Here is a 70250-nt window from a genome sequence, read left to right on the forward strand (position 1 = left end):
GGACTTTCAAATTCCATCTCAACATGTGCTTCCATTAATGTGAGAAACTTAGGAGTCCCTTCAAGTTCTTCATAGCACTTGTCAAAAGCGAGGTCATGGAGCTCTTGTGTGACTTGTTCTTGAATGTACAAGGACATAGTTGCTCCATATTTCTTTGCACGGCTCCTTGTAATTGGTCCACCAGGAAGTACTAATGGATTGCCATTGTTGTGGTCCTTGTTCTCTTGAGCTCCATAGGTGCTTGGTGATAGTGGATTCGTATCACAAGTTGTCATTTCTGAATAGGCTCTAGGTTTCTGATTTGATTGGCGTGCTTTTAGGAATTCCAGGGAGTTGAAGAGAGGTACAATTGAGTCTGTCTAATCTTAGGATGGGCTTGCATGCAAATGCCTATTTTTTGGATTTTGGGTGTAAAGTCTGGCTTTGCTTTAGGTCCGGTTGGACATGAAGGTGAGTATAGATGAGTCTGTCTGATCTACGAATTGTTTGCATGTGGATGCTTGCTGTTAGATGCAAGGTCTAGTTTTGATTCAAGTAGCCGTTTCTAAATTGGCTCTAGGTTTCCGGTTGGATTAGCGTGCTTTCAAGAATTCCATGGAGTTTCAGATAGGTAAAACTGAGTGTGTCTGATCTTAGGATGGGTTTGCATATGAATTCCTGTTTTCTATATTAAAGTGGAAAGTCTAGTTTTGCATGCTTTTTGGAGAAGGCTGGATTTCAGAGTAAAGACACTATGAGAGAACCATAAAGCAAGGCTGACTCGAGGGATTGAGGGTAGATATAGGCGACATCAGAGACAGTTCTCGACCCTATCGTTTTTGAGAACTCAGATGACTTAGAAGACTACAGAGACATGTATCCAAGGTGATGCAGACAGGTTTCCTAAACCTACAATGCATTTTGACTCATCGGGTTATATTTTGACTTTTGTCTTTTAACCCATATACAATTTTGGATCTTGATTACGAGTGAATGGTTCCACCTATTTTTGTAGGGTTTTCAATATATTTTGTCCAATATTATATAGGAATGAACACTTGACACTAAGTAATGACGGGAGGTAGATGGCAAATGCCTAGATGACAGGGCTTCCGCGACTTTCTTTTTCATGCCCATACTGCTTTAGAGACATGTAAGAGAGGAATCATCTTGACACATATTATTAAAAGGACACTTGGCTTAGCCTTTATGAGATTGTTGCTTTATGCCTTATTTTTTGACTGAATTACCCTCGCGGGTTTTTGATTTAGCAAATGCCCTAACTTTTGCCTAAACTGCCCTTCGGGTTTTCAACTTAGCGAGCTTTTCTGATTTTTCCTAAGCCACTTGCCCTTGCAAGTTTTCAACTTAGATATTTCTGTTTTTACCTGAACCACCCTCTGCAGGTTTCCGATTCAGCTTTTGATTGATTTTGATTTTTTTTTCTTTTACTCTTTTTTAAGTTGGCACAGTGAAAATCTGGAATTTTCATGAAAAGGAAAAAATATATTTTTATTATTATTGTGACTGCACCCACAAGTTGGGGTACCTACGTATCCCGTACTTTTGGAACGTATTTCTGGGAGTTAAGTCACCATAGTTTGGCCTAATAATGATATAAGGGGAGCAAGATTTCTAGTGATAATGCCTGGATGCATTCACACAAAGTACCTTTTTGGCTGACCTAAATTGCAAGGGTTTGTAAATTTGTTACCATAAGTGTCTGATGAGATGACACTACCTTCAAAGAGAATCTTCTTCAGGATATGGAGGGCTACTCGGTTTGGCCTAATTTTGCCCCAAGGGTCTTGCATATAAGCTTTGATTTTCTTTGAGTACAAGATACCCTTCTCTCAGTCTTGGTCCCTCTTGTTGAAATGCTAAGCTATTTGTTTGTTAATAACCCTGATTCTGATTGAGGGCTTCAAGTCTTCTTTTAACTGATCATGGTGGCCTTGAACCCATTTTGCTTCGAGGAGTTGGCTTTCCCTTATGATTCAGGTTGAATGATTTTAAATGTCAACATGGAGGACTATTTTTGTCCATCACCTGGTGAATAATGCGTTACCTTGGTTGGCATTCTGATGGAGGTCCTTCGTCCTTAATTCTTAAAGAGTTATCCGACTTATGGTTTTAGAGTTTTCTTCTCGATTGGCTTGATTTGTCCATAGGTGGGAGCAATTTTTGGATTTCCCACTATGGAGCAGTCTGGATACTATCTAATGAGCTCTGTTAGCCCCATGATGTATGCTGGATTCAGATTCAGTGCCAACATTTATTTGTTTTTGTGTTTTTTGTGTTTGTTTTTGTTCATTTTTATTTTTGCCAGCAATCTCACTCAGGCTAGAGATAGTGGTAATAAGAAAATTAGAACTTTTCATTATGAATAGAAGAGCCCTGATTGGCATCTACATTAGTTTTGATAAAAAGACTGCTATGTTCTGACAAAGAAGACAGAAAAGAAGACACAAACTCTAAGGGACTGGATTTTTAGATTTTGACTTAGACTCACTGGACACTAGGGACTGCTTCATGGCCTCTTCCAAGGACCAATTCTAAAGAGGTGCTTAGATAGACTTGATTAGGCTGATGGGGTCTACCTCCATCTAGATTAAAAAGGGAGACAAAAGAAGGTTAGAGTTTGCTTTGGTCAGGTTTAAAGCATGTAATTTGGGTGAAGCCATTTTATGGTGCTAAGATCATATTTAAGGCTTTGGTTTGAGGAAAGTACTTGGTTATACTAGACTTTAGAGAAACATGGTCAGTTTCTATCTCTTGGGTTGATGTTGGGGAATGAGATTTATATTAATGTTCGGTCTGGTTCGAACAGGAAAGATTTTGCCATTCTTGGGTAGGCTAGATAAAGGTGATGGGGTCTGCTTCCATCCCCAATCACAGAACAAATAAAAGAAGGTCGATGTTTGCTTTGGTCAGAGTAAAAGCATGCACTTTGGTTAAGCAATTGGATGCTTCTCACGTCAGTGTTTGAGGGGCATTTTATGGTACTCAGGTCAAGCTTGAGGTTTTGGGTGTATTCAGGTTAGACTTGAGGTTTTTGGTAATTGACATGCTTGGGTCAGGTTCGAGGCTTGGGTTCAGGGTGAATGCCCCCAATTGAGGTGTTTCCGTTAGCTTCAAGCTTTTGAAGGTTTTTGGAAGTGCTTAGGTCAAGTCTAAGGCTTTTGAGGTGCTTAAGTCAGGATTAAGGCTTTAGGGAGCTTAGGTCGGCGTTTAAGGCTTTAGGTATGGTGATGTTTATTCAGGTCAGTGTTTAAGGCTATAATATGTGAGCAATGCTCAGATTGGTATCTGAGGCTTAAATTAGGGCATTGCCCCCTGTTTAGATGTTTAAGGTATTTAGGTCAAGTTTAAGGCTATTAGTAATCTAGAGGTCCTTAGGTCGGTGTTTAAGGAATGTGGAAGGTAATGCTCAGATTAGTATTTGAGGCTTTGATCAGGGCACTGCCCCTAGTTTGGATGCTTAGGTCTGGTTTAAGGCTTTTTAGTAGCTTAGGTCCTGGTTTGAGGCTTGGAAAGTTGGACAGTAATGCTTATATTAGTACTTGAGGCTTTGATCAGGGCATTGCCCGCAGTTTAGGTGCTTATGTCGGATTTAAGGCTTTTGGTAGCTTAGGTCGATTGTGAGGCTTTTGGGAATTTTGAGGTGCTCGAGTGAGGCTTTTTGTTAACTAGAGGGTGCTTGGTTGAGGCTTCTAGGCAATTGGTAGCTCAGGTCAGGGTTTGAGGCTTTTAGGTATTTGATAGCTTATATCAAGGTTTGAGGCTTGGATCGAGACTTTGGCCCCAATTAGATGCTTAGGTCAGATTTAAGGCTTTTTGATAGCTCAGGTCAATTTTGATGCTTTTTAGTATCTCAGGTCGGTTTTGATGCTTTTGGGAATTTTAAGGTGCTCGGGTGAGGCTTTTTAGTAATTGCAATGTGCTCGGTTGAGGCTTTTTGATAATTGGAGGCTGCTCAGTTGAGGCTTTAGGTTTGGTAGCTCAGATTAGGGTTTGAGACTTGGATCAAGGTTTTGCCCCCAGTTTAGGTGCTTAGGTTGGGTTTAAGGCTTTTGGTAATAGAAGGGTGCTCAAGTCAGTGTTTTAGGTTTGGGTCGGGGCTTTGCCCCTAATTTAGGTGCTTAGGTTGGGTTTAACGCTTAGGAGACTGGAGAGCAATGCTCGAGTCAAGATTTGAGGGCTTGATCGAGGATTGCCCCCATTTTGGGATTTTGGGGTGGGTGTTTAAATATGCTTTAAGGCTTTTGGTAATTTTGAAGTTGCTCAGGTCAGTATTTAAGGCTTAGGGAGAAACAAAGAGCAATGCACGAGTCAAGATTTGAAGGCTTGATCAGGTATTGCCCTTAGTTTAGGGATTATAGGCGCTTACGTTTGATTTAAGGCTTTTCGGTAAATAAGGGTGCTCAGGTCCATGTTTGAGGCTTTTTGTAATTTGAGTAGTGCTTAAGTTGGTGTTTGAGCCTTTTGGATAGGAAGAAGCAATGCACAAGCAAAGATTTATAGGCATGACTCAGGCATTGCCCCTAGTTTAGGGACTATGAGTGCTTAAGTCTAATTTAAGGCTCTTTAGTAAATATGGGTGCTCAGGTCAGTGTTTGAGCTTTTGGTAATTTGAGTAGTACTCAAGTCGATGTTTTAGGCTTTTGGATAGGAAAGAGCAATGCACGAGCCAAGATTTGAGGTCATGATGAGGGCATTGCCTCTAATTTAGGGATTGTGAGTGCTTAGGTCTAATTTAAGGCTTTTGGGACAATGAGGAAGGTTTGAGTCTGGTACATCTCCTCGAATAAGGGTTGGTGTTTAGGTTTGACTACTGTATTGGTGTTTAGGTTGACCACTGGTTAGTGTTTAGGTTGACCATTAGATGGTGTTTAGGTTGACCACTGGTTTGTGCTTAGGTTGACTAGTGGTTGGTGTTTGGTTGACCACTGGATGGTGCTTAGGTTGACCACTGGTTGGTGCTTAGGTTGACCACTGATTGGTGTTTAGGTTGACCACTGGTTGGTGCTTCAATCGACTACTGGATTGGTGTTTAGGTTGCCACTGGATTGGTGTTTAGGTTGAGCACTGGATGGTATTTAGGTTGACCACTGGTTGGTGTTTGTGTTGACCACTGGTTGGTGCTTAGGTTGACCACTGGTTGGTGCTTAGGTTGATCAGTGGTTGGTGTTTGGGTTGACCACTAGTTGGTGTTTGGGTTGAAAGATTACTCTTGGTGCATAAAATGTTTGAATGCATGGATGTTATGCCAAAAAGGATTCATGATGTGTATGTGTATATAATCCTAGGGATCGGTTCTAGGGTCTTTACATGCTTTTGGTGGATTATTTTAAAGGTCTAATCCGCTAGAGTTGGAATATACCTCATCATTTGACCATGTCATATCAAATGGAACAATTGGTACGCCAAACCCTTTACCCTACCATAAGGAACAGAGGTACGCAAGATTGGGTGAGCAGCTTTCTCGACTCGGGGCAGCTTTAAGCAAGATTGCCCCGAAGTGATAATAGCAGCTTGGTTTGTGTAATTCTAATGACGGGAAAGGATCCCAAATGATGCATCTGAATGTATGCAAAGGCGATTTTTCAATTAAACCCAAACCAGAGATTTGAAGCCTACTTGGTAGTCCTCTTACAATGTTTTTTAGTTAAACAAAATGTTTAAGTCCCCAGTGGAGTCGCCAGCTTTGAGCCCCTTCCGAGAGCCATAGGAAATATTCGAAGGAAGGAGTCGATCCAGACGGGCCCATTGGTCGGTTCATCACGGAAACTGGGAGGAACTCTTTATGATTCCTTTTTTGTTTGATTAGATTGATTATGGCTCGATTTAGTGCTTATATGATGTCGAGTTGGCTCTTTGGAGCGCTTTGACGGGTGTGTGATGTGATAGAGTCGCCACCTTAATTTGTTTTTATTTTTGGGGAAAAGATTAAGGAAAAAACCCGTGTTAGACTCCATTTTTAAGTTGCCTTTTAGGATAAAAGCACTAGCCTCAAATCATTGGGTTCAGGGACTAGGTTTTTAGCTTCTTTCGAATGAATCAACTGCTTGGGTACTTAATTGAGAAATCAAAATCAGTATTTTGCATGAATGTCAGTTTATCGATGACGTACTAATAATGGATGGCAATATCAGAAATATAGTGCATTAAAAGCAAATAAAGGTGTGTGATTCGAAGGGGAGCCCGACTCTAGCCTCATTTATCGAGGAATCTAGATCGTGCGACACATTCACCTAAATCCCAACCGGTCAGTTTGGTCGGGGGCCTGCTACCTAGGCTAAAATCCGTAGCTATGCCTTCGTACCTCATTTGTATGAGGATTAGGGCATATGAAGTTCTACCATCGATTATGATGACAGGTTTCAAAGGTGCCACTTGGGGAGTGGGCTTACGAGGTACCGGATGGATCGGGCTTGGTTGAAAACTGGTTTTGTGGTTTTGCCAGATGGACTGGGCTTCAAAGCATATTGTGTGCCGGAAGAATCGAGCTTAACAGATATTGAAATGTCAGATGGACCGGGCTTGAATTCGCAAAGATCTAAATTTTAGTGATTATATCCTACGTCTTGTGTGCGTGTGCGGCTTTGGAGTTCCATGTTGCTTAAACGACCAAAGAGGTCGAGTGATGGGCACGAGGACTCTAATGTAGTCTTTATAATATTATTAATTAACGAATTATTAATTAATCCTTAGATTAATTAATAATGAATTAATTAACTAGTAGCTTTGGTCTAAGGAAGACAAAAGTGTTAGTGAAAGTCGAAAGGATCGACTTTTGAGAACCAAGTCGAGCCTTAACTCAAATAAGGAAGAAGAGTAAGGTCGAACTATATTGCCTTAGAATCACACTTGAGAGAGAGAGAGAGAGAGAGAGTCGTTGAGGCTTGAGAAACATTCAATCAAGCCACAAGAGGTGTGGAAATGAGAGGGGGAGTGCCATATTTATAGGCAAGAGAGTGCTTAGCAAGCGCAAAAATTTATGCTGAGGTCTCTAAACCAGCGCCGCCAATGCTCATATTCAGTGCCAAAAAGGGGCCTCTGTGCATCCAAAATCGGTACTAATATAAGGGTAATCGATGCCGATGTTAGGCTTTTCGACACCGATCGTGGCATTTTACCATTCTGCCTCTGCCCTTTGGTTTCAAGGTTTTCAGGCTTTCGGAGGTACGTTCGAGGCCCAAATGACGCCTGATTGAGCTGATTCCCATGTCGTTGGAACCATGGCAAAATTTTCTAGAGCTTGGTGCTGAAATCATGGTCAACGTGAGTTGATTCCAATCTCCCCTTACCCTCTTCTCGAGATTGTAATACCAAGTTTGGGCAAAACTAGTTAAGGACATCGGAAACATTTTCGAAATTTCCCTTGATGGCAAACCCGCCAACTCCATAATAGACTCGTATTGCATGAGGTGTACCTTAGGGTCACCATTTCCATCATACTTTATCACTTTTCGTATTTTGCATGTAACGCCCTATTTTTCTGTGTCTGAAATAGTAGTTTTACTGGTCTGTGAATAATACTACCGGTCCGAGAATCGGTATCATTTCGGTCTGAAAAAATTACTATTTATATTTTATATTTTATTTAATATTTTTGGAGCATGCATATATGATTTTTATCGGTAGAAAATAAATAATGAATTTGTTTGGAGAATTTAGATAATTAGTTAATAGTGAATTATGGTGTTTTATTAACTAAGAAAAATTGAGAAATTATTTTTATGGAGTAAATTTAAGAATTTTCTAGAGATAAAAAATATTTTGAAGGAATTTAATTGGAGAATATTTTTAGCCATTAAATTAGAGTACCATTGACTTAATCTTAGTCATTCATCTACAACTTCTTAAGGAAGTAGTTATAAAAGACTAAAATGCCCTTATTGACTTATAAAAGTCAAATTTTATTATTGAACAACCACTTTTCTTTCTTCTTCTTCTTCTTCTCTCAGGCGTCATCTTCTTTGTAATATCCTCAACTTTGTAGTTCTTGTTATTCTAGCTTTTTCGATGAATTCGGTTAGCCGAATGAAAGGAAAACCTAGAATTATGGAAAACACTATATATTGAGGATGTGAATATTAATTAAATGGTAATTAATGTGATTACAAATCAATTTGAAAGATTAAAGGAAATAAAAAAATGAGGTAAAGAGGAATGACTTCTTGGTAAAGCACGATTTTACCCGGAAAGCCCGAAAAACGGTAATTTGAGTATGACTTTTCTTAAGTGGGGTTTAGAATCAATAGTATTAAGTCCCTTGTAGTATACTTAGTAAGCATTTATAAGACTTAAGTGCTTATTAAGTATATTACGAGCGACATGCCATGTCTTACAATAAGGTAAGGTGTGACATTCTTCCTCTCCTTCTCTTTGTTTTTCTTCAATTCCTACTTACTAAACACATCATTTTCACTCCATTAAACCTTAGATAAGTAATTAATCTTGGAGGTAGTGATTTTTGGTGATTATTTTCAAAAAATTTGGAGATTTTCTACTTAAGCCAAGTAAGTGTTTCGATGATTTTATTCTTATTTTTGGGTTTTGATTTCTCTTTTAGCATTTCCATGTCCATTCATGCTCCAATTCTTCTTTTATTTATTTTCTTGATTTTGATTTTTGATTTTCATTTGTGTAGAGGTTGGGGAACCCTCTACCAAGGAGAAAGGCAAAGCTAAAGCTTAAAGAGCTTTAATCTAAACTTGCCAAAGCTTGTTTTAAGGTTAATGTTCATAGATACACTTCCTTTCTTCTAATTTTTGATTTTTAAGATTTATGCTATTATGTGGAAATTGGGGATTTTGTATGAATTGTTTGAATTGTTGAACCTTGATTGAATAATTATGCTCTTGGGTGTATTTGAACATTGTTAGTATGATTAGTTGGTTGAGAGAAACTGCTCCCCTTGTTCTCCCATTTTGGCCGAACCATGTATTAAGTAGGAGTTTCAGTTTTCTCTTTAATTAATGCATTGATTAGCCTCTAAATGTGTTGTTATGGACATACCTAAAGGTTAGTAAAGTTAAATTGTACATACGTTATGTTTTAATAATTTTTCCTATGAGTGAAAATTGTTAGAAATTGGGGAAAAATGTGAAATTCCTTTAATTGATGCATGCTAATGATTTAAATGGTTAATTGAGTGCATAAGTATAATGTTAGCATGCTTGATTGAAGGAGAAACCTCCTCCCCTTGACCACCATAAAGAGGCCGAACCACCCTAGGGTGGTAAGGCCTACTTTATCTTTTTATTTGATGCTTGAACCTTCTAAGTTATACTAAATATATGTTTTGAGTAATGGTAACTTGATTTACATAGGTATGATAAATTTGATAATCTTTTTTTTTTATCTTTAAAGTTTATGAGAATTTGGTGTTTAAAATATGTGTGCCTTGTATTGCATAAGGAAAGTATAACTTATATGATAAGATTTTATTTATGATAAATCTTATTATGACTTTAAGAAAGTTTTTTTTTTAAAAAAAAAAAAAAGGAGTTAATGAGAAATTTCTTATGTTACGGAATTGTGCCTAAGTATGAAATTTTCATGAAATACTTAATCTTAAATTAGGTTTCAATTATAAATTTAAGAAGACTAAAGAAAAATAAGTTTTATGAGAAGTGTTATGAATTAAGAAATCAAGTTATGTTTTTGGGCTCTAATATATTTGGTATGAATTTGATGTGTGATTTGATTTATTATGTAAGACGAGCATGCTCGGCATTTGATGCCATTATGATATGAAGCTATATGCTAGGCACGTGGGTGCCTTAGGTTAGACCGAACGCGCTCCATATGTTATGATAGGCTCTTGAAGCCCTATGATTATGTTGGCATATAAGGCCATTATGAATAAGTTTATCAAATTTTATCTGCTTCATTTTCTCCTAAGTGTATGCGAACCCCTTTAGAAAATATTTTTAAGGAAATTAAATTAATGAGATTATATTATTTTAGTAAATCTCAGTTTAAGAATAAACGATTATGTTATCAAATGAATTTTCAAAGATGATAATTTGGTACATAGTTTTAAAATAAATAGCATGCTTATTGATAAAATAAATGTCTAAAGTAATGAACTTATGATATGAAAAGATTAAGTTATTTATGTTATCAAATTGTAAGTTTACTTTGATTTTTCTTTTACTATAAATGTATATGCATGTTGAATGTTCAAATGATTTTATGATTGTGAACTTTTTTATTAAATTTATGTTCTAAGTACGTTGTCATCGCAATGTTGGTAAGTATGTAATTTATGAACACCACTGAGTTTTATACTCAGCGCGTTGATTTTTATCACACACAGGTTGAAGACCGTGGTTGTTGCTTGAAGACCAGAAGAGTAGTATCAAAGCAGAAGAGACCATTTTGGCAGGAGTAGTATTAGTTTTATGTAATTAAGAATTATGGCATGTAAAATTATTATCTATTTGGAGATTATGTTATTCGAGTTATATAACTTAAGCATGTTATTATAAATAATTTTGGTGTATATATTTGGAGATAAGTATGGAACTTATTTAATGATTGGATATAAAATATTTTTAAGTTAATTGTCATCATTAGATTATTAGGACTTGATTTATGAATGAATGCTTTTAGTTTGATGATTATCGTGATGCTAATGAGAGATTTCATAGTTACGAAGTTATAGGAGTGTTGTTGTATTGTGTTGATGATTTGCAGTTGTTGGGGTTTAGAGTTTGAATTTGGGAGTGTTTTTTATTCACATGTTTGACGAGTTCAATTTTAAGGGGAAACTCTTGCAGCTTTTTTATAGGATTCTCCCAAATCATTTTCAAAAAAAAATTATTACTTGCTAAACTTGTGAATACTAAATCACTTCTAATTCACAACCTAATTATATGATTTATATGTTATGTTAGAACAGTGCCTCCAGCACCAAATGTGGCGTCCGCCGTCGGGTCTCTCGAGACTGGGCGGTGGGTGTTGCATTGTAAGTCACAAGGGTAGCTTCCTTCAATTCGAGCTCCTCATCGTCATCATCGTCGATATCAACATATTGGTCCATTCCCTTAGACTTCATGAACACATGCATCTTCTCAAGCTTCTTGTTTAATTTCTCAATTTTTTTTGAGACGACGATTTCTTAGTAGACATCTTCTTAAGAAACTCGTCGTCTTGCCAAGTGTCGTCAATGTGCTCCTTTCTTTCTCACTCTCCTTTGGCTTCATCATCTTCAATCACCACTTGCTCTTTATCCTTATCAGTTCATCGGAGCTTTTCAAGGCTAGCTGCCAATATCTTCTCAATCATCTTCTCAATTTCAAAAACCGGAATGTTGGGTTCACCCATTCTGTCAAATGAAGTAGAAGTAGAAGTTGAAAATCTATTTGAACCAGAGGGTATCCAATCTCAACGCGGGAGCCTGGCAAATTAGAAGAATCCAAACTAGGTAAATTAGAGGGGGTTGAAGGTTCTTCAACTCTAATCAACTGGTTGTTTACTCTTAACCAACTGACTGCTTACGGTGCTTTTTCTCTATGTGGTGCTATCTTGACTGCACAAAATGAACGTTAGAAAACACAACATGATGTATGGATGCATGAATATCTCATGTCATACAAAAATGCAATCATACAATCATACAATCATAACATCATGAAATGCAACTAATGCTATATTTCATTATGGCTTTATCACGACTGTTCAAAACCAAAATCAGAGAAGGGCACTTGAGAACTCTTAAAGGCAAATCGTGCCCTATCTTATAGCCAAATATTTATAATGCCTCTTTTCTTATTATTATATATTTTTGTATCCCTTACTTTTGCCTCAAGCATAATAGTACTTGAGCAGGGTTCTTTATCTATATACATTTGAGTTTTTTCTTTTCACTCATTTTTTCTTTATTTTTTTCTCGGCATTAACAATATTTGGCTCAAAATAGACTCATTTCATTACTTTCCAAGAGTGGACATTCACATTTATTGTTCTTTTGAGGCCCTAACTAAATATTTACAACTTTGCACCTCAAAACCTAAGAGGTTTGATACAGCTTTGCATCCTCTAGACTGAAGTTTCCAATTTCCACAAGGCGGTTGCCGATAACGCGCATGAGTGTAAATCGTGCCTCCACACCTTGGAAGAGAGTCATGGCTTCAAGTTGTGCTTGCTTTATTTCAAGCAAGAGTTGATAAGCCTCTTCTAATTAGTCTTCTTTTATCAGAGTTGGGATCGCAGGAGATTACCTCTTAGGCATTTGGGCCTCGGCCTTGTAGTCACTATTGGAAAGAGCTCTTTTAGCTCGTTTTGCCTCCAATACCTCTCTTAAGTCTTTTGCCCTTTGGCGCTTCGAACGTCAGATCGAGCCATGATAGAATATACCTAAATGGCTACAAGGAAATAAGTTAAATGATGCATGAATAAAGCACAACACAATCATAGCAATTATATATGAAGGGGACGAGAGTTAGAAAATGCATGATCTCCACCTTTATGTCTCACACACACGATTCGAGATCAAAGTCTTTCTAATCCTTAGGACATATAGGTTGGGCCCATAAACCATCATGGGATTTTGGACCGATGCCTCTCACATTTATTATATGAATGCAAAAATCATAAATTTATTAAGGTAAACCTAGAGAAAGGAACTAGGGTCAATTACGTGAGCTTAGGTCGAGTTTAATAAGTCTTGAGTTCCATAAGCGATAATTGATTATTTCCTCCCATTTGCTTTGGGTCGAAGCGTAATGGTGATAACGGATTATGCCAAATTCTTTTAATATACCTAATGGTACTTAACTTATGGGTGGTATATATTAGTGGCGGATCCAAACAGTCAAGTAGAGTGAAAGGATCATAACCCCAAATACCACCTTTAGGGTTTAGGTTAGAAAGGAGATTAAGAAGAGAATAAATGCATGAATGACATTTATAAGTACAAAAAGTAAATTCAGTTTGAAGTTAATATCGTTATTAAAGACTGTGAATAGTTAGACAACTTTTAGAGTCGACTCTCTTATTCGAACCCAAAACCAAAAATCAGAGATTATAGGTTCAATCCCCAGTGGAGTCGCCAAGCTGAGAACGCACAGTTTTCCCCAAAAAGTGTTTGGTTTTTTGGAAAGAACCAAATTGAATGGGCTTGGTTCATTTTATTTAGTAAATCGATTTTCTTTATTAACTCATTCGTTTATACTCAAAAAATGGTTCTCTTACTTTGGTAAGAGTTTTGTTAATTTTGGAGTCGCCACCCTTATTAGGAAAAATTCTCGAATTAGTCGATTCTTTGGAATCAACTCACTCGGTTTTTTAAACCAAAGATAGAGTACGGGAGTTAGGTACAATAATGCAAAGGTGTTAGCACCCACATCTTTCGATTCAATTGGCCTCCTCGTTGTCCAATAATTCACAATAATTAATAATGCGATTAACTCGAATTGAGATGGAAAAACCCTTTTTATGCATTTTTGTGAAACATGTCATCCAAGTGTATTTTTGTATTTATCAATTCAACACACAAAGAAAGGGGGGGAGAAAAGGATTACAAACCATTCCTAATGTTCAATCTATCCAAAAACCCTCCAAATTTCCCCATTCCCACAAGTTAATACATTCAAGCAATTATTAGGAATCCTTCCAAGGACCCTTTACATTTTGCAATAAAACTTAAATCATAAACCAAACACAAAGAATCAATAAACACAAATAATAATACATATTCACATAAACATAAATTACTAACAGAATCATAACACACACAACCATTCAACCATTATGGAAATGATGATTGTTAATAATTCAAGATTTATGAACATTAAGGTTATGGCAATAATAAGCTTAAAGCGTCAAACTAAAAGGCAAAATGTTAAAGAACAGTATAGTAAAGTGCTTGTAAAATAGAAGACATTAATTAAATGACAGGGTTGATGTGGATTACTATTACAGTGATTGACAGGCAGACGGATTGCGCCATGGTGATTGTCAGCAGCTTCTGCGATTGATTGCGCTAGTTGGTGGCTTTAATCTGAGAATGCTCCACTGCAGGAGATTGTCCTTCTGACGGTGCTTAGGGGGACTTTAATAACCTGCCTCAGGGGACTTACGGTGCCATTACGTTATTTGTTGGGCAGATGAGTTGTGTCATTGTGGTTGTTGACGGCTTCTGCGGATAATTGCGCCAGTTGGTAGCTTTGATTTGAGAATACTCCACTGTGGGAGATTGTCCTTCGATGATGCCTTGGGGGACTTTAATAACCTGCCTTGGGGGGTCTTACGGTGCCATTATGGTATTTGTTGGGCGGATGAGTTGTGTCATGGTGGCTGTTGACGGTTTCTGTGGATAATTACACCAGTTAGCGGCTTTGATTTGAGAATGCTCCCCTGTGGGAGGTTGTCCTTCGAACGGTGCCCAAAGAGACTTTAATAACCTGCCTCAGGGGACTTACGGTGCGCCACACGGGACTACTTAGATGACCTGCCTCAGGGGACTTAACGGCGTGCCACACGGGACGGCTTAGGTGCGCCACTCGGGATAGCTTAGATGCACCACTCGAGACGGCTTTGTTCGAAAATGCTCTGCTCGGGGAGTTACCTGCAAAACAATGCTAGCAACGCAAGGGAAGAGGCTCTTCGGCCGGTTATGGTTTAGAAATTTCCATGATTAGGCCCGGAAAAGTGTGCACGTGTGACGCGTGAAAAAAATGTGTGAATTTGCGTGAGTTCGTGTCTATTTGTGTGAGTTTGAATTCATATGGATTCGTGTGACTTTTATTGAAAATCATACCATGGCACACAAAACATAGTGAAGTGTATTGCCCCTGCTTAGGCGGCTAGCCATTGGCGGGTTGCCGACTAAGGACGAGAGCTGGACGCAGCAAGTGGTCCTTTGGACCGAACTAGGCCTGAAGGCTTAAGTCGGGCCTACGGGCCCATTATTCTTTATAAAAGGTGAAAGTGACATTCATTTGTCACTTTAAACCTATCTTTTAAGCTTCAACTCTCTCTTTTTTCTTCTCTCTCTTTTTCGCAACCGAAACTCATGGCCATCGAAAATGTCGTAGACTGGCTTCCGGATGATGCTATGATCGACCCCGTGACTCGACCTGTAACCCATGGAATAAAGCTTCGAGAGTTTATTCTAGACGCAGGGACTGCGATTAGACTGTAGCATGATTTGTTGACCCGCGTCTGCTGGGGCTCGACCCAGATATTTCGAGAATTTTTTTTGTTTTTTCTTGCATTATTAGGATTAGAAACATGCAAACATTAGATTAGAAACCTAAAATCGAGTTAAATTTTACTGAAACTTTTAGGTAGCCATCATAGTTGTTCTTTACAGTGCGAACATTAAGTTCAGCTATAAACTCTGTATTGAAAATAGCCTCAGTATAGACATGAGAAATAGAACAACCTCCATCGATCCTTATTAAGCATCATGATTGGAATTAACCAGCTGAGAATACCACACAAAGAAGGAGCTTTTCCTTTAAATCAAATGAACCATAGCTGAGTTATCAGACTCCACAAACAACTTGCTAATACCAATAGACATAGCCAGCTTCATTTGCTTAATTTAGCACTTGGGACTGAACATGTATAAAGTTATGGAACCCGTTTTTTTTTTTTTTCTTTTTTTCTTTTTTCTTTTTTCTTTTTTCTTATGGAACAGTAATGATAGCGTTAGAAAGTTATTCCATTTCAATTATGAAATAATTTACTATCAAGCACTATCAACATAACAGCTCACTGTCTCAGCTCTCAAATTTAATGTAAAAAAGAAAAATCTAAACTAGTACTTATAAAGTACAAATTAACTTATTTCTTTGTAGGGAAATAGATAAACAAAAGAGTACATTACTTAAAAAAAAAATAAAAATAAAAATAAAAAATAAAAAAAGGGCTGAAGCCACAGTTTATAACGAACACCTACAAGTAATTAAATGCTCAGGAAGTTGGAAGCTCAGACTCTACTTTCAAAGAAACAGATTAAGAAAACATTCAGAATTGAAACACAAAAATTACTTATTGTGAAGCCCTTGAGAAGCTGCAGCTGAAGCACAGTCCATTGCCTGAAACCCAATTCTCTCTTTCTCCAAATCATAAACAACTTGTACATTTTGTTGTTGAAAACTCCCGAACACACCAGCGGGTCCATATTCCCCATCATCCATGCTTTGGAAAAGTAGACATTTAACTACTGTAGAATTAGTTGGAGCACTCATAGCATAGAAGAGATTTCCTTGGGGCAAAACCAGACTTGCATTGTTCGAGAAATGAAGAGTAATTGAAGGAAAGACATTATCTTTAGCTATTAAACTATTGTTTGGACATGGAACCTTGTAACAAAGATCAAACCCAGTTCTTATTTCTACTTCACTAGCTCTAGGGTAATGTATCATCGACTCAAGAGTAGAAAGAATCTGGGAATAAAATGGTTCGGGTAGGTGAGTATAGGTGGTTCCTGAATCAATTAACATACCTCCATTACCTCTTGAATCAAACTCCCTTAAAATTAAGGGCACTTGAGTTGCACTTACATTGCCAACACTTATAGCTTCTAGACCAACATAGTAGTAATTAGGATACATAGGGCTTTTCAACAGAGGAGTAAATTGCATTTCGTCGATAGAAGATAAGGTTATATCTCCTATAACTAATGGGCTTGTGATATTAGGGTTATTTGCATATTTGAAGGCTAAGAAACAATGAGAGAAACCCTTTTGAAGTAGCCCTAATTGTGAAGGCAAAGAAAGGGCACCCCTACCGAACCCTGCAATTCCAATAGGCTCATGATACGTAGATCCTACGCACCCAAAAAGAAATTTTGGGATATCTTTAGTGACATTAGGATCACTTCCATGAACTCTTAGGGTGTCCCTTGTTAGTGTCCCAGTTACAATCCCTCCTGCCCCATAAGTATAAGCAAATGAAGGACATGGCCTAGAACAAGTGGCTTTAACAAGTGTACTCAACGAGCAACCAGCCACAGTGCATGGGTCAAAAGAATTATCAGAACTGTGAATATTAATACAATAAGGGCTAGCACAAGAGTCTCTGTAAGATGAAGAGGACTGAGAAGGTGAAAATGCAGCCGTTAACTTATTATTCCTATAATCATCACAATCCATGCAATCAAAAGATAGACTCCCACAAGGAACCCAAGTTAGGTCACTTCCCGTGTCCATATAAACTTGAATTACTTGTGAGGGTGTACCTATGCTTAGAGATATTAAATATCCATCTCTTACTTCTCTTAATGGCTCCATTAATGCTTCTGTTGGTCTTTTTATGGAGTCTGAGAAGGAATTTGGAATGGGAAGTGAAGTCCTAGAGTGGCTTAGGCCAAGAACTATAGTATTAGGTTTTCTTTGTTTTGCCAGAGATCGATTAGAATTGAAGAGTGGATTGGCAAGAAAGAGAAAGAAAAATGTGGCTATTTTGTTGACTAATGATGCCATTGGTACTGATGTTTCTGGGTTTTAAGATGAATTAGGTTTAATAAGGTGGCATATATTTATACGTGAGACCTAGGTTTATACCAAACGGAATATGTTGTTATATAATAGATAATTTGCATTCAAAGGCATAACATAGTGAGAAATGGGTATCTTGGAGCGACAAATTGATTTAGATTTGCTTTTGGAATGCTAAAAAAAAAAAAAAAAAAAAAAAAAAAGGACTGTTTCTGGTAAATCATTTCAAAACAACTAGAATCATAACTCAATTTTTCTTATAAAATAGCTGATAATGGATGCTGCATGGGCAAGAAGAATAAGAATATTCAGTGGGAAGTGTGTGCTATTTGGATTTGTAATAGTAGAAAAGTGTCCTTCAACGGAAAACAAATATAATCTTACCTACACTACACAAACTGAAGTGCGCATGCATTTTGTATATACTGCGGCTTGTACTTTCAATCATAAAAACTATTTCAAACTAATTTTAAACTGTCAAAAAAGCAGAATATATCATGACATGACCTTCCTTTTCATGTGCGCCCCTACAAAATTTCCTAACACAGACAAGAATATTAGTGGATGATGCATGTAAATTTTGTGGTATAAGATTTTTTGTGAAAAATTTGGTAAGATAATCTTTATTAGGAAATTAAAGAGCCCTTCTATTTTTTGCACAAGGCTTTTTGCGGCTGCATGTGCCCACCCGCTCCTAATACTTTGATCCACTACTTAAATTATGGGTTTAATTTCATATCATATTAGTTTTAAATATTGTACTAATTCCACTATATTTTAGTAGAATTTAAATTACATACTTTAGAGTTTCTCTTGAAAAAAAAAAGGATATACCTTAGAGTGCATTACTATTTGATCTAGACCTTTATTTTTAGAATTTAATTTTATACTAATTCCTTAATATATTGAATTCGTCATTAGTTAGAAGAATTAAGAGTTTGAAATTAGAGTTGATATTATTTATGAGGACTTTAATTGAATCGTTATTGAGTGCATTACTATTTAGTCTTTAAATTTTACTTAATCCATGTATTCTTATTAAGTTATTGAATCGTTCTATGTTAAATTATTTACTATTTTTGTCTAAAAATATCATATTCATTGTTACACGAGGGATTACATAAGATTTTAAATGAGCTAAACGGAGTCGACCATTATTGAGTTTAGCTTGATAAAAATATAATTAGACTTGAGCTTGAATATCTATATGCTTGAGCACAACTTGTTTACAATATATAGTTAAAAAGACAATCATTTTCATGGTCAAACTCGGGTCATCAAGCTCATCGAATGAGCTCTTTTTGAGCAAAGGTTGAACAACTTACGAGCAATTTATTCATTTATAGCTTTTGAATAGAATGACTTGATAGAAGTAAAATTAAGCTGATGGATATTTGGAGAGTAGATAAATAAGAATGTATTATATTTGATAATTGTCTTTATAAGAATATTAGTACAAATATTTATAAGAGAATGATGTGGTGGTTTTCTGGGTTCCAGCCAGAGACACATAAGATATGTGATGCTCTATATAAATTCCTTATCATATTTACATATACAACCCTAGTACATTTATTAGTCTATTAAAAGTCCCTCCCCTCGCACAAGTTTTGAACTTTTCATGTTCAAGTTTGGGCTTTCTGAACAGATGATATCAAGCCCATGAAACAAATCCAATTAAATAAGCCCATCTAGAATTAAGTGTGTCTACTCAATAGAGTTGTTGAGCTAAAATGGAAAGTGGACTATAGTTTGAGAAAAAAAAAATTTTTACCTATTAATTTGAGACAGAAGGAATAACAAACATCGCTTTAATTAACAAGTTTACATACAATTCAATTATAAAATCAACTGAAAGTAAATATAGACTAACTATAAACTTAATATCCACCATTTAGGTGTTAGTTGGTTCAGTTGATACATGCAATAAATAGTTGATTTTTACTCAATAGTTAAATTGTAGGTGTTTGATAAATTTTTTAATGAGCAGCTGATATTTTACACAGAAAAATATACGAATGAATTTATGCATGTGACTAAAGCTGTGTTCGACAACAGTTTTTTAAGTAGCTCTTAGTGTTTTGACAAACAATATTTTTTATCGTATTCGGTAACATAACGTTTAAATTTGTTTTAAGAAGTTAACGTATCATTTTATAAAAGGTATATTTAGGCTCTGTTAAGCAAAATTAATTATTTTGATAGTTGTTAGGTGTTTTAATAGGTTTTAGCTGTTAACCGTTTTAATAGTTTTTTATAAAACGCTAAAAGCTAAACATTATATGAGTTAACTTTTCACGAAATGTTATCGTAACTTCTAAAAGCTAGTCTAAACGTTGAGTGCAGCAATAACATTTTAAGTAGCGTTTAGTAAAAACGCTAAAAGCTATTTAAAAAAGCTATTGTCGAACGCAGTTTTAGCTTTTAGTATTTTATGAAAAGCTACTAAAATAACTAATAACTATCAAAACAATTAATTTTACCGAAAAAAACTCTAAATATAGAAAACTATGGAGGCATGACGAGGAGAAAGCGGGAACCTAACTAATACGGTTTCTCCGTGAAAGCAAATTGCTATCTTTGCTCATCAAGTAACATTGTTTAAGGAATATTTTCCAGAATCTAACTAATACGGGTTTTTTATTAGTGACTTCCAAGTTGTTCCATGACTCAATGTCTTCACTTTCATCCACTGGACATATGAAACAGAGAAATTAGTGGCATTCATGTTTTTCAGTTCAGTCTGTCCTGTGAGTATGCAGAAGCATTTGCTTACATGGACATGACACAGCAACATTGGCAGGTTTCATCAACTGATCAACGGTTACCTGACATGTCACATGGAAATGGAATTGCTACTTAATTATTTATATTTAGAACCTTTGAAATGTACTTGACTCTTTACGTTTTTTGTTAAATTAAAGAGATATTGGAAGATGACCACTATATGTATTAACTTCCAGCACTTGTTCATTATTTTATGTATTATTGTATTAAGTGCTTTATATGTATTTTGTCATCATATTCATAAAACCATTTTTTTTATTCAAGTAGATATGCGGTTAGGTCACCTTCAGTTACAAATGATTATTATTATTTTTTTTTTAAGGTTGAGTTACAAATTATTACATTTGTTCCATAATACTTGTCGTATTTAAAATTTCACATTTCTTAAAAAAACAATTAAATTTGTCTAAATTGTAGTAAATTATAAGTAAATTGACTATATTACCCTTAATTAAATACTAATTTTCTAAGAAAACTATTAAATTGAAGTAATAATTATTAGTCATATACAAAAAGTAAATATGGAAAAAATGAATTTATTACTCCTTGAAACCATAAATGTGACAAATATTTTAGAATAAATTATTTTCTCAAATGTGATAAATATTATATATGGAACAGAGGTAGTACAAATTATTAATTAATTTACTAGTTGGTAGGGTACCTTTGAGTTTAGCATCTCTACAAACTCAAGAATTTAATCTATAGAAAAAGGAGGGGAAAAAAAGCTCACTTTGCTCCTTAAACTTGAACCATATATTCAAAAAGCCCAAAATTAAACTTTTTTTGCCAAATTCCTCCATAACTTAATACTTTAAGCGTATGTTTGGTTTCATATAATGCAACGTAATGTAATCAAAGATGTAATAAGTGCAATACGAGATTTTGGCAGGATAGATGGCTCTTGGATGGTTTAATTTTAAAAGATGTTGCTAGTTCAAATATTCCATCCCATTTGCTTTATTATTATGTTGTAGACTATGTTGGCAATGGAGTTTGGGATTGGAATAAATTTAGCTGTTTTTTGCCTAGTTGAATTCTAACTTGTATTGTTGTTGTGCTTCCTCCTTCACAGGATAGAGGACAGTATCAAATTTACTGGAGATTCACTAATTCAGGGAAGTTTACAATCAAATTGGCTTACAATTGGATTTCCAATTTTAACGAAGATAACAATAATAGCAATGGTCTCTGATCTGAAAGTGGTCTAGTCCCCAGCGAATTAGAGTTTTTCTCTAGTTAGCCTACCACAATAGATTACTTACCAATGGTGAAAGTAACAGGAGGCGTCTCTGTTCCTCTCCAATGTGTAGAAGTTGCATGGGAGCTCCAGAAACATTCCTTCATGTGTTAAGGGAGTGTTCCTATGTAAACCAGATTTGCATTTCTCTTAATGTGTCTGATTTACATTATTTTTTATACAGGTATCTCTTTGGAAGATTAGTTGATTTATAACCTCAAAAGTAGGAACTGCATCCTTCGGGAACTCCATGTGCTAGCATTTTCGAAGTGGCCTGTTGGAAAATTTGGAAAAGAAGGAACGTATGGACATTCCAGCAGTATCATATATCTCTTAAGGAAACCATGAATGATATTATCTTCTCGACTAAGGAAAACTATAATGCAGCAAGCGTCTTTAATGGAGATGGAGTTATGAAAATCAACAAAACATTATCGTGGATTTTATGGACAGCTCCTACTGACCCCTTCCTTAAGCTGAACACAGACGGTTCTCTTGTTAATTTCCTGGCTTATGGAGGAGGTCTCCTTAGAGATTCCTCAGGTCCTTGGATACATGGGGCGGAGCTGTGGGCTATACTTGATGGTCTCAAGATTGCTAAACAAATGGGAAAATCCCACATCAAAGTGGAGTGTGATAATGCAGCAGTGGTTCAACACATTCAAGGCAGCATGGAGTCTAGTGGACGTCTGCAACAGCTTATTCTGGCTATTAGAAACATGATACAAGATAGTTGGATTTGTGTCATTAGCCATGTGTGTGGAGAGGCTAATGTATGTGCTAATTACCTCTCTAAAATGGCTAGAAATTTCCCTTTAGGTACTCATGTACTGTTAGAACCCTCCTCTTGGAATGGCTTGATAGCTTAACCATGATTTGTGTGGTATAGCTCACTCTAAACTTTGCATATAATTCTTAGAGTTTTGCTCTCCATTTTACCAAAAAAAAAAAAAAAGATGTAATGTAATGAAAAGTGCAACATAATGGAATATAGATAATTAAGATTTCATTACTACGTTTCGTAATGTAATTAAAAAAATTTATGAAATGTAATTATTATTATAATTATTTGTAAATATGTAACGTAATTAGTACACCACCACCGATCACATTATTACCACCACCACAACCACCACTGTACCATCACCACCACATCTGAAGAGCTACCTTGCAAGTAAGAATTGCCAAGCTCAACACCTTTATGATACAAGGCAATGGCCTTCTCTCTCCAGCCCATTTCCCAATAAACAAATCTAGCATCAACCATAGCTAGAGTAAACGCACAAGCAGCACCTCTCAAAAACGAGTCAAAAGCCTTCTTCAAAAATTACCCACAATTGATGCATCTCAAAAGTCACCTGCCGAGATTAATCTCATATCCATGAGTTTTTATGATGGCTTTCTGCACAAATCTGCATAAAGTCAAACGATTATGATGCATTTATGAGCTTGAAATGGTTGAAGAAGCCATGAAAGCGGGTTGTGGATGTGGTTATCTTGAGCCCCGATAAGGACTTGACAGACATGAGAGAGAGAGATTTTTCTCTGTTATTTTGTTGGTCTTCAGCACTGAACACATTTGGGTAGGAGAGAGAAATTGTGTTCACATGGGAGAGAGTGATTGTTAATAGATGTCTGATTTGGCAAAGTTGACATGGGTGCTTTTTATGCTTCTAAAGCTCCACTTTAGCTTTCCGTCCGTCTAACGTCAAATGGTTAAATTGGGAATGTATTTTACTGTAACATAAATTATAGTTTTGATATTTTTATATAACAAATTGAAATTTTGATACACCAATATAATAAGTGTATAATTGAGAGACCACGAATGAAATTAAGCCCAATATCCTATGGCTCAGCCACTGTCAATACTAGGTACTTGTTATGATTTTAGTAACTTTGAAACTGTTAATGTGCCTAAGATTGTATAGTCATTTAATGGGGCAACTGACGTGAAAGTTAACTAATCTGGAATTTTCTTGAGCAATGGGGCGGAGCAAGCGTTCTTGGCTTTTTGCTCCAAATAGTGATCCGACAGACAAGGCTATTTTCAGGAATACACGGCAACTAACTTGCGAGGTGATTTACGATGAAGGACAACTCGGGTTTGCTGCTGGTAGTTGTAGTTGATTAATTAATCTAATTAAGGTTTTGTGTTCTAAATGCTAGTTAAGTAAGCAGTAACATGCGTTTGCTTGTATTGATTTGAGGATTAATAATAAAGCTCATAAGTAACGTAAGAACTAATGTGTTCATAGATCCCACATTGGTTTAATACTAATTCGATTTTGCACATTTTAATCCTCTAAAGGCCAAAGCTAGCCAGCTGAGCTCAGTAACGCGAGCTTGCAACTCTTGTGAGAGCTTTAAAGTGTGGAACGTTGCTTCAAACTATTAGGCCGGGCCTACGTTGGCTATTTACTGGGCTGCCCATGCCAAGCCAAGAGTTGAGCCTTGTGATCCTAGCGAAGGCTTGGGTCACTCTACTCCTGCAGAGGAGGGCACTGCGTGAGACTGGTATAACAGAGCAGCGACTACCTCCCGCTCTTGACAGTGGATGGATAACGGGCTGGTGCCAATTGGGCCCATCGTGGCTCCATGGGTTGATCTCAATTGAACCATCACTTTTTATTTTTTTAAGAAAATTAATAAATAATACGAAATTAGTTCGTGATTCACATTTCCAAAGCTGAAAGACTAGCTGGGTTTGAAAATTTGATAACAAATATTATTTTCATAATACTTATCACGTTTTAAAAAATAATTTATTTCAAAATACTTATCACATTTGTAGTTTCAAGAAATAATAAAATCATTGTTTTCATGTTTATCCTTTTTATATGACCAATAATTATTATTTCAATTTAATAATTTTCTTAAATAATTAGTATTAAATTAAGAGCAATATAGTCAATTTACTTAATAATTTACTATAATTTAGATAAATTTAATGGTTTTTTTAACGAACGTGAAATTGTCAAATCTAACAAGTATTATGAAACAGATGTAGTATATATAGAGGTGGCCAAAATCCGGTTTTCGAAACTAGAACTATCAGTTTCGAATCGATTCAAACCAAAATAAAACCGATGGGAACCGAAACTGGCCCGAATCGAAATCGAAACCTGTGGGAACCAGTTCGATTTCTGTTCCACCTGTTTTGGAACTGTGAACCGACGGTTCCCAAAACCAGTCGGAACCGACGGTTCCAATTCCGATTGGAACCGTCCACAACCGTTTCAAACCGGTCGGAACCGTTTCGAATCGGTCAGAACCGTTTCGAACCGATCGAAATCGTTCTGAATCGATCAGAACCGGTCGGAAAACCTGCCGAGAACCGATCGTAACTGTCGATTTTGGAACCCTTAAGAAACCGGAACCGAAATTGAAACCGTTCGATTCTAAACCGTAATCGGAACTGGTAATTTTTGGTTCGATTCTAGTTCTAAAAAATTTGGAACGAGCTCCGGAACCATGGCCACGTCTAAGTAAACATATGTTACTTTTTTGCATGAATTAGAATTTACTTACAAAAATCTTTGAATTGACTTGTTAGATTTAGAATTTACTTACAAAAATTTTTTTACACCATTTAAATATTTTTAGCCGTAATTAGATTTTGTAATATATTTATTTAAATAAAAATATTATTTAATTATTATGGTTCTATTAATAATAGAATTTGAAATTCTAATTAATTTCAAAATTTTAATTTGAATCTTAATACAAGATTTTTTATTACAGAATTTCCTCATGTATTTTAGTTAAAAATAAATAAAGTTAGAGCTCTGAAATGAAATTTTTTTAAACAAGATTTTATAGCAACAAAAAAAAAAAATCATAAGTTTCTTTAGAAGGATTTATGATCTGAAATTATATGGATTACACTTAATATATATATATATATATATATATATATATATATATATGCACATATAACGTGTGAGTATGAACTCCAATTTATATGCTAATACATAAATAATTTTGCACTCCTTTGTTAAAAATACTTGCCTTTATTTTTCCTTGTATAATTTTCACATCATTGGAATTTCCTATTCACTTAGGCCATATTGTTTATAGATTATTAATGAAATTTTTATTATGCTATTAAAAATATAAATAAAAAAGATCTATGGTAAAAAAAAATATACCGTGATTTTTTAATTATGAGAGTAAAAATTATTAGATAGGCATGTTTTCAGAATTATAGATTGAAAATGTTGAAATTTATAGAGAAATAGAAAAAAAAAACGAAGTAAAATGAAAGGTACTAAAATTCATTAATTTGATTTATTTTAAAATTAATGTAACAAATAACACCTTATCTTAGAATTAATTTGATTTATTTTAAAATTAATAAATAATTTATTTTAAATAAATAAAAGCTGTATAAATTGTCATCTTACCATGTTATTAATTCTCTAATACCATAATTAATCAATTATATTTAACATAATTCAATTTAATAAATAAATAATTACTCAATATATTCTCAAATAATTTATTTTAAAATTAATATAAAAGAATAATTATCCATATCATTAAATCCATAAATTAAGTAATTTATTCATTTCATTAAGATTTAATTTATTCAATAAATTATTTTATTAAAAAGTCATATTCTTTATATTTTATTCCTAATAAATTATCAACAAATGTAATTTTAAATAAAACACTTTTTTTGATAAAATTAGTAAAATTTTTAGTGTTTAATAAATAAAACAAGTGATAATATATACATTAAACATTAATTGTTAACTTTTGTATGCTCTCGTTAGCATGTCTCTTTTCCATCTCTGAATTTCTCCGGTGATTATTCCGGCTTTGTCACGATGGCTATTACTAATCTACAGACATCCCTTGCAGAAGAGGAGGACGAGATTTTAGCATTCAATATCAACCTTGATGCACCACAACAGACTTATGAGTGGTGTTTGGTGGGAATGTTTTTAACCTATAACTCCATAAACTTCAATGCTATGAAAATGGTTCTTGCAGATACCTGGCATCCGTTAGGAGGGGTCTCTATATCTGAGTTGGGTGCCAAGAGATTTTTATTTCGTTTCTACAACAGTGTTGATTTCAATAGAGTTGTGGAAGGGGCACCGTGGTCGTTTAACAAACATATGCTAGTTTGGCATAAAATTGAGGAACAACAGGATCCTTTACACGTTCCACTGCTCCATATCAATGTCTGGGTGCATGTTAGGGGACTAAAGCCAGGTTTTTACAGAGAGGAGGTAGCTAGATCTCTCGGAAATTTCATTGGTGAGTTTATTTCTTATGATTTGAAGTTCAGTACACAGAGCACTGAATCAGTTATGCAGATTAGAACCAGATTTGATATTCGCACTCCATTAAAAAGGAAGAAGAAGCTCGTGGATGCCAAAGGGGAAGCCTTCTATGTCTATTTTAGTTACTTTTGTGTCCACATATACTGTTACCTTTGTGGAATCATTGGCCACATCGATGCTTTTTGTGAGAAACGTTTGTTTACTAAACCAGAAGATATTCGGTTTGATTGGGATGATAGTCTTCGCGTCTCCGACCGGCGTGTGTTGGTTTCCGGCAGTCCATGGTTGCGTGAAGAAAGAGTGTTGAGATTTGAGGCGGGATCTTCGGGAAGCAATAAATGCATGGGCATTGATAAGGAAGATATTCTGAAATCACGTCAATTTCGTCAATCTTTATTTGGTGTTGACTTGGGAACAGCTAGGGAGGCTACTGGTGTGGGCATGATGGAGACTGATTTCGGTGAAGATGTGGTTGTGGGCCTGGCTGAAGAATTAAAGAAGAGGCCCAGGAGTGGTATATTGACCACAAATGATTTTTTCTCTAATACGACTACCTCTGCTGCCGTTTCTCACCTTAAGGATTCTGCAGGAGGTTCTAACGCTGGAGTTTATTCTTCAACGTCAAAACCAACAGCTGATCTCGCAAAACAGCGGGATAGCCAACAACAATGATTCTCATCAGCTGGAACTGCCGAGGAATTGGTAACCCTCGGACATTTAATGCTCTTAAAGATTTATCTTTTAGTTACCGACCACATGTTTTATTTTTAATTGAAACAAGGATGGATGCACAGAGAATGGAGGAGGTGAAGCTTTTAATTGGTTTTGATAATTGTTTTTGTGTTGACCGGATTGGTATGGGGGGTGGTTTATGTGTTCTTTGGAAATCTTCTGTTGCTCTTACGATAACTTCATATTCCACTAATTTTATTGACTGCTACATTAAGGAAGACAATTTATGTTGGCGTTTTACTGGCTTTTATGGGTATCCAGAAGCGCATCGTTGTCGTTCATCCTGGAATCTTATTCGAACGCTGGCAAACAATAGTTCCTTACCTTGGCTTTGTGTAGGGGATTTTAACGACATTGCTGCTGACTTGGAAAAACAGGGAGGTCCACCTAAACCAAATTTTCTCTTGAATGGTTTTAAATCGGCTCTTGATGATGCTGGTTTAATTGATTTGGAATCAGCTGGTTATTTTTACACTTTTGAAGGTACTAATCCTAATGGTGATCGTATAAAAGAAAAATTGGATAGGGCTATGTCTAATGACCGCTGGGCAACTTTGTTTCCGAATGCTATTGCGACTACACAAATTACTCCAGTATCTGATCATATGCAGTGGTGATTGATTTGTAGCCGAATGAGTATCATAATTATGTTCGGCCTTTCAGGGTGGATAACTCATGGTTAGTAGAAGATGAGTTGGAGTTAGTTGTACGGAGGGGTTGGGAGGAGTCAGTTAATTTGAACTTCATAAGCAGACGTGATGCTCTTATTTTTTACGTTAATCGGTGGGGTCGAGCTAGAAATCGGGAATTCTGGAAACGCCGGAATCTGATTGTGCGACAAATTGAACTTGATAGAGATTTGTATGGTGGGTCCTGGTCGGCACGACTTAAAGAGGAATGGAATAAAATACTGCTTACGGAAGAAATTCGAAAGAAGCAACAGGCTAAACTCTTCTGGTTTAAATATGGCGACAAAAATTCCAAATATTTTCATAAGCAGATTAAAGGTAGGAGGAATATTAATAGAATTAAAAAGCTTAAAAAAAGTGATGGTTTTGTTACGTCTAATCATGGAGAGATGGAGGTGTTGGTGAAAGATTATTTTTCTGAGCTTTTTCGGGCTGAGAGACAACCGGATAGAAGCAGTTTATTGAGGTTGTTTCAGAAAAGGGTGACTGATAGTGATGCAGCGAGTTTGTTAGCTCCATTCCGGAAAGATGAATTTCGAGAGGATTTATTCAGTATGCATCCTGACAAGGCTCCTGGACCTGACGGTTTAAACCCGGCCTTCCTTCAGAAGTACTGGCATATTATGGGGAATGCTATTGTTTTGAATGCTGTGGATTGGTTGCAGAGAGGTATTTTTCCTTCTGACCTCTCTTTAACAAATATTGTGCTTATTCTGAAAATTCATGTTCCTGACAATAGTTACACCTAATCAATCACGCTTAGGATAAGCGAAATCGAAGAGGTTAGTTGAAACTGTGAAAGACTTTCGACCTATAGCCTTATGTAATGTTATATATAAAATTGTCTCTAAAGTCTTAGCGAATAGGCTTAAGAAGGTGTTGCCTCATATTATTTCTATGAACCAGTCTGCTTTTGTGCCTAACCAATCACTGATAATGTTTGTGTGGCGTTTGAGACTATACATAATTTGAAGAATAGGAGATGTGGGGATCTGGGTTATTGTGCTTTGAAAATTGACATCAGTAAAGCTTATGACAGAGTTAGTTGGGATTATTTGTCTGATGTGATGCATTGTTTGGGATTCCCTGCGGCCTGGATTCAGTGGATGAGTATGTGTTACTCAAGTGTCAGCTATTCTGTGTGTTTGAATGGGATTCCTGTTGGTCCTATCAGTCCTGCTAGAGGTCTCCGTCAAGGGGACCCTATTTCTCCATACCTGTTCTTACTTTGTGCTGAAGGTTTATCTGCTTTATTTCGAGATGCGGAGGAGCGGCGGTTGATTCATGGATGTAGGGTTGGTAGAGGTTGTCCTCGAGTTTCGCATTTGTTGTTTGCGAACGACTCTATATTTTTCTTTAAAGCTAATGCTCATGAAGCTACAATGGTGAAATCAATTCTCTTGGACTATGAGGCGAGATCGGGACAGGCGGTAAATTTTCAAAAATCTGGTACTTTATTTAGTCCCTGTGTTTCGCAACATATTGTAGATGACATTTCTAATATCTTGGGTGTGAGGGGTTCTATTGGGGATAGCTTTTATCTTGGTCTTCCTTCTCTTATAGGACGAGACAAAAAGCAAATATTCTCTTTTATTAAAGACAGGTTGTGGAAGAAATTGAATAGCTGGAATAATAGATTCTTGTCTAGAGTCGGTAGAGAGGTTCTTATTAAATCTGTTGCTCAGGCTATACCAGCTTATTGTATGTTGGTTTTCTTGTTGCCCTCTACTTTGTGTCATGAGCTACAAGTTATTATGAATTGCTACTGGTGGAACGGGAAGAAAGAACAAGGCAGAGGTATTAACTGGCTTTCGTGGGAAAGGATGTCTTTTTCTAAGCAACAAGGTGGTATGGGTTTTCGTGATCTTCGGCATTTTAATCTGGCTATGCTTGCTAAGCAGGGGTGGCGGTTATTACAGGCGAAGGATACTCTTTTTTACAGAATCTTCAAAGCTAAATATTTCCCGAGAGGGGATTTTTTCAAAGCTCAAAAGGGTAATAATTCGAGCTTTGTGTGGTCAAGTATCTTTGCTTCTATTAATTTGCTTCAGCAAGGGGTGCGTTGGTGTGTTGGTGATGGTAGAGGTATTTATGCTGCTTCGGATCCTTGGATCCCTAAGACTGACTCTTTTCTTGCGGAGGATGGGACTCGATTCATTAGTCCTGTGACTCGAGTTTGTGATTTTTTTGTGGATGGTGAGAAAAGGTGGGATGTAGGCAAGTTGATGACTTCATTTTCGGCTAGAGATGTGAAGGCTATTTTGTCTATACCTTTATCTATTCATATGGTGGAGGATGTGGTTTTATGGCATTATGAGAATCGTGGGATGTATACGGTTAAATCTGGATATCATGTTAGTATGGGTCTGGTAAGGGGTAGCCATAATGTTGGGAATCCAAGGTTATGGACACGTATTTGGAGCCTTAATGTCCCTCCTAAAATTAGGGATTTTTTGTGGCGGGCTTGTAGAGATGTACTCCCTACAAAATCTAACCTTGTAAAACGTGGTATAGCAGTTAATGATCTTTGTTTTTTCTGTCCTTCAAGAGAAGATGGTGACCATGTGTTATGTCATTGTGTTCGGGCAAATGCTTGTTGGAGTTTGCTTGGTTTTAATATTCCCAGTGTGACTGCAACTTTTATTGATTTATTCATGCAGTGTTGGGATGGCCTTGGACAATAAAAAGCCGAACTATTGGCTTTTCTGGCTTGGCATTTATGGAAGGCAAGAAATACTTTTTGCTGGTCGGCAAAATTGGTGCAACCAACCCAGATTGCCTGTATGGTTTCTACCCATTGTATGGAATGGCATTCTTTTGATAATTTAAATGTAGCTATAGGACAAAGACTTTTCCATGGAAATGGGCCAAGTGTGAGGCCATGTGTCAACTTGAATAATGTTGGCTGGCATGCATTTTGTGATGCTTCACTATTTCAAAGAGAAGATGTAACAGGTGGTGCGACCATGTGTCAACTTGAATAATATTTCAAAGAGAAGATGTAACAGGTGGTGCGGCCATGTGTCAACTTGAATAATGTTGGTTGGCATGCATTTTGTGATGCTTCACTATTTCAAAGAGAAGATGTAACAAGTGGTGCGGTGGTGTTTGAGGATAGTGAAGGCAGGTTCTTACAAGCTATGTCTGCTCATTCTGCGGGACGCAAACAGCCTGCTACAGCTGAAGCTTTGGCTCTTCGTTCTGCTCTACTTTTTATTGGTAATCATTATCAATCTAGTGGTTATATTTTTGTTAATTGCCAGGTTTTATTTTGTGCTTTGAATTCTAAAACTTTAGATCTTTCGGAATTTGGGGTTATTATGGAAGATTGTAAGCAACTCTTAGTTGATAGGCCGGATATTCAGATTAGATGAATTCGGCGTACTATAAATGGTGCTGCTCATTCCCTTGCTAGAGCATCCATTCGCTTTTTACCACTTTGTATTTGGGAGTGTCCCTAATGTTCTCCTTTCCCACTACCTTTAATAAAATAGTGGCCATTTTCTCTTCAAAAAAAAAATATATATATACATTAAACGGTAGCTAGATGTTGGAGGAAAGGAAAATAGAACATATGAAGGGATCACTTTAAAGAACCTATTTTTAACGTAAAATATATACAACAATATGATTCAACTAACTACTCACATCAAATCACCTCTCAATCATCATCTATACAGTAGTTAAGACTGTAAAATACACCCACCTTTGGATTGACATCCATCACTGTCTCTTGGCTAAAGTTTTCCTTAATCCTTTAATGATCTTAGCAAACCACATCAGGTTCATGATAAATAGTGCTGATGGCACCACAAAAACTATAAAACAACCAAAGGGGCTCATCTGTATAACCTGCCAACCCATCAAGAAACTTGAATCATCAGTTGCTCATCTGAAGGAAATATGAGACTTCAGAACATGATTGATGAAACACCAAGTAAATCGCAAAGCCAATTGTGAAATAACAAAACCAAACCAATATCATTCGGTTTGCTTATTTGGGTTAATCAGCTCAGTTCATTTCATGATTTTAGGTCCAGTTCATTTCATATTTTAGCTAACTTTGCTTTTCAGTGAAGTGACAGAAAACAAGTTAATTTTGCCCAAAAATCAAACCGACAGAACAGAACCTTTAAATGTAATCAGGTCTTTGGATTCCTTCCGAACCATATAGATTTCAGTTTCAAGTATCAGCATTTTATCAAATTTCAAATACTCAAAATCATTTCAAACGATTAGCTATCCAAATGGATATGACATTGTTCAAATCAGTAGAATACTTGCAAGCAAATATAAATTTCCAATTTTCATAAAACCAGAGCCTAGAAGATAAAAATTGAAGGGGCTCAGGATTCACCTGATCATAGTGCAGGAAGATGTGGTGAAACATGTACATGAACAGCAGAACTCTCGCAATCTGCATGCCATTGTTTACTTCAGCAACTAATAAAAATACATAGTAAATTCATGAAAAGAATATTCCTGTCATTTCAAATACAATGAAATCTAACTTCTTGCCACTCAAGTCATTCCAGGTGGCTAAAAGATATATCAACTTATTTCAAGATATATCAACTTATTCCAGGTGGCTTAATTGTCAGGGCAGTATGCAACATACAAGACAATGAAATGCAGCTGTCCTTCTTAGAAGTGTCAAAATAGATCATGACATGCGAATACAATTTGCCTAACACGCGAAATAAACGAGTTAGAGTTGAGGTAAAACGGGTTCGTCTCATAAACGGGTCACCCATTTATGACACAAATATAAATATACCGTGTCACGGTTTGACACGCGGATTAAGTGAGTGACCCGCTTATTTAAGGGTAAAGAGGTAATTTTAGTGTCAGATATAAATACTCCAACTAAAATCCGATTTAAACTTTATTGTTGTATTAATTTTTTTTTATTTTAATCATGAATCTTGAAGAATTTATGTGTTTTATGTATGAAAATTTATTTTTAAATATGATTTGAGTTAAATAGGTTAAAAATTAAAAATATCATAAGCAAGTTAATTGGATTGTATACATGTCAACATAACCCATTTAACCTATTTATGATATTAGGTGGGTTACACAAGTCGTATACTGGTCAACACAACATATTTAACCTGCTTATGATATTAGGTGGGTCACACGTGTCGTGTTCGTGTCATTTGCCTAATTATTATGTCGTGTTCAAATTGACAATTTTGACACGATTATTAAATAGATTGTGTTCGTGTTGACCCTAATCATATCGCATGTTAGACGAATCCGTGTCGAACCCAACATGCCAACCCGTTTTGACATCCCTAGTCTTTATTGTCTCTTGGAGTTTAGGCATGGAAATTTAAAAGCAATGTTAAGCCCTATCTTAAAAAAGAAAAGGGAAAATTATAATCATACCCTATGTTTTGTCAAAAAATAACTACTTTACCTTTGTATTGTTTAAAACATACTTCCATAACCTCATATTTTTAGTCCGTCAAAGTGCTGTCCCATTTCTGTTCAGTTTTTTTGCACTTTCAAATGTTAAACTGCTATGAAATGACATAATGACCCTAACTAAAAGACAATCAAGAGAAGAAGAAAAAGAGAGAAAGAGGAAAAGGGTATTTTGGTGAAAAAATTTTCTCTCTTCAGACCATTAGATTTTCGTTGGACTTGTACTTTAAGATCACAACTATTGGACAAAAGGATAATATAGTGTAATAAACTCAAAATACAAAGGTATAGCAATCTATTTTTAAAAATACAAGGACAAAATAGTTATTTTTGAGAAAATATGGGGGTACGATTATAATTTTCTCAAAAGAAAATGGAAAAACATCACGTGGTCATTTGCACAAATCTATTGATTATTTAGATCACTTTTGCTCTTATTTCTACTGGAAGTTGAAGGGCCTTTGAGTGGTAAAAAAGGAACAGTGCATAGTACTAATATTTATATTGTTTATATATTTATATTGTTTTTCTATATGAAAACCTAAACCTAAAAGAAGAGTCCAAACTAATGTGATTCATCAAAATTATAAATTTGAACACTTTTCTTCTTGTCTTCTGTTTCTTAAAAAAGACATTTCAAGTAAAGCATATCATCCTGGAGTTGATAGGACGCAAGCACAATGTCCCATGGTAATCTAACATTTGACACTTGTCAGTTCCTTATGTTTTGTGCTCTCTTTTACTCTAAATTTGTAACTAAACTAGATAGGTATTTTATCTGATGTTGAATTTTCTTGATGTAGAAGCAAGGCTCTCACACAAATACTTTAATTCAACTAAAACCAGTACGTCTAATATAAGCTACAATCTTATATGTGGAAACAATCAAATAAAATTACTAACTAGTAATAAAATTTGTGCTATGTTACCACCATTAAAAGAAGAATAACAATTGAAAAAAGAGGCCCTTCCCTTCAAGATGAGCAAGGATCATCTATGGACTTGGGCTACACTTGTGCGTCCAATGAGAGAGAATGTGCAAGTGTTGTCAATTGTGCAAACTATTCCACTACTAATTTTGTATAATTACTTACAGGGGCAGAGCCCTTCAAGGGCCTTAGGTGGCCATGTTCCCCCACCCTTATCAACATCATGTATTCAAACCACTGCCCCCTACCCTTATTAACATCAACTAATTATAAAAATCATGGCCCCTCCCACCTTTCTCATTGTAGGGCCCCCTGCCCCTTATCAAGGGAGTTGGCTCCGACCCTGACAGTGAGATTCAAATTAAAAAGGCATGATACAAACATGTTTCTTAATTTTGAGGTAACTTATAAGCTTACTTTCATTTTCCAATGAGATGTTATTAGAGTTCTATGTGAACTGATCAAGTTTTATCATGCGACAAGTGGTGACAATAAAACTTACTGTAGCTTATATTTGCTATATTTCTCAATTACCATTATTTACAACAAATATGCAACACATATGGCTGTGTGTTTGCATATTTATCAAGTATCACAGAGAATCACTAGCAACACACGTGGCAACTGGTTAGTTTGCATAAAAATGCATACAGATTTGTTGGTATTCATGCATACAGATTTATAGGTATCTGCATAAGCAGCAAGATTGAAAACAAAAATAAAAACTCACCAACCAAGCAAGAAAGATCAGTACACCATTGATAAGATATGCAGTGGATCTCTTCATGCCAGCTGTGTCTAGATACCTACATGGAGAGACAAGAATCATCTAACTGAAGCTAAAAGTTCAAACCTACATATGATTGACTTATTCTATACCTACCATCTCATATTAATCTCAGGAGTTGTCACTTCGGAGATGAGGCACATGTATGTATAAAGCTGCCCTTCTCCAGAAAACATAGAATATGCTACGGCAATTGCAGAAAGGGAATGATGGATAACCTGAAATCAGTAGACAGTGCTGTGAGTGCCACTAGTGTCATTTCAAGAAGTCATACAATGTTTTCCAGAAAATGTTAGAGACATTCTAATGGAGAAAACTGGAATATAATCGGAAAAAAAAAAAAAAAAAAAAAAAAAAAAAAAAGAAAGAAAGAAAGAAAGAAAAGAAAATGAAAGATTGAAGATAAGAAGAAATTCCCACAAAAGGTCTCATGTTTATGCCAATAAGTGACCAACATCTTTCATACAATATAGAAGGGCCACTAGTTACTTTCCCTCATTAATCAATTCTGACGTTATTCACCAACCTTAAATTGCAAAAAGCAATATCTGGTGTTTAAGCAATTGTTCAATTAGTGATTTGTGCAAGCCAAGAGAATACGAAAATCAAATATGGAATGCTACATAAGAAGCTTTCCTCAGAGTAGCAAACAATTGTTGTGTAATTAATTAAAACCTTGGTGAATAGGCATGAAAACTCTGTACAATGAAAACATCGATGTTATAAACACACGTGGCTAACATAAAAAAACAAAAAAGAAAAAACCATGAAAAGGAAAATAACACAGAGTTCAGTACACTTTCGTCCTATAGAAACCACTCACATACTCCATGCCTCCTAGAGAAGGATAGAACCAGAAAATCATCCCAAGATCAGTGAAGAAGTACCCAACAGAAACCTGTCAAAAGAAAGGGCATATTCTTTTCAATAGTAATCATCAAGTTCAGGGCTCAAACATATCAGAAGAACAATACCTATTCTGTTAGCAGGCTACTCAACAGAATTCACATTAAGTTCATAAATAAGAAGACGACTGTCCCTAAATGAACAAAAATGGGAATCTTAAGATGACACCAGTGTAAATTGCAAACAGAAAAAGGAAAAGCCCTCAGGAAGTCAGGAATACAAATCTTATTTTGTTAATAAGAGATTTTGCAAATCCAAGGCAGTTCCCATATTAGAAGCTGAATTTAGGTCTCATTAACATATAAGTTGAATCAAAATGTTTCCTTCTCAGTCCAGCAACTAACACAGACCTAAAGGTGAATATGTTAGCAAAATTTGAATTGATAAGATTCATAAATAGTTTTAAATATCAATAAGAAGGTTAACTCTTTGGATCAGAAAAAAGCTGTGAGTTAGTCAAGCACATCACAGAGTTTAAGGGAAGAAGTTAACCTAGTCCACAAGGCCCTCTTATATGTATGTATTAATGAAGCAAATGCTTAAAGATCAATATAAGTTCAAAAAGCACTTACCCCCAGTCCAAAAATACAGAGTGGTGAACTTCGTAAAGTAATAAGACCCGCATGCCGTTGATTGGAAAATATGTCTGACCAGAACACTAGGTAGAATGAAACAGATGAAATAAAAAGCGCATGGATTGAAGACATACCTCTGCAAATTTTAGGCCATTGATCAGTAAATGCATGGGAAATAATTAAAATGAAAAAGGAAACAGTATCTTGAACTTGGACTCACCGATTGTTCCATTCAATTCGCTGAATTTTTGTAAGACCAGAATAAGGCTTGATGTAGAAAGTGCTAATTAATTGAGTAAGGTCATATGCCTATCAGTAGTGAAATCAATAAAGTACAAATTAATAAAAGCAAAAGGCAGGCAAATGAAGACCAGGTTAGATTTAGAGAAACACGGTCCATTAGTATTTAAGTAGCAATACCAATGAAGAACATGCATAAATACACGCTCCATTAAATCTAAGATAAAAAAACTAGATTTGACAAAGCAGTTAACAATGACTTCCAAAATTAAACACATGAAAAGGGAGTTTACCACTTTAGAAGCAAATACACCACCAAGGATAGAAGTGTAAGGAAAGAAGGGAGCTGCTAATAAGTAATTCTTAACCAGAACCTCGGCTTGACTTTGGTAGGACTTGCTAGCCATAACAGTCTCTTTAGACACAGACACCATTATATAATCATTCAATCATGTGTTTGATTTACTTTCTTCCCTTCTCATTATCACCTTTCACCAACTCGTTAACAAATATGAGAAAGTTAGCAGAAAGAATGGAAAGATGCAAAATTCTAAAAATGAGTGCATAAGATCTTTGATATATACAACCCTCTGAGCATCTCAGACGCAAGTAATCAACTGAAAGACTGCTTATCCAAGAAAATAGATCAACTGAAAATGCTTTTACTTTCTATTTTGCAATCTTCAGAAAGCATGCAATACAATTAGATGTTAGGATTCTTTATGCATTGTCCCTGAAAGAGCTATAATGCGTATGTATTGCTTGAAGAACTAATCGAGAAGTTCATTGGCAGGTTGATTATTCATAAACAAGTAAAATTTAATAAGACTTGACTTTTATTGTTGAAAGGAGATTGCAACAAGAACATTACTGTCAATAGCTAATATTAAAAGTGAAAAAAAAGAAGCTGTAGGAATACCTAGGCTACTCTCCTTGCACAGGGACTAATTGGTTTATCCAACTTATTTTCAGAGCTTTGTCATTCTATGTTAATTCATCAAGAAAACCAAGAAACAAAATATAACATATTCCAAATATGCAAAGAAAAATTGTATTAAAATTATTAGAGCATCCATTTAGATCAGTTGTCGTATTGAATCACATTCCAAACACAACAGAAACAATAAGACCCACAAGTCCCTAAAAAAGAAAAAAGAAAAACAAAAAAAAAAACAAACTAGCCATGTAAACAAACCAGAAAACTCTCAAATGATAAAGGAACAACTTAGTAAAATCTGAAACAAAACCCAATAAAGAGCAAAAGAAAAAACGGATTGAAACGCTTACCACAAGCATCAAAGAAGGTATTTTGGAGGAAAAATCATAGAACCCATATAGATCAATAGCAAATGATAAATGGGTAATTAGCCAAAGACAAACAAGAATCCCAAAGTAGTAAATGGTTGAAGTTAATCAATCAATGACAATGTAAAAACAGCCTAGAAAAGGAAAATGATGAGTTGTTGTTGGAGATGGGTATTTGAGAAGCAAGAAGATGATGTGAGAATTGCACCAACCTTTAAGGTGCAAAAAATGTGAGTGCCATGGAAAATTGGAATCTCTAACCGAAGCAATTAATGCATGATCTAAGAAAGGAGCATGAAATGGGAAAGTGGGACACGGTAATGTTATTTACGTGTGGATATTTTGCCTTACGATAATCTGCACTGCGATATACATTATTCCTGGAGATTTGGGCATTGGGCCACATGAGCCAGCCAATGTAAACTATTCGAGTCGCTATCGTTATTCGTTTCTAGCCGGCCAGACCTGTAAAAACATCACTATCTAATATCTATATCCAAGCCCAAGCTACGATACGAGGGGTCAAAATTAGTTAGATGTAATTGAAAATCAAACCAAATCAAATTTGTTCGGTTCGATCAGTTCGATTTTTAATTCGGTTTGTAGCAGAAAAAATCAATCGTTTTTTGTTTGATTTCATTTTTGTAATTCTGTATAACTGAATTTATTCTAGGCTTTAAATAGTTTCATTGAGTCGAAATAATTGAATCAAAATCGAACTAGATTGAATTAGTTGGTTCAATTTAATATGTTATCCAATGGGATTTCGATTAGCTATGTTTCTTTTATTTTGATTATTAATTAGTTCATTTTGATCTTTTGTATCAACAATAGTAATCATGAAAATGTATTAAGTCAAATAAAAAATAACCAGTTTAATTCAATTAAATTCGATTGAACCGAATGCTCACCCTAGAAGGCTAAACCATTCCAAATACCCCGAACTTCACGATTTATTATAATTGCATTTCAAAATAAACTTAATCCCCAGATACTCCAATTTCAAATTTTTATCATAATTACACCCTAAAAGTCAAATTAATCAAAATTGAGATTAAAAAATAATAAATATGGACTCGCAACACTTAGCTAACCTAGCATGTGCTAACTAATTGGGCTTAATTTCACCTAAGGTTACTGAATTCAATTTGTAACAGTAAAATACACCAAATTCTATTTGTGTAACAATAAAGTGACTTTCACCTGATTTTCAATGAGTCGTCTGAAAGTTGAAGTGGACCTCCAACTCAGCTTTTTTTGTCTTTTTTTTTTCCATGTGGACCTCCAACTTAGCTCTTTTTATATAGCTTTTTCTCTCTCCTGCCCAATATTGCATAGGAAAAAGTGATGTTGCTCTATTGTTAAATCTTTATAGGGGCTATTCTAAGAAAAAAAAAGCTTTATAGGGGCCTATATGCAAATTTTATAAAACCACAAAGGTCATCTTCTTGATCGAAGAAGTCGCCACCTTCAACCACCTTCATGTCCCGTTGCTATCGGCCAGCCATGGTCCTTTGGTGGTCGCACGGTTGTCTTAGGACCACTAACTAGCTCTGCTCACTCTGATAAGTGACTAGTTCGCCATAAAAACGAGTTGAATATTATTTTTATTTAAACTATAGAACTGTCGCTTCCCAGAGACGACGTTGGCCTCTGGAGCACTTGCAAAAGGCGATGCGAGTTGGGAGTTGGATTCTGTTTTGTGATTGTTTTGTGGTCTCTCTCTCTCTCTCTCTCTCTCTCTCTCTCTCCCTCTCCATAGCTTCATTTTTCTATTATTGGGTGCTATTGCTGTTGGATTTTGATTTAATTAACAATTTCCATTCAGGGAAGTCTTAGATTGATATATCTATGTTTTTTTATCTCTATTTTTCTTTTTCTTTTTTTCACAATTTCTATAATCATCACTTTTTGATCTCTATTGAATTTCTCTCTTTTTTTTTTCACTTTCATTTTCTTTAGAAAGTGAAAGAAATTCGACTTCTTTATATCTCCTCTCATTCTAATAATATGCATTAGCTATTTTTCATTTCAATATCTGTTCCCTCCATTATTCTAATTTTTTATTCAAGATCTAGCTATAATTTTACAGCTTTAGATCTGTGCTTGTTTGTTTCAATATAAAAAATGCTCCTTTGTTATTAAAGCATAATCAATAAATCAAAATGAATAGACCCAAAATTAAAATTTCAAGAAATAATCCAAAATTAAAACTGAAAGGTGCAGAAGATGGTACTATTGGGTGATTGTGTTTAGGGAAGGAGAGAGAAAAAACAATGAAAATAAGATTTTGAAGGCCTACTTGGAATTAAAATCACTGAGAAAAGTTGAGTCGGAGGTACAAGTCAGCTTTCAGGCGTATCCTCATCCGGAATCAGGTGAAAGTTACTTTATTGTTACATAAATAGATTTCTAGATATTTTATCGTTACAAATTGAATTTTAGGGATGACGCTGGATAATGTCTATATTTAAGGGATCTTGGATGAAATTAAACCTAACTAATCGAGTTATTTAACACATTTCCTTAATTTACTAAACCGACACACAAACAGACACGGCTCTCGATATCTCGGGCAAGTATATACATATTAAAAAAAAAAAAAACTAAAACAACACACTTCATTAAAAACTCATTCTAATTAACCCATTGACTTCTCTCCCATCCTCTCATCATTAATCCTCATCCTCTAATCCTTTCCTTCACTACAGCTACAACCAATCTCAATAAAGCCAACCCAGATATGGAAAAACCAAAGAACCAAATTATTTCCACCATTAAAATAAAATCAAGGCCAAATAAACACCAACCATATGTAAATATTAAAAAATATAAAATATTTAAGAAAAGCAAGAGATGAGTATTAGCTTATATTTATTCATTTTGTTATGACTTTCTTTCTTTCTTTGCTTCTACTTCGAATATTTGAAAAAAAACAACAATCTACCAACTATACACATGCAAACATTAAAATGCACCTTTGTTAGAGTTTGGGTCTCATACAGTGAGTTTTGAAAAACTAACTTTCCTTAGATTTGTTAAATATGCAGATATCATTAGTAAAGTTTGTTTTTGTGTTTGCAGTTTAGTAAATATGTAGATATTTTGTTTGTCTTATTTGATGGTAATGGAGGAGAGGGAGGAGCCATAAAGGAGAGAGAGGGGAAGAAAAATGCAATGTTTTGAAGTTAACTCTCTTTTGGTTAGGTAACTTATCTATCATATGTCAGACCACCTTTATTTATTTTTTTTAATTTACTTTTTTGACCAGTTTGGTTTTTAGGGTGCAATTATGATAAAAGTTTGAAATTGGAGTATTTGGAGGATTAAATTCATTTTAGAGTGCAATTATGAAAATATGTACAGTCCGGGGTATTAGGAATTATCCTACCAAACTACTATATATATGTTTAGTTTTAATTGTTTTTGATTATCAAGAATTATTATATCAAGTTTTTGCAAATTTGAAATTATTGAGTTTGCAATCATATTTTCTCCTTGCTGTCATGTCTTCTTTTGCGATAAGTATAATCTCATTATATAAATTGATACCAAAAACTCTATCCTTTAAGGTAATTAATCAATTATTTATAATAATTCTTTGTCTTCTCACGTCGTGAAAGACCTTATGTCCATTGGAGTTGTGTGCTTTCTGATGATCTTAGTACATCACTTTGATGCTTAATTAGGGTTTTATTTCATTCTCTATTTACTCTTTCATATTTGGTTTCGTCAATTCTATTTTAGCTTTTTGGCTAAGACTACTATATAGAATAAGTTTTTTTATGTATCAATAAAGACAAAAGTTTAAGCTATTAGATTTGTAACTTATAATAATAACCGTTGGATTAAATTTTTAACCAACAACTAGTTAATGGCTATACAAATATATTTGAAGTCTATTTTTTTTTAATTAAATCAAAACTTTTTCTTATTTTAAATTATTTGAAGTAAAGCAGAACAAAATGTTTTTCGTCCCCATTTCTCTGATCTCCGGTTGCTAGCTGGACTTTTTAAGCTTACAAATTATCCTTCCCTCTTCCTTGATAGTCCCCTGGTAAGTGCTAGAGCTCCTAGTCCTTTCAAAGGAATTTCTACCATTTGGATTCTGTAAGCTGAGATGTAACACCCCCTTTCTGTTCCCGTGGGACCAATCAGGAGATGCCATGTTGTTGTGCTAGAGACACAACCAAACTTACTTACTTATAGTCTATCAAGTTATTTAGCCATAATTATGAAACTGTTTGGTTTATAAAGTCATTAAAGAAGCGGAAGACCCATTAACAAACTTGTAAAACAAATTAGGAAAAACCTACAGCAAAATTGTAAAAGTTTTCTCGAATGATAGGTTTATCAAAACTGTTAAAACATAATCATATTCCAAAATATTATATACCCAAAAATAACATCACTCTAGGTGAAATCTTAATCCATTTATATTGAAAGAAAATCAAGATACGTTCATAGTTCAAGAGTGAGGGGTGGGATGGACGACATGCAGTTCCAGAGTGGAAGAAGGTTGGTCCCAGAGGCAGAATAAAGAAGAAGAGAAGTAATGCAAAAATACTACATAAATTTTCACATCAGTTCTTCATGAGGTAGGGCGATAAGCAGATGCATAGAGCCGTTTCATTAGAAAGCTGAGAACAATGATGATGGTAGATGAGAAGCACAGAGTTAGTGTAGCACGATTGATGAGGTCATCGATCCGTTTGAGTGAGGGAGAATGTAGGGGTGTGAGTCGAGCATCCCTACCCATGGTGCCACACCACGGTGACCCTATGGATGAAGTAAGGCTATTGGAGATGAGAATAGCATGTTGGATGGTGTTTGGACCAATAATATGAGAGGGGAGACCCAGCGTAATGTTCTTCGCCGCCCCGGGACCGGTATGCGGGACCGAGCCCTAGTGAGCTAAGATGCGGGCATCATGTTCTATCAAGAAGGGCTGATGTCTCCATAGAGAAGGAGCTCTATGGACAGACACTATAGGGCCGAAGGCCTATAGTGAGCATCTCTCCTGAAGTGGGGGTTTCAGTATAGGCCCGGGATACTCTAAGGCTTGAGCCCATGCACGGTTGTGCGGGATCCTTATATATGCATTGTGAGATGAGTTCAACAATCGAAAGTTATGCAAAGACCCTTAGAATATGTATGGCTAACCTAGATTATGAGCTAAGTCTAGGCGCCACATGTGGTAAACTGCTTGAGGTTTCATTGAGAAACTTGAAATATGAATGTATCTTGATTTTCTTTCGATGTAAATGGATTAAGACTTCACCTAGAGTGATTTTATTTTTCAGTATATAATAATTTGGAATAATTATGCTTTAACAGTTTTGATAAAACTATCATTTGAGAAAACTTTTATAGTTTTGCCATAGGTTTTTCCTAATTTGTTTACAATTTTGTTAATGGGTCTTCTGCTTCTTTAATGACTTTATAAACCAAATAGTTTCATAATTATGACTAAATAATTGGCTAGACTATAAGTAAGTAAGTTTGGTTGTGCCTCTAACATAACAATGTGGCATCTCCTGCCTGGTCCCACGGGAGCAGAAAGGGGGTGTTACATTTAGTGGTATCAGAGCTCATAACATGTGAAAGATTAAACAAATGTTCCCTTAAGGACTAGCATAAGTTCGGTCTATCATATAAAGTAGACTAGCTAAGTTCATTCCATCATGTAGTCATGCAATGCATATCATTTGACCTTAATAGAAAATTAGAATAATCAATTTCATCAAACCCTAACCAAATAACCAAAACCCCCAATTTAATTTCATAATCCAATACTAAATCCTAGTTTACTCAATTGCCACATCCAAACTTATATTTAACCCCTTAGGTCATATTAACAAGTTTAATTAAGTGATAATTCCCAATTAAAATCAATTAAACATGACTCATACCTTATTTATTTTCTTTTTGTTTTTCATATAAGATTTTAGTCTTAATTAGAAAATTCTAAAGAAAACCACATCAAAGATACATTAAGTATGCATTTAGGGTGTTTAGGCATCATTAAAAGGTAAAAAATACACAGTTGCATTGTAAGAGTTAGGGGGTCCATGGCCAGGCCGTGTACTCTGACATGGCCGTGTCAGCAGGCCATGTCTCATAAGTCAGGAGACTACACGGCTTAGGCATGTTAGGCAACATGACGGTGTAATCTGGGTTTTCCAGTTACGAGATTTCACTCCTTTAAAGCCTTTAAACAGGCCAAATCAATTTTTCTCTCAAGAATCAAACATTAACATTGTAAAACCACTTTCGAACATGCTAAATAAGAGTAGAAACACTAAGGAACATTATATATTACATTCATAACATGAAATTCAGTCAATACAATCAAATTCAAGAACCCCCAAATTAATCATATAAACCCTTGGTTGCAAATTATGCAAAACCAAAGAAAACATTCAAATATATGTTAAGCACTAACCTTTGATTGCATGATTCAAAGCTCAATTGCATCCAATTAAGCCTTTTTCTTGCCTTTCACACTCTTTGAAGGTTCACCCTTCTCTAAATCAATTAATAAAAATAACAATCAAATAATGCAACTAATGATGATTCTTAATCAACTTGGTCAATAAACGTGAATGCAACTTGATTTTAAAACCGGTAAATAGAAATCAATTATGGAAACCTACTAGTTTTGAAGCCTGTTCTTATGAAGAACACCAATTGAATGTTAAATCTCCTTTAATTGAAACCATACTCAAGAATTGCACTCTTATTTTTTTGTAGTCTTTTGTTAGAATCAAAGAAAATCAATAGAGAGAATTGGAAGAGAGGCTTCGGTCATTTTGAGAGAAAAGAGAAGAAGGAGAAAATTTTGAAAAAAAAAAATGAAAGCCTTTAGTCAAAATCAATCAAAATCAATAGTTTTTCCCTAATTTCAAAACGTAATTCAAATCAATCTAAAATCGAAATCATAATTTCGCAATTCAAATATCCAATTAATGGAAACCCTACATGCAATGCATGATTCACACATCAAACACAATCAATTAATAAATCACCCTTTAAGATTTAAAATAGTACCAAAACCCTAATTTGGTACTAATTATGAATCTATCAAGTTATCACTCACAGCTCCAGAAATCAGGGTGTTATATGAGATGGGCAGAGATGCGTTAGTATTCAAATTTGAGAAGGGCTTCAACGGAGTTTGTAATAGCACAAGCGAATTGAACACGAGTGTCGACTGAAAATAAATGCAAGTTGATAGGTCTTATTTTTATACTATTTTTAATATAGTTTCTATTAGGATCTTTAGTGTTTTTAATTACTTTAATTAGTTTTTGTTAGATTTATTTATGTTTTTAATTAAGTTTCCTTGATTCTTTATAAGCTTGATTTGAAGGGTCTTTAGCAGGAAAATAGCCAAAATTTGCATCAAGGAAGGTTGGAGCTGAAAAATGGAGATAAAAGCTCAACATGGCCAAACTCAGTAAAGTACATGGCCTGGCCATGTCAGATGCCACGGCCGTGTCTCTAAGAAAGCTGAAAATTCAAGTGGACCAAATTTCATTATTTAGCCCGTGTAGATTTGAAGCTTCGGCGTGTCTTGTGCATAGAGTTATATGAGAATAATATAAGACTTACCTTGTTTAAGTTCCAGCCTTATTTGGTCAAAGAATACTCCTAATTGGAAAGAAATACAACATAAAATCAAAATTTCTACTCAAATAATATTTCTTCGTAATTAGGCTAGCTAGTTTCCTACTCGAATTCAAATATATTCTAGAAAGTCCATATAAAGAGAGAGATGATCCATTGTCTATGCTATTCATTGTATATTCAATCTTTTGTTCTATTATTCCCTAGTCTATTTAGTTTCTCTCTCTTTAAGACTTCAAGTATTCAAGTTGTCGTCAAGATTCAAGGAAGCCACTCAAGCCAATCATTGACTAGTTTTTATTTCTAAACTCTCTTCTTATTTATTATTTATTATGGGATTATTTACAAGTTGAATTGAGTTTAATTTATTTACTATATCGAACTAAATCTTTTTACTAGGAATGTGATGTAGCTTAAATTCAACTCCAGTTTATAATATTAGATTTGATTTTCTTTATTCAAGTAAAATTTATTATTGTTCTTAATGCTTCAAGACAGAGTTTCTCGCCTAGATTGATTTATTTCATTAATCACTATCAAGGAAGGGTTTTTGATATGAACAGGGTAATAAATTTCATGAGAATAACAACTTGACGCGAGAGCTAGATGGTTTGACTCGTGTGAGGTTTCATAAAATTAAAGCCCTTAATTTGTGGATTCCTGAATAATCACAAGAACTTAATGATTTAATCTATGTTTGGTTATGCCATTGAGAGATGGGTAATTGAATTGGGTTAAAATAGCTAATAAAATATCGAAAGAGCTTATTAGCGAGTATAAGGTTATTTCTCCTTCTTGAATAATTAAAATTGATTGTCAAACTAAAAGGATAAACTGGATAGAATTAAGTGAAGTCAAAATCCCTCGTAACCTTTAAACCTTGATTTCTTTTCAACAATTACTTGCTTGCGTTCTCTTTCATCGCTTATTTTATTTTTTTATTTTGAGTTATTCCCCTTATTGTCATTTAAATAATAATAGATTAACACAATTTTAGTACTTGGTATATAATCTTCGTGGGACGATACTTTATTCACTCTTTATTACTTGTTTGCGATTTTATACACTTGCGAATTTGCCCTGTCACGGCTAAGAATTATTGTCATCACCAATTATTGGATAGTTCATAGGTAGAGCTAAAGAGCCAAAATCAGCTATTTCTTTTTTGAAGCATATGATTTCATTGCACATATACCTACACATCATGTACTTCTGATTGAAAGACTATTTTTGGTTTTGCAATCACAATCTTTATGAATTATGATTAAAATAATTCTCGAGAGTTGTATGTATAGGTTTTGCAGGCAGTAAAAATTTTTAGAGTTTAGTTTGTTCCCAATTTTTAATCTGGGCAGATGTGGTCTGATCTCTTTAAACTTATTGCATACAACTTATACTCTTTATTGCAAATTACCTTATTCTATGCGGAATTCAAAAACTCTTTCACACGAGTTGAAAGAGGACATAATCGTCCAACTTTGGTTTGGTTTTCATTTCTGATCTCTATATAAATATTGAGTTCTATTTCTAATCTCCATTTGGATAACAAAAAGTTCTTCTTCCCCGATCCTAATTATTCCTCTTCTCCTCTCGTCTTTGTAAAATCTCTTTTTTCTCTTCCAGTTAATTACTAATTTAGGGTTCTTCTCCGTTTGGTTATTTGGGTTTTGATAGAAATAACTGTGATATGTTATTTGGATTTTGATAGGAATAACTATGATATTTCCTTTTCCTGGATTATTTTAATTTTACAGGAAATCTACATGCGTTATGATTGATCGGTGGTGGTTAGTATCATTTTCTGAATGATTTTTCTTATCTTCTCTATCTTTGTTTTATGTTTGATTTTTATTCAATTTTGTTTTGTTATTTGATTATGTTTGAGTTTGTTAATTTTGAATTGCTGTTCTTTATTAGAATGATTTATAGTTTCCATGAAATAAAAGTAGAATCTGAAATGGTTTCATTGATGTTTTCTAAAGGATCCAGTGACTATAGATTAATCGAGGAGTTGCTATGTGTTCTTGAAGATTGGATTATCCCTCTCCGTGTTGCTTAAAAAATTTCTAATATAAGAGCTTTGAAGAGCAAAAGAACAAAGCTCAGAGAATAAATATTCATTATCTTTGTATTTTGTGTGTCTTTCCTATCTGTTTGGTTTCTTTGATTATTTTAGAAAAGCATATATATTTGATGCATTTCAAACTGGCTACTTATTTATTTTTGCCTTTCTAATTTGATATTTAAAGTCAATATCATATTCTCTTCTATGCTGAATAAAAAAAAATGATGTATGTATTTTTATTCCTCATTTGATATTTCTCTTTTGTGAAGTTATAAGTTTCCAGCTTCTCTTCCATTTGGCTGTCTAGACTTCCTTTTATGACTATATTAATATTTACTTAACAATATTATTCACCTAATATTACCTGCCATTACATTTGTAGAATTGAGAATATTTTGAACTGGATTTTAGTATTTTACATAGTATAAATTTTGTATACAATAGAACTGAGAGGTTAGAGCCTGAAAACATGTATAAAATCATAGGGTGTATGTTATTACAAGATCATGGTAACCAAACTATTTCACTTTCTTCAATGAGAAAGGTTTGTTTTCTTTGAGATACACCAGTAAGAATTTATTTTCAGTTTGATATTTATGCTTCTGTATTTTGTATAAGATAAATGGAACTATGATTGCAATTTCATATTATTACTATACTTACATGTTGCCAAAGGAAGCTGTTGCTCAGGAGAGGTTTAATGCTACCTATGTGCTTAACTATACTCTTATTTAAAATTTTAACTTACTACAATTTGTTTAAGTTAGTATTAGATCTTTCTAATTGTTCTAGATGGCATTGGTGATTGTGTTATTAATCAAATGTTGGCTATATATGAAAAGTTAATATTTCTGCAGGAATATTTAGTCCTTCAAGAGTATGTTAAGAAAATGAGCTTAGAAAAATTCAGATAACATATGATTCATTTAACATAATTTCACTTGCAAGGATTGTCATATATGCATAAAATGCTACAGTTCATTCTAGCTGATAGGTTGCATCTGTTTAGTTTAACTTGAACATTGCGTTTTGGTGCAATTGCTGCAATGAGAAAATTAGCAGTGGGATTTTATTTCCTAATTGTTCAATTAGGTACAAAAATTACCCTTTCTACAGCAGCTAAGGAGGTAGTAAATTTCCTCAATTTTGGGTGGAAGCAGGTAGTCATAGTGATGTTATTTTGTTGAGAATAATCACTACTATTATTTCTTTAGTATTCATCATGTTATTTTTGTGCAGCTATGTAGGGTAGAGTTTTCTTGACCACTTGACTATAGCGGCAAATTTCTGGATTCGCATCTTAACTCCACATATAAACTCCACAGATAAACCGAGGCACACCCATGTATATTATAAAGTCCCTAATTTTTTTTATGCTATATGTGATGGGAGCTCTCAAATTTTTAGAAGACTTGAAACAAGTCAGGTAGGAAGTAATAAAAACAGTAAATGTTGCAAGTTATTAGTAGACTTGAGTCAGGGCAACCTGAAGTGGTCTCAGCATACATATTGTCGTACAAAAGAAGTTTGTCAATCAAAATGATTTAGCTTGCAGACAATCATAATAGATAATCTATATTGGGGGATTATTATAAACACTTAATGTTACTTGTCTAAAATAGGATCTCTTTTTTTTTTTTTTTTTTTCTAATCTGACGCATAATTTTTTGTTGAATAAATGAAATGCATCTTGATCCTCATATCCTTTTGCCTCCAAATTTCTGACATTAGTTTGACTTACAGCAATGGATGATTCTCATGGACATTAGTTGGCTGAGCTTATTCTTCATCTGCTTATGTTGGGACTTACGCAATTTTGTGCCAATCGAATGGATGGCTTACTAAGGTGTGCTTGCATGTTGTTAGAATTCATCACAAGCACTCTTCAATTATGGCAGTTGAACTATGCTTGACTTTGTTCTGGTTGCTTGGTGATGATCTGCAATCTGCTTTTCATAATCTGGGACAACAAAGTTGATTATTTCTGTGTAAACCAATCCTCAGCTGAAGCATTCAACTAGTTCACCATAACAAGGAGTTTTCTTTTTTCCAAGATAAGCTATTGTAACCTATTAGTGAGAAAGGGGATGAATTTATAAAAAAAAAAAAAAAAAAAAAAGGAAAAGGGGTGAGATTATTTATTTCCTGCAATATGATAAATCCTATTGACTAACTTGACTAGTAATCGACCAAGGATGTTAGATGATGTAATTGATGAAAGGATTTTTCTGTCAATACACATAGCTTTTAGATTGTAATACAATAGGGGAAGTGCTATTATTTTTTTTCCTAAGATTGAAATGTGAAACACTCCATTTTGGCTCTAACGTGCAGGTTTGAAAGTTTGGGTGATTACAAATAATTAATATTAAGCCTTCATTATAATAATAAAATTTGGCTGTCAAATTGTTATACCTTAAAAAATTGACAATACGACTAAGATTTCAAAATTTAAACAAAAATCAACCCACTTTTTTGAAACTTGAATTTAATAATCTGTATAGATATTAAACTCTCTATCAAGCATCCACTAGACTTCTACATGAAATAGGAAGAATACAAACACTACCATATGTGGATGATTCGAATTGTGAAAAAAAAAAAAATACAATTATCAGAGCCAAAACTGGTACAATTGAACATAACTTGAACTATCCTCAAATGCTTCAGTTCCTATATGAAATCATTTGAGATGACCTTATAAAATATTATAAAAACTGACACCGTCGATTCAAAGAAATGACTGATTAATTTCATTGGCGTAGCATTTGTTGTAGTTGAAGCACTTGGTTTCGCTGCTCAGGAGGGGGGAGATTTTTCACACCTTCCCCATTGCAAAGCATGGTATGTTACCCGTAATATGTTTATCAAGTTCTTAATCTACATAAGAACTCAATAAACATACTACAAGGACTTAACTTCCCATATATAAGATGCATAAGTTGTAATACTTTCAAAACTATTTAAAACATTTTTGATATCATAAAACCCATACTTGATAAAATGTCGAACTTAATAAATTGCCTTTATACAAAAGATATAAACATTCCACCAATCAAAGCATTTTATCTAAAAGTCCTTTATACATTACTGTCACGACCCGATTCCATGGGCCGGACCGGCACTAGGGTCCAGGTAAGCTTAAGGCCCCCGAGGCCCGTAGTCAACCTGAAACACTAGAATCCAATATCTCGGTATAAATTTCAACATTCAGCCCATATGATTATGAACAATAAACCTCAATATTTTATTATTTCTCGGCCCAAGTTTATCTCCTATAGCATTCTAAAGTTCGGGCCCAATTTACAATACATCACATTCTAATATGGACTTACAGGATTAATTTGTTTATGTTAATACACAACTAAATATATGTAAATTTTTACAACTGCGGAGTCACTAACTGTTTGGTATACATGGCTTTTTTATACACATAATTACATAGTAAAATAATTATGGCACTATAAAAATTTCTCTATTGCCCTGCGCCGAAGACACATGGCCTAAATCGGATTAAAGAAAAACTTACTTCCTGAAAATTCAAATAAGACATGTGAGTTTTCTAAGGAGTAATAATTATTGCACAACACACGCAGTCACACAAATATGTAAACATTTCAATATAGTCATTCGACTAGTTATATGCTCACGCAGCCAGTCACACAAATGGCACATACCAGCACTCACACGTAATGTCACCTTCAAGTAATCAAGCAAGTGGTAATTAGTCAGTGGCACCACCTGAAACCCCAACGAGCCGTCCTCACACATGGCTCGCCCTCTCGTACATGTGCACCAGGGAGCCGATCCCCCATACGGCCAACTGGTCTAATCCTCACTGACCAGTCCTCTCATTGTTTTTCTACTCTCTCGTTTCTTTTCCATATCAACAGGAGGCAACCCGGTGGTCTCCATCCAATCTAGATCATCAAGTGCTCACAACAGGAGGCCACCCTGCGGGCTACAATCAAATCTAGATTATCAGGTGCGCAACAACAAGTAGCCATCCTGTAAATCCCCATATAATCTATATCATCAGGTGCACAAGGGGGCGCCGATCTCCCATTTTCCCGGCCGACGGTCAAGTATCATATCGTATTCAGGATCCATATCACAGACCGTCCTCACAAACCCATGGTGGTCCACTTCATCCCAATTCCACACAAACAAAGCACAGCATTTTCACAACACAATTAATCAAACATTGCAATCAAATGCAGACATATTGATCAGTTGGACATCGTAATGCAATGCACAATTGGACATTCATTCTCAAATGCAATTAAATAGCTAAATAATTACCATTAACAATAAACAACAACAATAAAATCAATGATAAGAATAAACAGTAACAATGAAAATAATTAAATACTTAAATAATTAAATGAATAATAAGGAAAATAAATAAATAATTAGAGCACTCTGTTTATTATGCATTAGGTTATAGAATTAATCTAAATAAACTTTTTAATTATGTTATTAATTAAAACTAGTTCAAGTTCTAACGAAATTTCGGCAGCACCTCCCCTATAATTTGGACTATCCACCTGTTTAGATAACACAGTATTATTATATATTTATCAATCAGTACACACAGCCCATCCATCGGGCAATCAATCAATTTAAGACCCCATCCTCCTCCCAAAACCACGATATCAACGCTCAACCATTAGTTCACAACAATTATGTTTCAATGATAATGACAATCATTATTTACATCATATAATTATAACTAGCTAGTATAGCTAATTACCAAACAAATGAAAGCTTTAATACATATATAATCAAATAAAACTTATATCAGTAAGTTAATTTCAATTACTTTCATTTCTTCGTTCTTGCTTAAAGCTAATACGTCACATTTTTTTTTTTTATACCTTGGTTAAATTTTATACTAGCCAATAAGAACAAATGCTTCAATTAATTATAATTCAATTAATTTTTATCCAATTAATTATATATATAATTATAATTAATTATAAGTAGCTCGACTCGCCCTTATATATATACTAATATATATATATATCAATTCTTATAACTAGTTTATCTAAATGTTCTCAATTATTCAAATTAGTTGTTGTTCATCAAAATAGGTCATTCTCAACCTAGCTCGTATATGATATATGAATCAATTCATTCAAATTTTCAATTTAATTGACTAATGATCACTAAGTTTAGAATTTATACCAAAATAGGAAATTGGTCTTAGAGCATACCAATTGAAATTCAAGCGACGATTCCACGATCCTTGCGAAGAGAGGAACATTCTGTCCCTGGTGCCTCGCCGGACCGCCGCCGCCGCCGCCGTCCACGGTGGCCGGAAAAGTTGGGGCCACCCAGAATTGACCCTTCTTCACGCCACCCTACTCAAATTTCATCGAGGAGTCCGTTTTTGATGTCGGTTGTGCGAGGTTGGCCCTCCATTTGGCTGAATTAGTCCGACAGTAGCTTGGTGCCGCCATTAATGGTGATTTCGCCATTTCAAGCTTTGTAGCCGGAATTAATGGAGGAGAAACACTCACAAGGTGGAGGTGACTCGATCGACGCCTGCCTTTCGTGTTGACGTCGCCGGAATTGCTCGATCTCGTCGGAGATCGAAGAAGGAGAACTGTCGATGGAGACAGTCCCGCTTCGCGTCACTGGAGACTCTGCCAGTGTGGAAGGAGGTCGGAAAACGGACCAGGAGCTCTAGCGGAGACGATCGCCATCTCGCTCTCGTCGAGCGGTGGCCGGAAACGGAGGGAGAGGGTGGAGGGAGGCTGTCGCGCGCCTGAAGAAGGAGAGGAGAAAGAAAAGAAAGGAAAAAAAAAGTAAGGCGGTTTCTAGCAAACTCTAGGCCATTCCGGTTCGATTCAAACCGGTTTGGTCCGATTTAGTGGTTTGGTCTCATTTCGCTTGATTTTCAAGTTTTTCCCTCGGTTCTCGGATTATTTGGGTGGTTCTCGACAAATTAAACTGATTTTCGGGCCTGATTCAATTTATTTTAACCGTTTAATTCGGTTTCGTAATATTTTCTCCATTTACTCAATAATTATAAAATTATTTATAGTAACAATATTTGATTTTAGGATAATGATTTTATATATATTCATAATAGATTAAATTACGGGGTTTCGTATTATTCTCAAAAATTTTAACCGTTTACGATTCAAAATTTCTTTTCGATATTTTATTTGGGCTTGGGCCTGACTCGTAAAATTTTGGGCTCGAATTGAGATTGTTTGGTATATATATAGCCCATTAGTTGAAAATCGAGATTTTTGATTTATTAAAAATTCGAAAGTTTTCGAAAATAAAAATTCGGGGTGTCTCAATCTCCCCCCCTTTAAGACAATTCGTCCTCGAATTGAAATTTAGCAGGAGAGAGTAAGAATGAATACATAGGGAATTCAAAGTCATAAGATATTACTTCCATCACTAAGGAGATAGCTCAAGAGTGGATAATATGAACCGAGGAAAGAAAAAGAGTCAGGTATTCTAATTGTAATTCTATCGCCAATCATCCTATTTAGTATCTCCTAGCTAAAGCTTACAAGAACTTGAGTTCATTACCAAAATCTCCAATTACTGTTTTCAGACAGCTACTGAAATCTTTAGAAAATCTTTCTTTAAATAAAACTTTTACAATAAAACCGAATTTATCAAGAAGATGCATAATATATGTCATCTATGTTTCTTAAAATTATATAATTTCTTTTGAAAATTTAAATTTTCACTAAGCATTCCTTTATGAAAACCGAACATATAGTTTACAATTACAAAACGGCTGAAATTTAATTTACTTATAATAATAAGATTTAATTCGTTTAATTTACATATATTATTACCAAAACCTTTCTTTAATCAAAAGTTCAGAAACCATTACTTTAATCCATAATTTTAAAAAAATCGTCTTGTAACTTTCATTGTCTATTAATATCACAAGGCGACTTGGGCTCACTCTCTTGGTTCTACCTATATATGTCTTGTTTTCCCTATAATATTCTTATTATAGATAGGTGCAATTATTAGATAGCTCCTGATCTAATGACCTCACTGTACTACTAGTTATCATGCCTCTACAAAGATTTTTATTTTTATTTTTATTTTTATAATTTTAATGCTTTTAATTTAACTATCAATTTCGCTTTAACTCAATCTCTCAAGTTACTCTAAAAACTTATCAATAAGATTGATTTTCGTAATAACACCTTTTACTAATTTACATTCCAACTATGTTGCTTATCAGTCCACTATGAAGATGTTAGAGTACTCTTATTACTTATTTTGTCTACTTGTTCCCCTTTATACTACTTATCATTGTAAATCATAAGTCATTTACCATCAGCATTTCAACCTAACATTATTATTTATCCTAAATTCCTAAATTAGCTTACATCAATATTATACCGACTAATTCTTACTAAAATTATATTTGATTGATTATTCATTCAAATTCAATTTAATTAACTAGTAATTATTAAGTTTATAATTTATACCGAATATAAGGAAATTGGTCTTCAATAAATTTTTCTTATATTCCGACCAAATACTACCTTACCATCCCAATATCACATCAAATCGATCTCATCAACTCCTTAGAGTCTGATTTACATATACTATGAACTACTTTTACTCTTTTGCCCATATCCTCCTAGACTACAATTTCAAACCATAATGCTAACATTTTAATTAGTCTCATTTAACTAAGTATTAGGTACCATATGTGGAACTATTAACTTAAAATTAACATCTATCTATTACTCACTTATATCTATTCCTCACTTACAACTTGTTATATGAATCATTTCTATACCCTTAAATCATTCCAGTCCTTTTCTAATGTTACTTCTCCCATTTATTACATTAAACAGTCCTACACTCTAACTTTGGTTGCAATCTAGCTTCTAAACTAGAATTGTCTCCTCAAACCTTTCCAATGTTATGTTCTTACTTAGCTACTAACTGTCTACTTACTTAATATCATCATCACCACTTGTCTTATTCTTCTTTTCCAAATCTTCTTTAGAATTTTTTTTTATTTTTTTATTTATTTTTTTTTATTATTATTATTTTATTATTATTTTTTTCTATATATAAATAATCAATTTTAAGTTATTTATCATAACACAATTTTGAATTCAAAATTAAAATGGGTTTTAAATTTAAATATCGAATATCAAGTAAATAAAATTATAAAAAGATTATCCTTTGAATAAATTCTAAAGAAATTCAGTAGCCGTGCTGAATACTAAAATACCGATTCCTAATCACCCAAAGTTCATCAATGCGCCGTACAAATGAAAAACCTATTTACTCTCTACACTATCCTATTCACTGACAGGAATAGAGCTCACATGAAAAGTAGTGTACTGGGTGATCAGGCCAATCCACTACCATCAGGTATTACTCTATTCCCTAGCCTAAGGGTCGATACCAACTCTAGCCCTTATAGGTATTGCGATGGATTATCTTATTGTCTACTTTCACTTCGAACCTCTAATTACTTCCTCCGTAATCATAGATCTACGCAATAAGTGTGGATTTTCCCACCTCATAGGGTCTAGTGCGTCCACCATCCCTAGGGAGGAAAATCACAAGGTTTCTTTCCCTATGTTGGTTATGGCCGATCCCAACATAAAGAAATTTCCTATACTCCGCAGTTGTGTCCTAAAACCCTAACCTAAGCTCTGATACCAACTTTGTCACGACCCGATTCCCTGGGCCGGACCGGCACTAGGGCCCAGGTAAGCTTAAGGCCCCCGAGGCCCGTAGTCAACCTGAAACACTAGAATCCAATATCTCGATATAAATTTCAACATTCAGCCCATATGATTATGAACAATAAACCTCAATATTTTATTATTTCTCGGCCCAAGTTTATCTCCTATAGCATTCTAAAGTTCGGGCCCAATTTACAATACATCACATTCTAATATGGACTTACAGGATTAATTTGTCTATGTTAATACACAACTAAATATATGTAAATTTTTACAACTGCGGAGTCACTAACTGTTTGGTATACATGGCTTTTTTATACACATAATTACATAGTAAAATAATTATGGCACTATAAAAATTTCTCTATTGCCCTGCGCCGAAGACACATAGCCTAAATCGGATTAAAGAAAAACTTACTTCCTGAAAATTCAAATAAGACATGTGAGTTTTCTAAGGAGTAATAATTATTGCACAACACACGCAGTCACACAAATATGTAAACATTTCAATCTAGTCATTCGACTAGTTATATGCTCACGCAGCCAGTCACACAAATGGCACATACCAGCACTCACACGTAATGTCACCTTCAAGTAATCAAGCAAGTGGTAATTAGTCAGTGGCACCACCTGAAACCCCAACGAGCCGTCCTCACACATGGCTCGCCCTCTCGTACATGTGCACCAGGGAGCCGATCCCCCATACGGCCAACTGGTCTAATCCTCACTGACCAGTCCTCTCATTGTTTTTCTACTCTCTCGTTTCTTTTCCATATCAACAGGAGGCAACCCGGTGGTCTCCATCCAATCTAGATCATCAAGTGCTCACAACAGGAGGCCACCCTGCGGGCTACAATCAAATCTAGATTATCAGGTGCGCAACAACAAGTAGCCATCCTGTAAATCCCCATATAATCTATATCATCAGGTGCACAAGGGGGCGCCGATCTCCCATTTTCCCGGCCGACGGTCAAGTATCATATCGTATTCAGGATCCATATCACAGACCGTCCTCACAAACCCATGGTTCACTTCATCCCAATTCCACACAAACAAAGCACAGCATTTTCACAACACAATTAATCAAACATTGCAATCAAATGCAGACATATTGATCAGTTGGACATCGTAATGCAATGCACAATTGGACATTCATTCTCAAATGCAATTAAATAGCTAAATAATTACCATTAACAATAAACAACAACAATAAAATCAATGATAGGAATAAACAGTAACAATGAAAATAATTAAATACTTAAATAATTAAATGAATAATAAGGAAAATAAATAAATAATTAGAGCACTCTGTTTATTATGCATTAGGTTATAGAATTAATCTAAATAAACTTTTTAATTATGTTATTAATTAAAACTAGTTCAAGTTCTAACGAAATTTCGGCAGCACCTCCCCTATAATTTGGACTATCCACCTGTTTAGATAACACAGTATTATTATATATTTATCAATCAGTACACACAGCTCATCCATCGGGCAATCAATCAATTTAAGACCCCATCCTCCTCCCAAAACCACGATATCAACGCTCAACCATTAGTTCACAACAATTATGTTTCAATGATAATGACAATCATTATTTACATCATATAATTATAACTAGCTAGTATAGCTAATTACCAAACAAATGAAAGCTTTAATACATATATAATCAAATAAAACTTATATCAGTAAGTTAATTTCAATTACTTTCATTTCTTCGTTCTTGCTTAAAGCTAATACGTCACATTTTTTTTTTTTTTATACCTTGGTTAAATTTTATACTAGCCAATAAGAACAAATGCTTCAATTAATTATAATTCAATTAATTTTTATCCAATTAATTATATATATAATTATAATTAATTATAAGTAGCTCGACTCGCCCTTATATATATACTAATATATATATATATATATCAATTCTTATAACTAGTTTATCTAAATGTTCTCAATTATTCAAATTAGTTGTTGTTCATCAAAATAGGTCATTCTCAACCTAGCTCGTATATGATATATGAATCAATTCATTCAAATTTTCAATTTAATTGACTAATGATCACTAAGTTTAGAATTTATACCAAAATAGGAAATTGGTCTTAGAGCATACCAATTGAAATTCAAGCGACGATTCCACGATCCTTGCGAAGAGAGGAACATTCTGTCCCTGGTGCCTCGCCGGACTGCCGCCGCCGCCGCCGTCCACGGTGGCCGGAAAAGTTGGGGCCACCCAGAATTGACCCTTCTTCACGCCACCCTACTCAAATTTCATCGAGGAGTCCGTTTTTGATGTCGGTTGTGCGAGGTTGGCCCTCCATTTGGCTGAATTAGTCCGACAGTAGCTTGGTGCCGCCATTAATGGTGATTTCGCCATTTCAAGCTTTGTAGCCGGAATTAATGGAGGAGAAACACTCACAAGGTGGAGGTGACTCGATCGACGCCTGCCTTTCGTGTTGACGTCGCCGGAATTGCTCGATCTCGTCGGAGATCGAAGAAGGAGAACTGTCGATGGAGACAGTCCCGCTTCGCGTCACTGGAGACTCTGCCAGTGTGGAAGGAGGTCGGAAAACGGACCAGGAGCTCTAGCGGAGACGATCGCCATCTCGCTCTCGTCGAGCGGTGGCCGGAAACGGAGGGAGAGGGTGGAGGGAGGCTGTCGCGCGCCTGAAGAAGGAGAGGAGAAAGAAAAGAAAGGAAAAAAAAAAGTAAGGCGGTTTCTAGCAAACTCTAGAAAATTCCGGTTCGATTCAAACCGGTTTGGTCCGATTTAGTGGTTTGGTCTCATTTCGCTTGATTTTCAAGTTTTTCCCTCGGTTCTCGGATTATTTGGGTGGTTCTCGACAAATTAAACTGATTTTCGGGCCTGATTCAATTTATTTTAACCGTTTAATTCGGTTTCGTAATATTTTCTCCATTTACTCAATAATTATAAAATTATTTATAGTAACAATATTTGATTTTAGGATAATGATTTTATATATATTCATAATAGATTAAATTACGGGGTTTCGTATTATTCTCAAAAATTTTAACCGTTTACGATTCAAAATTTCTTTTCGATATTTTATTTGGGCTTGGGCCTGACTCGTAAAATTTTGGGCTCGAATTGAGATTGTTTGGTATATATATAGCCCATTAGTTGAAAATCGAGATTTTTGATTTATTAAAAATTCGAAAGTTTTCGAAAATAAAAATTCGGGGTGTCTCAATTACATTCTTACATATTAAAATACATTGATGAAACCATTACCCATAAGCCCATTAAAGGAAGATCACATATGAGATTGTTCCTTTAAAATCAACATTAAGACAAGTTAGTTTTAAAATAATTAAAATGTTTCAAGTGCTTTATAATGCACATTATTACAGTAAATTTATATAGCTTCATTTGCATTAGTATGCTCAAAGTAGATATTAGTGATCAGTCTCTATTATACATCATACAAAATCCAATAAGATTATTCATAAGGCAATGTCATAGTAGCTCACCTTTCAAAGCTGCAGAAAGAGCTCAGCACTCTATAGGACTCTCTCTCTCTCCTGCTTCTCCTATCCTTTTTCCTATAATAGTATAAAAAACAACTGTCGCTAAGCATAAGGCTTAGTGGTGCACTATATAAATTACATAATATAAATGATACTTCACTATTAGGTATTTAAAATGTTTAAATGTGAAAAACAATCTCAATATTAGCTTTTTCAAGTCAATGCTTATCATTTGCTTACTGAAAATATATCAGTTAGATAGAGACGATAAATAAGTTTATCAGTTAAATCATATTTATTTGCTCACTGAAAACAAATCAATTCAATGGAGATATTATAACATATCAATAAATCATTAATCAGTAGTTTTGTCTCCACAGCTTATATAGACTCAATCTGAAGGGCCATTAATGCCTTATGAGCTCATCAAGACAAAGCTATCTCAACCTCAATCTATGATATAAATATCAACAGAAGAGGGACAATCTCAACCTCATCTAGGAGGGAATAATATTACTTGCCATATCTTTCATTACCACATTCATATCAATCACAATATCAATTTCAACAAATGAAGTGATATCGGCAGGGCAATAACCATGTCATAATATCAACTTCAACAAATGAAGTGATAACCATGTCATACATTTATAAATTAATTATAAATTAATTATAAACCATAATGAGCAACATATCAATTAGCTCAAACACTTCTATTTTCATTCTTTCAAGACCACCCCTCATATTACAAGAGTCAATGGTCAACATCCTCCATTTTCCATTCAAACGAGTACTTTAAAATTCGTTTAAAACCATTGTAAAAAATTTAATATTAAATCTTTATTATTTTGCATAAAACACATTTAACTTTAACTTTAATATTTGTTTTCTTTACAATCAATTCATAATTACAATAATTATACTCGAATTCAATTCCATTTGATGAAACATTTGATAAACAAATCAACTTTTCTCTTATTAAACTCATAACATAAAAGCTTAACTTTATTGCTTGTACCTTTGTAACATTTCATAAAACATTTCTTTAAAACTATTTTGCTTATCACTTAAACAATATAAGTTATAGATACAGTGCACTAACCTGAGCTAGAAGGCTCCTTTAGCTCCTCTCATTTACCTATTAACTTCTCTTTTCAATCCTCTCCTCTTAAAAGCTGTAGCATAAAATTAATATTCATATTAACTTCATACTACACATTAGACATACACATACTGTCATAAGGATGCAAATTTAAGAATTAGAATGTAGTATTCATGTTTTTCCTTTAATTTCTCTATGCTTGACCAAGTACCATTTGTCCTTATTTAAGGCATGAACTACTTTATTTTTAATTCTTAATCTCATCCTAGAATCATACAAATAATAACTAAAATAATGAGACTTAATAACATATCAACATTTTAATACTTAATCTCAATTCATTACTAATGATTAAAATACAACATTTTAATCACATGAGTAGTCTGCCTTCCTTTGGCTATAACTTTAGTTTCTTAAATTCATTTGTCCTAAAATTTTAACAGCATCTTTCTTACATCCCAAGCTACTTCCATATAAAATTTCATGAATTTTGGAGCTTATTTGCATAGCCAAATAGCTTAATTATTGTACCTGAATCTTAATCAAGTTTTCCAGTGAGCAGCCTGCATAAATCTAACTATAACTTTATTTCCCTTTCTCCATTGCACTTTCCCTTGTAGCAAAACCTTCCCAACATCCTAACATACTTCCTTGTGAAATTTCATAATTTTTGGAATTTGTTTAGCCATTTAACTATGTCAATCTTGGTGACTGATTCAAGATGCTCAATTGTAATAGACTTAAGCAATTCTTTACATTCTTAAGCATTCTTAATTTGCATCCACCATTAACTTATGCATAACAACTCTTATAACACTTAATTAACAAAATCGTCTTTCATATACTAGAATATCTAATCCATAGAATATAAATCAAAAGGTTAAAATTAACTAATTTGGTCAATCATGCAAACTTGACATCAAATTCATACTCAATCATTCTCAATCATCTTAAATCATCTTAAAAACACTTTTAATCACTTCATCTTTACCAAGTCAGCAACAATAAGCAATCACCTCATACCAAAGTTTATGGAAATAAAAAATTAAACTATGGAAAAGAAAGGGGAAGAGAAAATAGCTAACTCTCCTTAAGAATCACTTGAAAATTCCTTAGAAATCATGCACTTTAAGCTTGTCCTTAATAATTTTCTCTCAATTTTCATGGAGCTTCAACCATGGATAGTAAAAATCAGCAAGAGGTGCTTGATGAGTCATCTTAAATAGGTGGCAATCAAAACCCTTTCATGGTAATTTCCTTCATGTTCTTTAGTTGTCTTTTTGCACCTTAATCCTTCCTTTGATTCTCTTTTCTTACAATTGCACCTAAATCTTTTTAATTATATTAGTTTAGTCTCGATTAGGTCTAAACCAAGTGTATTTAATAATCTCAGCCCCTTTTATGCAACATCAAACCAAAATTATCGATTTTCGGGATTTCTGAGTAAAATTGTGCTTTATCAAGAAATCATTTTTCTTTTACTCATTTTCAATTCTCTTTAATCTTTCAAATTGATTCATAAATACTTTAATTTTCATTTAATTAATATTATACCCTCTAACTATAGTGTTTCTCGTCATTCCCGATTTTTAAATTACTCGAATAATAGAAATCACCAAACAAGCTAGAACACCGAGAACTACCAGATTGAGGATGTATATATACACAATTGAACCTTAATCAAATGTCTTAGGTGATTTAATATTAATCCATTAAATGCTAAATCAAGGTGCTAGCTTAAGCAGCTTCTGGTGCTAGCTTCTCATCATCAACGTTTAAGCTCATTTAACATTCTTTCAATTTGATTTTCATAACAAAATTGGTTTCCATTAAATATCATATCTTATATAATTAATAGTTCCTAATTAATAAATTAAAGTAATTCCAATTATTCTATCCTTTTGAATAGCAATAATTACCATAATAATCAAAATATCTGAGATTGCCAAACTGAGGGTATTACAAGATTAATCTATTCTAGTGTGAGGCTCATGACCTACTGAAGTAGTGCTTTCTCCATCTCAGGCATCAACTAGACCATAAGTAAAACAGAAGGGAAATTAGAAGTCAGCGAAAAGGATACCATTAATAAAAGCCTGGAAGATGGTAAAATTTTTGTAATGAAATATTTACTCCTGCAGTGCGACTAGGCTGACTGCCCGAGCCCATCTGGCTGTGAACCTATATGGGAGGTCCTGAAATATGTGTCATGTCGAGCTTTCAGATGGGCCTGATATCCATGGAGATGCTCTATCAATTTGCATTGCATTTTTAGCTTGATTGTTGAACTTAGTCTCCATATGCGAACCTCCAGCCTTAAAAGCAACAAAGGGTCAAAAATATTAACAGGAATGTAGCAAATACAATTGAAATAGTTATAAGTTATACAAGCACATTGCCCTCAAACTTGAAAAATGAAACATTCATGTCCAATGTTCTGCAACATGCCTAATGCAAAGTACAATAATTGTTTCTTTACCAACTCAATCCTTGTTATCTCAACAATGAAGAGACTCAGACCTATTCCATTAGGCATGTACTATCGTTCAATGATTTAAACTGTAATAATACATGATAGTACACATCTCACTAAATGAGAATGTGAATCAAATACAGGTTCTAATTAAAATTGTGTAAAAAGTTTAGCCATACTTTGAAGTGAAGAAAGATCATTTACAATAAGTTTTCCTTCACCTGGCGGATACGGATAGCACAGGGGGAGGAGAGTAAGCTACAATATCCTGGTTGTGTGGAAAGCTTGGATGAGAAGCTCAAGCTTTTTATAGCTCAGAGTGCTTATTTTATAAATACTGTAAAGCCACCCCATGTTTCCACCACGTTTTCATTATGAGGATGATTTTCAGCATACATATTATTGTAATAAGAAGTAACATATGGGATTTTTCTGGTTTTGTGAAGGTGGGAGGCCGGATAGAGGTATATGCAGGGCTAACATTTGCAACAGTAAGAGGGGTTGGTCATGAAGTTACTCTCCAAAAAAGAAACATGGGATTTGCTAAAAAAATTCACTTGATCCCCACATTTTCTTAAAGTTGATATGAAGACAGACCAGACCAGTAAATTAAAAAGAAGATCTAGTCAAAATCAAATTAAATTTTAACAGAAAACCAAAGTTGGAGGAACAAAACAAGAACCAAAAACAAAGTGTATAGAAAATTACTGGTTCTATTTGTATCATTAAAAACTTCTATCAATATATATTTTCAAGAATCCAAAAAGAAGAAAAAATCTTTATGTACATCTTCTGCCTTTGATTGATTCTTGGAAATATATGAATGTAATTACTATTTTTACTTTTACAATAAAAATTCTTAACTGTCAATTTAATTAAATGTAGTAAAATCAGCCAATTTCAAACTTGAAAAGTGACAAATAACAAACAACAAATTGATTGTATATCTTCTCTCAACAATTAATCATGCATTAATATTTTATTATGCTAATAAAAAAAGAATAATAAATGAATGACAAATTCATTACAAGGATATAGCAGCAACTAATAACAGCTTTTTATAAAGAAAATTCAACTAATCTCAAAGAGGCATTTTAACAAACACTTATAGTGCATGCTATAATACCACAACCATCAAATACATAAAAAGAGATAGTTAACTAACCTTAATTGGACAATCAAAAATGGCAATGATCTTCAACGTCAAGTCTTAATCAAGTGATTCTCAATGCTTTCACAGAAATCAAATGAGAAAATTAATTTGCCGATGGGTGAAGAGGAAAGTGAAACAAGTGTTTAGATTATAAAAATGAAAGCAACCGTTAGATAGAATTAATGGAAGCAACTGTTAGATAGGATTAGAATCACTGCATGATGGAATTATAGAGAACGAAAGGGAGTAACGTTAACTTCAGAAAAATATCGATTTAGTTAACAAAAAAAAAAAAAAAAAAAAAAAAATCTAATTTAGTCTGTAAAGAAACCCATTATTCTAGTTTAACATAAAATTTAAAAATTTTCTTTTTTTCACGTATAAATATATATTACTGTTTCTGTACATATACATAAATTGCCCTTTCTGCACAGTAGCAAAAGCCTAGCTTTTTTTATTGTGGAATTAGGGTAATTGTTTGATAAGCGGCTTTTACTAGAATACAGAATTAACAAAATTTTGAATTGATACAGAACTCCATTTGAGTGACACATTATTATCTAAATTTACTATAATATTGGTTGGTCTTTTGTTTTCTTACTCTTTCTTTTATATTTTTTTTAAATAATTTCTTTTTTTCTTTAAAAGCATACATATAAGTCTAAATTTATTCTTCATTCATATATATATATATATAAAAAGTTTAAAATTTTAGAATTATGTAACTTTTCATAAATCCAATGTAAATTTGGCATTATAAAAAATAAAGAAAAGCAAAATTAATTGTTGTTAAATTTTAAAAATTTTATTTTAAAATAAGAATTAAGATCTTGAAGTTTGAATTGTCTTTACTGTTTAAAAGGTTTAAATGAAATTTTATTAGATGTAAAAAATTAATATTTAAATAATTTAAATCTAATACATGATAAAAGAAAAATTGTATATGAGTATTGAAACTTTTAATTTGTTTTTATAATTTTATTCTTCTTATTTTATTAAAAATAATTGATAGAGTAAATGTCTTTTTGAATTAAAAAGAATAATGATAAATAAATGTAAGTTAATTTTTATTTCTAAAAAAATAAACACGACGTATTTTAAAGGTAAAAGATCATTTTAATTTTTTTAAGTCTACGGCTTATATTTAATTCTGTTGATCTAATGGTGAATAAATACTTCTGTATGGATATAGAAAATCTCAATTATCTACAGTAGTTTCACCATTGATAAGAAAGTAAAGAAGCTAGCTAGGAATTAGCGAAATTCTCATGTTTTGTTTGGCTTCTATGAAAATGTAACTTATAACAATTGAACGTCACCTTTTCATATTCTAAGTAATTGAAATACGTTGGTTGTAATATTTTTCAAGTAATCTAGATGAATGTTAGTGTTTAAGTCCTAAGTAGATGTAATACGTTGGTTCTTCTTTAGTAGGTGTGCATCTTTCATTGACACTTTCTTTGAATAGACTACTATTTTAGGTGTCCACCACAATTTTGGTCAATCCTATTTTTAACAGAAAAAAAATATATATAATACAAATATGCATTAATATTATTTAAAATATATTAAATATTAATTGAGAAGTTTTATCTCATTTTAATTAGGAATTAGCATCCTATTGTAACGATATGTTTTGAATTTCGGAGACACTTCAAAAGGGACAATGAACAAATAGTACATTTCTACATAATAAATTTGTACAAATGATGTAAATTAGCAGTTGTAATAATACAAAATTAAATTGAATAAAAAAATAACTATTTATCTTTGTTTTGGTAACTTAATTTTTAGTTAATTATTTTTCAAAAATTAATTAATTAATTAAAAAAGATAAATAAGCGTGTGAATATGAGGAGATAATGAGATTTTCGATATCACCTTTAATGAAATTTAAAATGTTCTAAAATACCCTTAATGATAGCCAATTAAAAAAATTACAATTTATTAGTTGATTGTATATAATTTATTTTAAAATTTATTTTTAATAAATATATATAATAATGAGAAATTTGAAAATTTTTATATTTTATTTTTCAAATTTATTATTTATTTGATTGCATTTTGATTATAATTTAAAGTATTTTATTTAGAAGGGAGATAAAACTAGAAAAAATTTATTTTTTTATTAATACTCTTTCTTTTCTTCATGTTTGTATGATTTGATCGGATATATTTTGTAAAAAATAAATTTTCAAATAGAATAAATTTTTAAACATAAAATTTTGAAATTATATTGCATATAAATATTCTAATACTTAATTTTTTTTAGTTTTTTCTATGGAAAAAATAATATAATTTCATGATAAACTGGTGTACATGAAAATATTTAATTAATTTTTTCTTCACTTTCTTTTTATTACAGACGATTATCTAAAATAAAAATAGTTACCTAATAGTTTTTTTTATCATAGAAAACAATATGTGATATTTTTCTTTTATAATACTCTTAGAAATAATCAGATTATGGCAATAAAGGTGAAAAAAATTTATACAATAATAAGATTAATAAATATTTAATTGATCTAATAGTTTGTGTGAAATTTGATATTTCTTTGAATCTTCTTTTGAATATATCTATGTGAAATCTATATATCTATATAAAAGCTAAGACATAGAGAAAGTTTAGTTCAGTATTCTATTTTTTTTAAGGATTTTTTAGTTTTTTTCTTATTTTTCTACTTTTTGATTGGATATTTCTACATTTAAAAACTAATAATAAACACTTTTAAAGTGCTATGTTCATATTAGAATTTAATTTGAAAATTGAATTTAACAAATTCAAAAATAACCCTTGCTTTGAAACTTTGAAGTGTTGATGGCAGGAGATTTGTTGGTGACTTGATTCCTAATAGCAATCTAACTCTAGGTTCTTTTGTGTCGAACACCACTACTGCAAGTGGTAATTCCATCTTGGGGCCGACTGCTCGAATTTTTACTAAATCCATGAAAGCATGAACTACACATTTGAAGGTATTCAGGAGGGGAATTACTTTGTTAGACTTCATTTTTGTCCATTTCCTTTTGAAAATCGGAATGTAATTAATGAATCTTCATTTGCTTTCATGGCTAATAGTCTAAAATTGGTATCGATGTTCAATGTTCCCGGTGAAATTTCACCCTCCATTTTTGCAGAGTAAACTTGCCAATCTAAAAATGAAGATGAAGCCACTAAAAGTAAACTTGCCAATCTGCACCGTCCATTTTCAGTTTCAGCTACACCAAATAATAGAATAATTGATTAAATAAATTTTATTTATTAAAACCAATTTACTGATAAAATTATTATCAATTTATTTTAATAAAAATCTATTTACTGGTTTTGTATTATTTTTCATTATGTAACAAAATTTATTTTTTTTCAGCCAACTGACGTCCAGGATGTATTATTAAATATAAGTTTTATATGGAAAACTTATATTTAAATTTATACTCTATTTCTAATTAAATTTAAATGCACACAATCTATATAAATGGATAAAATAAGAAAGAGAAAAAAAGCTATCCAATTATTTTTATTATTAATTGCAACATAAAATTACAAATAATTTTTTTTTTCAAAATAATAATATAGCATAATTACTGCGAGCAAAGCACAAAATTTCAACTAGTATATATATAAAAGAGAATCAATGAGTTTTCTCTAATGCTGAGGTGGTGCATCCTCTAAAAAGTGAGATTGTATAGATTTTGAACATTTGCTTTTATCTTATAAAAATTTAATACAACCTTATGATTCCTACTCATCTAGGTCTCTTTGTTCTCCCTCTTAAATAAAGCCAAACAAATATATTGTTTTGTCTTCCATAATAAAATTGAGGCACATCAAAACGGAAAAACTCATTTCTTCTTTTTGCTCATGCGCTTGATCTCCCCTCTCCTTCTTGCTACTACATTGCTATCTCGGCCAGCTGACGTCCAAGATGTGTTTCTTTGTCCTCTAGGCTCAACAGTCAAGAAAGAGAGAGAGGTGGAAGTGGAGCGTTGATTTCCGGCGACACCGAGTTATTTCTGGCAATTTCAATTAACAAGGTGAGCTTTAATCATCTATTTATTGGTCCAATGGTGTATTACTTTCCATGTAGTCTTTGTTCTAATATTATTCTTGCAGAGTAATATGTTTCATTTTACAATTGTTGTTGCAATGCTTCTTAAAAAGTTTGCTGCCGAAGAAGGAAAGAGGGTTGATGTGCAAAAGTTATTTGGATATACAGGACTGTTAACACTCGAAGCTTTCTGGTGGCTTGGTAAGAGATCTTATTTGTTTAATTTTCTATTGATTAGGGAATAGAGCCCAAGTTCACAATTCCTTACTCTGCTAAAATGGATGAAGTTGTTATTGCAAATGACTTTATTGAAAGTGTGATCTCGGACTACTTTTGGTATGTTTGAAGCATTTCATTTTGTAATTATTATTTCAGACACTCGCATAATCATTTTTAGAATAATTTTAAAATTGCCACAATTCTCCTTAGGGCACTTTGTGTTGTATGGACAACTCCATTACTAGCCACTTTGGGAATGTCACTCACCATCCCTCTCATTATGGTGGATGATATGGTGATTCCTAGTCATTATTATTCAACTATTTACATTCTTAGCTCTACTATTCAGCTATTGCGCCAACATCTTGGGAAGTATCCACGCAGATGCATAACAATGAGTTCAGCCTCATAATTCCTGTTAAATGCTGCCTTTCTAAACTAACTGGTTTATATATTTTATTGTTGTTGTAGTACTTGGACCTATGGAATATAGGCGCGAATAATAGTATGACGATTCCATCTCATGAGAATATAATCTCAGCCTTGGCACAGTCCCCCATTATTGGAATGGTAGCTTCTGCAAGTCATGACAGCTCTAATAAGTTATGGAAATAGAAGTCTAGATAAGGCATTAGCTTTGCAGAAATCTGTGAAGCAAGTAATGATATATGGATTAGCAGCTACTCAATATTTTTTTTTTAATGCTTGTTGGTTCTTTTTTGGAAAGAGTAATGAATCCGCTGGCTGACAGCTTAATTTGTGAATTAATTGCGAGCGTGCCAAGTGTGTGAAGTACACCAACTAAAAATTAAAGTGCGCTTGATCTGACTTCTAGGCCGTGCGTTTGGATCCCACAGTCAACGCTTTGCCGATTGTGCAATTAAAGTAAATTTGAGCAGAGAAAATTGTAAAGAGAGTGTGATTACTTGAAAATTAAATTGAATTTGATTGCTTGAAAGGTAAAGGCAATTTGCTTGTATTGAAAAGACTGCTTGTAGTTACAGGAAGTGTAAATAAAC

The 70250-nt window shown here is 34.0% G+C and overlaps 3 protein-coding genes, 4 long non-coding RNA genes and 1 other non-coding gene across 11 annotated transcripts; 4 read left to right on the forward strand and 4 right to left on the reverse strand.

Annotated features, from left to right (window-relative positions):
- Nucleotides 1-15989: 15989 nt before the first annotated feature.
- Nucleotides 15990-17414, reverse strand: LOC105638655 (Eukaryotic aspartyl protease family protein). The gene has a single exon (XM_012222486.4). It carries the CDS (start codon nt 17235-17237, stop codon nt 15990-15992), a length of 1248 nt encoding a protein of 415 aa, XP_012077876.2. The 5' UTR covers nt 17238-17414.
- Nucleotides 17415-23796: 6382 nt separating this feature from the next.
- On the forward strand, nt 23797-24100 carry LOC149493228 (signal recognition particle RNA). Its single transcript, XR_016318607.1, has one exon.
- A 3447-nt stretch (nt 24101-27547) lies between these two features.
- On the forward strand, nt 27548-31560 carry LOC149493229 (uncharacterized). Its single transcript, XM_089715445.1, has 6 exons — nt 27548-28110; nt 28161-28911; nt 29161-30742; nt 30847-30912; nt 31022-31154; nt 31266-31560. Exons 1-6 carry the CDS (start codon nt 27548-27550, stop codon nt 31558-31560), a joined length of 3390 nt encoding a protein of 1129 aa, XP_089571571.1.
- A 176-nt stretch (nt 31561-31736) lies between these two features.
- LOC149493230 (uncharacterized) lies at nt 31737-38725 on the reverse strand. 4 transcript variants are annotated; one of them, XM_089726968.1, is made up of 9 exons: nt 38571-38725; nt 37347-37541; nt 37034-37122; nt 36811-36949; nt 36156-36230; nt 35429-35550; nt 35276-35351; nt 32544-32603; nt 31737-32038 (listed from the first exon to the last, which is right to left on the reverse strand). In XM_089726968.1, exons 2-9 carry the CDS (start codon nt 37485-37487, stop codon nt 31910-31912), a joined length of 831 nt encoding a protein of 276 aa, XP_089583094.1. In that variant the 5' UTR covers nt 37488-37541; nt 38571-38725; the 3' UTR covers nt 31737-31909. The 4 variants fall into 4 exon arrangements, with proteins under 4 accessions (XP_089583094.1, XP_089583093.1, XP_089583092.1 ...); XM_089726967.1 differs by having other exon boundaries at nt 37347-37551; nt 38341-38715; XM_089726966.1 differs by having other exon boundaries at nt 38341-38714.
- Nucleotides 38726-39606: 881 nt separating this feature from the next.
- On the forward strand, nt 39607-41715 carry LOC149493231 (uncharacterized). The gene is made up of 2 exons (XR_016322981.1): nt 39607-40736; nt 41443-41715. It is a non-coding gene; the product is annotated as an uncharacterized LOC149493231 (long non-coding RNA).
- Nucleotides 41716-47303: 5588 nt separating this feature from the next.
- On the forward strand, nt 47304-50331 carry LOC149493232 (uncharacterized). The gene is made up of 4 exons (XR_016318516.1): nt 47304-47774; nt 49145-49212; nt 49292-49478; nt 49796-50331. It is a non-coding gene; the product is annotated as an uncharacterized LOC149493232 (long non-coding RNA).
- Nucleotides 50332-56866: 6535 nt separating this feature from the next.
- LOC149493233 (uncharacterized) lies at nt 56867-59411 on the reverse strand. The gene is made up of 2 exons (XR_016322868.1): nt 58863-59411; nt 56867-57146 (listed from the first exon to the last, which is right to left on the reverse strand). It is a non-coding gene; the product is annotated as an uncharacterized LOC149493233 (long non-coding RNA).
- Nucleotides 59412-63163: 3752 nt separating this feature from the next.
- Nucleotides 63164-65519, reverse strand: LOC110010005 (uncharacterized). The gene is made up of 2 exons (XR_002284914.3): nt 64979-65519; nt 63164-63655 (listed from the first exon to the last, which is right to left on the reverse strand). It is a non-coding gene; the product is annotated as an uncharacterized LOC110010005 (long non-coding RNA).
- Between the last annotated feature and the right edge of the window lie 4731 nt (nt 65520-70250).

This window comes from Jatropha curcas, chromosome 10 (genome assembly GCF_041381405.1).
Source record: "Jatropha curcas cultivar XTBG-Jc1 chromosome 10, XTBG_Jcur_1.0, whole genome shotgun sequence".
Taxonomy (NCBI): Eukaryota; Viridiplantae; Streptophyta; class Magnoliopsida; order Malpighiales; family Euphorbiaceae; genus Jatropha; species Jatropha curcas.

Coding starts and splice junctions, on each gene's coding strand:
- LOC105638655 (XM_012222486.4), bottom strand. CDS start 17,237: ATGGAGCCATTAAGAGAAGTAAGAGATGGATATTTAATATCTCTAAGC.
- LOC149493229 (XM_089715445.1), top strand. CDS start 27,548: ATGGATGCACAGAGAATGGAGGAGGTGAAGCTTTTAATTGGTTTTGAT. Junction 30,913..31,021: donor TGGCTTGGCATTTATGGAAG/GCAAGAAATACT, acceptor ATTTAAATGTAG/CTATAGGACAAAGACTTTTC. Junction 31,155..31,265: donor GTAACAGGTGGTGCGACCAT/GTGTCAACTTGA, acceptor ACTATTTCAAAG/AGAAGATGTAACAAGTGGTG.
- LOC149493230 (XM_089726968.1), bottom strand. CDS start 37,487: ATGGTGTCTGTGTCTAAAGAGACTGTTATGGCTAGCAAGTCCTACCAA. Junction 36,231..36,810: donor TCTGTATTTTTGGACTGGGG/GTAAGTGCTTTT, acceptor TTCTTTTGACAG/GTTTCTGTTGGGTACTTCTT. Junction 32,039..32,543: donor TCTTCCTGCACTATGATCAG/GTGAATCCTGAG, acceptor ATGGGTTGGCAG/GTTATACAGATGAGCCCCTT.